Genomic DNA, 72,089 nt, shown 5'->3' on the forward strand with positions numbered 1-72,089 from the left:
AAGTGTATCAAAGATGCAATCGTAAATGTAACTGAGAATGTCTGCAACAAATTTCAAAATAAGTATGTAGGAATATCATGGTTTCAGCGAAGGTTCTGACTGTGGACGTCATAAAATATTAGCAGAAATGTTAGATGTTTAGGGTATAAGAGGAAAGGCAGGACACTGGATCCTATCACATCTGAAAAACAGGAGCCAATATAAAAAAATACGAAAACGGAGAGACAACATGATCTGAAGCAAGAATTTTACTCCTCTGTCCCATACGGATCAATTGCTCTGCATTTTATACGCAAATCAAAAAATTCCAAATATTGTTAGTCTTGGCAATATGGTTACCTATGCTGATGATACAACTGTACTATTCAGGCATAGTGACAGAAAATCTTGAAATCAAAGCCAACTTGGAAGTAAATAATGCCATCCAAAGTTTTGCTGAAATAAATTTGCATAATAGTAATACCGAAACATCCTATTTAAATTTCACACTACAAAACCAGCACATTTACATACAAGATGGCATAGCAGAAAACTTCTTGCAGTAACTGTCGATGATGATGTAGATCTGGATAAGTTCATAGAGTACACAAGTGTAACATACAGTTCAAATCTGTATGTCCTGCACCACAAACTCAGCTACCTGAAAGACAAAAATATTATGAAAATGACATATTGTGCTCTAAAATATATCACGTTAAGTTATGACATAAGTTTGGGGGAGGCACCTCCAAAACAAATGCTAATAGTGGATTCAAAATACAGAACGGAGCGAATCACGTAGGCCAGCATTTAAAACACGTAAGATACTGACAAAATAAGGTATATACCTGTATGAACTAATACGCTGCTCAAAATTCAGCTACATTCCTGATACTCAAGATATCGAGGCGCGACACAGCTGTGACATAGGTAACGGAACTTGAGAGAGATAAACAATAAAAAGGCTTCCAAAAATCTCTCAAAACAGTTTTGAAAGAAAACTGTTTCCATAGGGTAAATAATGATTTACGTACCGTACAGAATAAGACAAATTGCAATATTGCAATGTAATACTCTACACAATAAATGAGGTGTTGCTTACATAACCCCAAAATATGTTGAGAAATAAACTTTCATTGTACACTGGTGTTCAAAATCAAAGCAACAAACCCTTGTTTTCCCATCCTATGTCTAATTCACGATGTAGTCATACAAACTGTCAACAGATGTCCGTACGATCGTGTTGTGCACGCAAGATGGCATTCCGGTCAGTGGAAAATCACGCCAACGATGACGTCAGGGCACCTATCAAACAGGTTAGTATTTGCCGGGTAGTCCCACATCCACAATCGCTATGTATACAATCATAGACGGTGCAGTATGGCACAGAGAAGACACCTACCAGACTCTCTGCGGTGGAGGACCACAGGAAGAATGGAAGCAGCCAATTGCAAACTGATGTGGCCCGATGGCTTAATGTGAATTGTTCTGTTGCTTCTCAGATGTGGTGACAATTTATAGAGACCGAAACTGTATTACTAAGACCAGGGCAGGGCCGACCACCGAAGACCGTTATTTGGCTGTAAGGGCATGACGGTACAGCCTTAATACTGCACGTCAATTGGCCCTGACCTCGCAGCATCCACTGGATGTGGTGTATCGAGGCAAACGATGTACAGAAGACTTTGGCAGAGTAGTTTTTATTGTCGGAGACCTTCTGTATTTATATCTCTGACACGTCTTCACAGAAGGGAACGTGTAGAGTGGGGCTGCAACATGCCACCTGGACGGTCGAACAGTGGGCCAATATTCTTTTCACAGACAAGTCCCGATTTGGTCTGGAGAGAGATTCACCGCAGATTCGCATCTGGAGGTAACGTGGAACACGATTTAGAGAACGAAACATTGTAGAAAGAGACCGATATCTAGGAGGATCCCTAATGATGTTGGCCGGGATTATGTTAACCACTCTAACACCTCTTTATGAATTTGTATGAGAGAATCGGCAAGGTTTAACTGTTGTCAGGTATAGTGACGAAATCTTGGGATCTCATGTGCGGTTGTTACCAGATGCTGTGGGCCCAGACGTCTGGTGATGGTCGATAATGCTCGACCTCACGGAGCACAGGTGGCTGATGTGTTCTTGGAAACGGAAGTTATTGCATGGCGTGGCTTGCTCGCACTCCCGATTTGAATCCCACAGACCACGTCTGGGATGCACTAGGAGGCGGGCTTCATCGTGTAGCGTCCACCAATCACTCTCCAAGACTAGCGAGCAGCTCTGCGGGAAGAATGGGCGTTATTCCCTCGACATAAGATCGATGACATCGTTCAGAGCATGCCCCGTCGTTGTCAGGAGTGCATTGCTGCCAGAGGTGGGCACATTCCATAATGAGTACATTAATAGTTGTCTGAACGTACAGTCAGTTATTTGTATGAAATAAAAGACACTATTATAAATATATGTTTACATGAAAATACATGTGATTACTAATTGCACAATTGCCTAATATTTAATACCATCGCCGCCATGATCGATTATAGCTTGGCACCTTAGCGCTCTCTCTGGTTAAGCCACAGTTCTAATCTCTAAATATCGTTTGACCCACTTCGCAACGAATGTCTTTGACTTTCTAAAACTTTTAGCAGCAGCTCCATATGAAAGCTTTGATCCCTTTGGATGATTTAGAAGGAACACTGCCTCGTGACGCTTTAGGTATTTTGCAGTCATTTTAAACTACAACCGACAAAAGAAAGCATTCAATTCTTACACTCTTTATCTATACGCTGTGCAAGAGCGCACTGATTACAGATTCGAGACCACTACCAAAGATGTCGCTTCGAACGTTACATTTAAAATTATGGCGTACACTTTCTTGTTGAACTGACTGTATGTGCAAACCTGTTCAGTTGAGAAAAACGAAGAACATTTTTGTCTGTCGTTACGCATGCTGCCGTTGTTCACGTTCTTTATTCTTTACATTGTTTTTATTTTGCTAACACCTGTTTATAATGTTTTGTGTCAAAATAAACGCAACCTTCCAAAATTTCGGTTTGTTGCTTAAATTTTGGACACCAGCATCTATATAAATTAAGAGTTTTTCTTTCTCTTTTATTAACATATTTTGGGGTTATGTAAGCAACATCTCATTTATTGTATAGAGTATTACGTTGCAATATTGCAGTTTGTCTTATGATGTAGTGACGTAAATCATTTACACTATACAAACGGTTTCCCTTCAAAATGTTTTGAGAGATTTATTGTCACAGTTGAAGTTCTTCTCGTGCATTCTTCTTTCTACACCCTCTTTAAATACAGAATCCCAGTATATAGGAGCCTGAGACAATGATTTCGTCAAACAATATTTTGTGTTTGTAAGGCTGTGCTCAGCAACGGCAGATTTCTCAGTTTTCAGTTTTTAAATGTGCCGTTGATGTTCTGCGCTGCGTTCGGAAACGATACGGGTGGACTGACCGATGTAACTGCTTCCGCACTCACAAGGGCTTATAAATCTGAGGGATCCTGAGGCCGAGACTGTCCTTAACAGGGCTTAGTATCTCCTTTATCTTCTTAGGAGTTCGGAGGACAGATTTTATAACTCATGTTCCGAGAAATCTGCCTATTTTGCAGGATGTAGGACCACAGAAAGGAAGGAACTCAATCGGTGGCTCATCACGTGAATATTCAACATTTTCATGTTTCCTTTTCTTGCAGAAAGCTGACTTCATGTCATGTGAACCTCATGTCACGTGACCCATATCAGTTCTTTCGGAGCACGTACTTCAGATGAGTAATTTCGGAGTCCAAGTCGTCCTCGTCAGAAACAGATTTTGCTCTGTGTACCATTGAATTAAAAACGCTGCTGGACTTGATGGTGAAAACTCTGGGCCCTAAGATATAAGTCGGTGTGCCTCGGTTGCGGTACAATGAGTGATGGAGACGTGTTTTCGACTTACGAAGTACCGAAACATCTAAAAATAGCGGCCTTCCTTCTTTCTCCGTCTCGAAAGTGAACTGGATGTTTGGGTGCATACTGTTACTGTATGCATGGAAGTGCTAAAGAGGCGTGTGGCCAGTCCATAAACAGTCGTCAACATAAAGATAAAATGATGATGGACGAAGGGCAGTCAAATTTAATGCGCGCTCTTCTAAATGTTCCACAAAAAACTTGGCTACTGCGGGAGATACAGGAGAACACATAGCCATTCCGTCCGACATTTCATAAAATTTACCGCCAACCAGAAGCAGGTGGTCCGCAAAACAACTTCATCTTTTCTGGGGGAAAATGTTCTGCAAACAGTTTCAGTGTGTCCTCCACACGAACTCTTGTAAAAAGTGAGTCCACACGCAGGCTGACTAAGATAGTCTTAGGGTCAACTTTGTTGCTGTTGTGGTCTTCAGTCCAGAGACTGGTTGGATGCAGCTTTCCATGCTACTCTATTCTGTACAAGCTTCTTCATCTCCGAGTAACTACTGCAACCTACATCCTTCTGAAACTCCTTGTTGTACTCATCTCTTAGTCTCTCTCTACGATTTTTACCCTCCACTAAATTGATGATCTCTTGGTGCCTCAGAACGTGTCCTACCAACCGATTCCTTCTTCTAGTCAAACTGTGCCACAAATTCCTCTTCTTACCAATTCTATTCAATACCACCTCATTAGTTACGTCATCTACCCATTTTATCTTCAGCATTCTTCTGTAACACTCCATTTCGAAAGCTTCTATTCCCTTCTCGTCTAAACTTTTTATGTCCATGTTTCACTTCCATACATGGCTACATTCCCAACAAATACTTTCAGAAAGGACTTCCTGACACTTAAATCTATACTCGATGTTAACAAATTTCTCTTCTTCAGAAACGCTTTCCTTGCCATAGCCAGACTACATTTTGTATGCTGTCTACTTCGACTATCATCAGTTATTTTGATTCCCAAATAGCAAAACTCATCCACTACTTTAAGTGTTTCATTTCCTAATCTAATTCCCTCAGCATCACCCGATTTAATTCGCCTACATTCCATTATACTCGTTTTACTCTTGTTGATGTTAATTTTGTATCCTTCTTTCAAGACACTGTCCACTCCCTTCAACTGCTCTTCCAGGTCCTTTGCTGTCTCTGACAGAATTACAATGTCATCGGCAAACCTAAAAAATTTTATTTCTTCACCATGGATTTAAATTCCTACTCCAAACTTTTCTTTTGTTTCCTTTACTGCTTGCGCAATGTATAGATTGAATAACATATGGGATAGGCTGCAACCCTGTCTCACTCCCTTCCCAACCATAGCTTCCCTTTCCTGCCCCTCCACTCTTATAACTGCCATCTGGTTTCTGTACAAATTGTAAGTAACCTTCCGCTCCCTGTATTTGACCTCTGCCACCTTCAGAATTTGAAAGAGAGTATTCCAGTCAATATTATCACAGGCTTTCTCTAAGTCTACAAATGCTAGAAACGTAGGTTTGCCTTTCCTTAATCTATCTTCAAAGATAAGTCGTAGGGTCAGTGTTGCCTGGCGTGTTCCAACATTTCTACTGAATCCAAACTGATGTTAAAAAAAAAAAAAGTTCAAATGTGTGAGAAATCTTATGGGACTTAACTGCTAAGGTCATCAGTCCCTAAGCTTACATACTACTTAACCTAAATTATCCTAAGGACAACCACACACACCCATGCCCGAGGGAGGACTCGAATCTTCGCCGGGAGCAGCCGAACAGTCCATGACTGCAGCGACTTAGACCGCTCGGCTAATCCCGCGCGGCGATGTTCCCCGAGGTCTGCTTCTACCAGTTTTTCCACTCGTCTGTAAAGAATTCGTGTTAGTATTTTGCAGCAATGACTTATTAAACTGATAGTTCGGTAATTTTTACACCTGTCGACTCATTCTTTCTTTGGGATTGGAATTATTATATTTTTCTTGAAGTCATTCTTGAAGTCAGAGGGTATTTCGCCTGTTTCATTCATCTCTCTCACAAGATGTTCGAGTTTTGTCATGGCTGGCTCTTTAATCTCTTTAATTTTCTCAACGAACATCTGAGAGTTTTCAACCTGATGTCCGAAGCGGCCACCAATCGGAGTCAATAACCGGATACAGGGTGTCTCTCAAATGTCGTCAGGCACATTTTCTTGGGTATTTCAGCAACTGTTTCTAATTTCGTTTTTTCAGTGTGTAGCTGAAGTCAGCCCAAACAATTACTGCTCGTCACGTATTACCAGCGCCAATCAAAAGCGTTGGTTTGGTCCCCATCACAAACAAAATGATTTTCATAGTGGAATCTGATGTGCCCTTTCGATAGAGTGGTCCGAGATTAGCCTAGTGCGGTATTCGTTTTACGATATATTTTAACAGTGATAGTAAAACACGAAGAATGAGGGAGCGACAGCACTGCTGTAACCCACCCCTACTGCTACCGCCAAGCAGGCAGTGAGTGGTTGCAGGAGTGCTGCTTATTTTTCATGTTTTACTGTCACTGGTAACACATATCGATAAATCGAACATCGCACTAGACTAATTTTGGAGCGCTCTATCGACTGCGTATGAAAAATTGAGATTTAAAAATAAATTTTGGTTGTAATGAGAAACAAACCGACACTTCCTGTTGACACTGGGCTTCGCTTGAGGAGCTGTGATTGTTTGGGCTGGCCCCAGCTACAAAATTTCAAAAAAGAAAATGGCACATATCTGTCGGAACGCCAGAGAAAATGCGTCTGACGTCTCTTAGGAGAGAGACTACGTATACACAGGGGTTCGACAAAAATATGGAAATATCAAAAACACGACAAATTACGATGTCTAATTCGGTCTAGGAAAATCGTTGGAATTCAGAGCAGTTTCCAGTCGCCTCTGGATGGATAAATACAGGTGCTGCATAGTTTTGACAATAATCTTATACCATACTTCCTGCAAAATAGTGGCAAGTTCAGGTAACGATGACAGGGATGGATAGCTATCAGGCACCCTTTTCTCCAAATTAGACCACAAAAGCTCAATAGTATTGAGATACGTTGGCTGATGTGACCAGCGGAGATGCGACAACTCATCCTCAAACACACAAAACCAGTCCTGGACGATGAGAGACTCTTTCGTCTTGGAACACAGCTTCACCATTGAGAAACACACAGTGTACAATGGGATGGACCTGTTCACCGAAGATGGTAACATACACTATGTGATCAAAATTATCCGGACACCCCCAAAAACATACGTTTTCCATATTAGGTGCATTGTGCTGCCACTTACTGCCAGGTACTCCATATCAGCGACCTCAGTAGTCATTAGACATCGTGAAAGAGCAGAACGGGGCGTTCCACGTAACTCACGGACTTCGAACGTCGTCATGTGATTGGGAGTCACTTGTGTCATACGTCTGTACACGACATCTCCAGACTCCTAAAAATACCTAGGTCCACTGTCTCCGATGTGATAGTGAAGTGGAAACGTGAAAGGACACGTACAGCACAAAAGCGTACAGGCCGACCTCGCCTGTTGACTGACGGAGAACGCCGACAGTTGAAGAGACTCGTATTGTCTAATAGGCAGACATCTATCCAGACCATCACACAAGAATTCCAGACTGCATCAGGATCCACTGCAAATACTATGACAGTTAGGCTGGAGGTGAGAAAACTTAGATTTCATGGTCGAGCGGCTGCTCATAAAGCACACATCACGCCGGTAAATGCCAAACGACGCGTCGCTTAGTGTAAGGAACGTAAACAGTGGACGATTGAACAGTGGAAAAACGTTGTGTGGAGTGACGAATCACAGTACACAATGTGGCGATCCGATGGCAGGGTGTGGGTGTGGTGAATGCCCGGTGAACGTCATCTGCCAGCGTGCGTAGTGCCAACAGTAAAATTCGGAGGCGGTGGTGCTATGGTGTGGTCGTGTTTCCTATGGAGGGGGATTGCACCCTTTGTTGTTTTGCGTGGCATTATCACAGCGCATGCCTACATCGATGTTTTAAGCCCCTTCTTGCTTCTCACTGTTTGTAATGTCTCTTGCAGCGGTCTCTCCGCGATATTTTCAGAAATTTTATAAATTATATAACTCAGTACATATCTCGAAATATCTCTTCTTATCTTACCGATTCCTAAACTTTAATATAAGATAATTTCCAATTCAAAGTAGTTCCAAGCCCTATTATTCCTTGGAGCGTCCATTTACTCCATGGAATAGCTTCTCTGCTCTCTGTTTTCTCTTATGAAAAGAATGAAGGATCTTGCCGATTAGCCGTGAAAGAAGGAGGATGTATACGAGTATGTATGTATTGTTGAGCTAGTCGCCATCTTGATGAGATTCTGTATGAGAAGGAATTTAACACATGAACTAAACTAAAGTAAGTGTGTTCGCGTATTATTTAACTGATTATTATTGACAGTGTCTGCTTACTACGCTGTGTTGCACGGGATCAGTGGGGAACGTCTGATTTACACTGGACGAACCTGACGTTTTGTATGCTCAAGATATCCAGTTACTTAAAATAAATAGGCTAACACGGTCTTACCAGCAGATCTCCGGTCTTCCCCATGTGATCACCGAAAGTTAATAATTATTACAAATGTTTTCAGGAGATCGACTGACAATTTTCGTCGCACCGAGACTTCGAAATTGCTTCACTGCCTTATGGAATTTAAGTTAAGCTCAATTTAATCAGGACAGAACAGTATTGAACTGTGTGAATGTGATAAGCCTGCTTTGTCAATGAAAATTCCCTTAACATACGCATGTTTTTACTATCCTGATCAGTGAAGCTAAATCAGGCCGGTGAGAGAGAGGTTTTTAAAATTTTTGAATACTACAAAAAAAAAAAAATAATTAAATGTTGAACAGCAACTCGGGAATCCCGATTGCATCTTTCAACACCTTCGAGCACCTGCGGCGGAGTGCTTACACGACAGTAACATCCCTGTAATGGACTGGCGTGCACAGAGTCCTGGCCTGAACCTTACAGAACACCTTTGGGATGTTTTGGAACGCTGACTTCGTGCCAGGCGTCACCGACCGACATCGATAACTCTCCTCACTGCAAGGCTGCCATTCCCCAAGAAACCTTCCAACATCTGATTGCACGTATGCCTGCCAGAGTGGAAGCTGTCATCAAGGCTAAGGGTGGGCCAACACCATATTGAATTCCAGCATTACCGATGGAGGGCGCCAAGAACTTATTACTCATTTTCAGCCAGGTGTCCGGATACTTTTGATCACATAGTGTAATCCTTGGCAGTAACGCAGTCTTGCATGTAGCCTATGGAATACCACGATATGGCTGCACGTATGGCTGAACTCTAGCAATGTTTGACTTTTGCAACGTAAATTCAGCCAGAAGTTGCAAAATGTGTGAAACAAGATTCATCTCACCAAATTACTTTTTTCCATTCTTCCTTACTTCAATTTTTACACTTCGTGACTTCGTTTTTCTGTTTCTGGCATTTTCATCGGTGGTAAGTGGTTTTGGAATTTAGGCTTGCTCTGCAAATCTCTGCTTATGGGGCTCCCGTCGCATTATTTGGTGCCGACACGATTCATGAGTGTGACATTGAGTTCAGCAGTGGGTTTTGCAGCTGTCGTCGGCTTATTTTTTGTCACAATCCTCTTCAATGACCGTCGGCCACGATCACTCGACGCACACTTTAGTTCGCGTTTTGACTTAGCGGATGATGCTTTTCGCTTTCCCTGTATGTGGTAGAAATCTTCGATACAGCGCCTCTTGAAAGAGCAAGCACTTTGCCTACCTTCGTTGTTGAAGCACTCACCATACGTGCACCAACGATTTGCCCACGTTGGAACTTATACCTTCTACGTAAAGCACTCACAACTGAACAAAACACTGTTCTGATCACGACTGACGCCAGCAACGCACTGAGGACACAGCACACGTGCCGTTCGTGGCCAAAACAACAGCGCAACCTGCAAGCTTGGCTACAATCTGCTTTTATGTTCAAGCACGCATTTCTCGCAGTGTTTCCATATTTTTATCCTGCTCCTGTATATGAACTACATTATTTTTGCAGTTGTTAAGTTATAACATCATGACATGTGCTATATCCTTGTAGAAGTAATCCACGTATGAATAAAACTACAGAATGTAAGATACACAGGTGTCTTCCGACGCTAAGATCGTTGCGCAACTAAGAAGGAAGTACGTGTTGCGAGTTTGATGCAGACACAGTTGTGTTGCTGTATGCACAACAGGTGCACCACAGTGATTCGATGAAATGGAGCGGTAACTATAAACGTAACCCAAAGTTGAAGTGCACGGGACAGTCTGATTATTCATGGCAAAACGTCTAAATTGCAGACATATTCACCGTGATGTTCTGGCGGTATACAGACCAAATGCAATGCCGCGTCTAGCCCTAGCTAGAATGTAATAACAACATGACCAAGACCGCACAGATGCGGGTGAAGCGGAATGGGAAGTCCAGATCTTGCATCGTGCTACTGCCATCTTTTTGGCAATTTGAAAGAACATCTGGGGATGGGGAGAGGAAGGGGAGAAGGGGGGGGGGCGGGGGAAGCGATTTTCCAACGATGACGACGTTCGCACAGCGGTTCTATAATGGCTCCATGACCAAAGGGCAGATTGCCATAACCGAGGTTGATGAGGTATTAAACGACTTGCAGGACGTTCTGACCGTTGTTTGCAGAAAGCTCGTGACTAAGTTGGTGCATAAGTTCGAAGCGTTTTTGTTTTTCATGTTGGTATTCCGCTCGCTATGGGTTTATTTATAGGTTGTCATTTTTTGTTTATATTTCGATGTTGCTATTTGATTTCACATATTGTCATTTTGTCATTTGCAGATGGTGAGTGGAGTTATGGACGCTAGAAAATGGTGTGCAAAGCGGAGAAATCGGAACATTTCCGACGTACTCTTCTGTTTCAGATCAATAGAGGGGTAACAATAGTGGAAGCAGCCGGAAAAATTTGCGTCGTGTGTGGGGACAATGTCACTGGACAGAGCACGCCAAGAAAATAATTTTGTTGTTTTAAGGAGTATCGTTTTGACATTAGAGACTCTCCACATGTAAGAAGACCTTCAGGGTTTGATGAAGATCGTTTAACCGCATTAATCCACAATGACTGACGCCAGTGTACTCGAGAACTGACAGATGTAATGAACTCTGATCATTGTACCACCGTGCGACGTCTGCATGCAATGGGGAAGGTTAAAAAATCGAGTGTATTGATACCGCACGCTCTAAGCCAAAATCAAAAAAATCAGGTCGTTGTCATGTGTGTATCTCTGTCTGCTCATCATCAATTGGCTCGTGAGCAACAACGACCATGCCTATACTGGTGTCGAGAAATGGTGTCTTTATGCTAATAGAAAGGAATGGCTGAGCGCAAACAAAGCAGCAACTCCCCTTACAAAGACCTGCGCGCATCCACAAAAGATAATGTTAGAGTCTGGTAGAACAGTGACGGTGTGGTCTTCAAGAATTGCTTCCCCAAGGTGTAATTATCACTGTTAGCATTTATTGTCATCGACTGGAACGTCAAAAATGGTTCAAATAGCTCTAATATCTACGGGACTTAACATCTGAGGTCATCAGTCCCCTAGACTTGAAACTTCTTAAACCTAACTAACCTAAGGACATCACACACATCCATACCCGAGGCAGGATTCGAACCTGCGACCGTAGCAGCAGCGCAGTTCCAGACTGAAGCGCTTAGAACCGCTCGGTCACAGCGGGCAGCTGGAACGTCAAGCAGACGCTGTCCGTAAATAACGACCGCTAAGATTGCGTGAAGTGATGCTGCTCCATAACAACGCTACACGCATTCTGTTAGACTGACAAAAAACACTGTACAGGAGTTGGGTAGGGAAGTCATTCCGCACGCACCTTATTCACCTGATCTTGCGCCCTCAGATTTTCACCTTCTGCGCTATTTATCGAACAGCCTTTAAGGAACTTCCTTTCCGGATGAAAATGCGCTCCCAACCTGGCTCGACGAGTTCTTTGTCTCAAAACCACGTGATTTCTACAGTCTCAGAATCGAAAAGTCACCCCAGTGTTAGCAAACGGTTGTAAATAGTGAGAATATGTGATTGATGACTGAAGTCTCTGTTATGTGTATCCGTTGTGTTTATTAAACATGTGAAAAAGTATGCGAACTCATGCACCAGCGCAGTAGTCGTATGTTTCCGTGTCTCCAAAGTGTAGTGCAGCATCGAATATAAGCCAACTGGCCTGCCATAAAACACTGAGCTGATAAAAGTTATGGGACAGCGATAGTCACTTATGTGGATGGCGGCAGTATCGTGTAGACAAGGTATAAACACTGCATTGGTGAAGCTGTTACTTGTACGAAGGTGATTCATGTAAAAAGGTATCCTACGTGACTATGGCCGCAGACTTTGAACGCGGAATGGTAGTTGGAACTAGATGCATGGGTCATTCCGTTTCGGAAATCGTTAGGGAACTCAATATTCCGAGAGCCACAGTCTCAAGAGCGTGCTGAGGATAGCAAATTTCAGGGATTACCTCTCATCACTCTCTACGCAATGGCCGACGGCCTTCATTTTACAACCGAAAGCAGCGGCGTTTGCACAGAGTTTTCAGTGCTAAAAACAAGGAACACTGCGTCAGATAACCGCAGAAGTGAATGTGGGACGTACGACGTATGTACACGTTAGGACAGTGCGGCGGAATTTGGCGTTATAGGGCTACTGCAGCAGATGATCTATGGGAGTGCCTTTGCTAACAGCACGACATCGCCTGGCCACATCTGTTGACCCTAGAGGACTGGAAAACCGTGGCCTGATGAGATGAGTCCTGATTTCAGTTGGTTAAAGCTGATGGTAGGGACATCACGAAGGCATGGACCCAAGTTCTCAACAAGGCACTATGCAAGCTGGTGGTGGCTCGATAATGGTGTGGTCTCTGTTGACGTGGAACGGACTGGTTCCTCTGGACCAGCTGAACCGATCACTGACTGGAAATGGTCACGTTCGCCTACTTGGAGACCAGTTGCAGCCATACATCTACATTTATACTCCGCAAGGCACCCAACGGTGTGTGGCGGAGGGCACTTTCCTGTTCCAGTGGCGTATGGTTCGCGGGAGGAACGAATGCCGGAAAGCCTCCGTGCGCGCTCGAATCTCTCTGATTTTATATTCGTGATCTCTTCGGGAGGTATAAGAAGAGGGAAGCAATATATTCGATACCTCATCCAGAAACGCACCCTCCCGAAACCTGGACAGCAAGCTACACCGCGATGCAGAGCGCCTCTCTTGCAGAGTCTGCCACTTGAGTTTGCTAAACATCTCCGTAACGCTATCACGCTTACCAAATAACCCTGTGACGAAACGCACCGCTCTTCTTTGGATCTTCTCTATCTCCTCTGTCAACCCGACCTGGTACGGATCCCACACTGATGAGCAATACTCAAGTAAAGGTCGAACGAGTGTTTTGTAAGCCACCTCCTTTGTTGATGGACTACGTTTTCTAAGGACTCTCCCAATGAATCTCAACCTGGTACCCGCCTTATCAACAATTAATTTTATATGATCATTCCACTTCAAATCGTTCCGCACGCATACTCCCAGATATTTTACAGAAGTAACTGCTACCAGTGTTTGTTCCGCTATAATATAATCATACAATAAAGGATCCTTCTTTCTATGTATTCGCAATACATTACATATGTCTATGTTAAGGGTCAGTTGCCACTCCCTGCACCAAGTGCCTATCCGCTGCAGATCTTCCTGCATTTCGCTACAATTTTCTAATACTGCAACTTCTCTGTATACTACAGCATCATCCGCGAAAAGCCGCATGGAGTTCATGTCGTGTCACCTGGCCACAACTGTTTGCGATTGGTTTGAAGGTCACTGTGGACAATTTGAGCGAATGATCTCGCCACCTAGCTCGTCCGACATGAATCCCATCGAACATTTATGGGACATAATCGAGAGGTCAGTTCGTGGACAAAATCCTGCATTGGCAACTCTTTCGCAACTGCGGACGGCTATAGGGGCATCATGGCTCAATATTTGTGCGGGGGAGTTCCAACGACTTGTTGAGTCCATGACGCGTGCAGCTGCAGCACTGCGCTGGGCAAAAGCAGGTCCGACACGATATTAGGAGGTATCCCATAACTTTCGTCGCCTCAGTGTCAGCCAGCCGGGGTGGCCGAGAGGTTCTAGGCGCTACAGTCTGGAACCGCGCGACCGCTACGGTCGCAGGTTCGAATCCTGCCTCGGGCATGGATGTGTGTGATGTCCTTAGGTTAGTTAGGTTTAATTAGTTCTAAGTTCTAGGGGACTGATGACCTCAGAAGTTAAGTCCCGTAGTGCTCCGAGCCATTTGAACCATTTGAACCTCAATGTCGTGTGTAACTTACGTGCTGAAGTCCTCTCGTACTAGTTTTATTATGAGTACAGGAGCGGAGGCGAATTCCTCGGCAGGCAGCGGCGGGATTGTGGTTGCGGGCGCGGGGTTCAGCGACCGACCCGCACAGTTGGTGCCCCTGCGGAGGCGCGGGCCCGCCGCCGCCCCATCACGTCGCCGCGCGGCTTCTAATGACAGCGGCCGGCCCGGGGAATTAATTTGGTAAGGCACGGCACGAGGTGCGCCGACGTGTCCGCCCGCTGATGACGGCCACTGCTTAGGCCCGCCATTAGCCGCTACGTGCGCCCACTTGCCGGTAACTAGCCCGCGCAGGCCAGGCCCCGCCTGAGGTGGAGGCGGAGGTGCCGCTCTCAGGCCAGATTCCCTCCCTCGTCCGACAAAACACGGCCTCGCAGCGAGGCGAAAACACCCGGTGACTGTCACCGGGAGAGCGCACGTACCAGAAAAGACCTGTGGCCTCGCTCCGTCATTTTCACGATCGTACCATGCTCGCACCTCGAGATGTCCGCTGAGGGGCACGGTGAGAGGGAAGGCTCCTGAACGCATTTTTTATTTGCTTTGTATGTCATGTCAAGACTCCCGGACTAGACAACATTCCATCAGAACTACTGAAAGCCTTGGGAGAGCCAGTCCTGACAAAACTCTACCATCTGGTGAGCAAGATGTACGAGACAGGCGAAATACCCTAAGACTTCAAGAAGAATATAATAATTCCAATCCCAAACATAGCAGGTGTTGACAAACGTGAAAATTACCGAACTATCAGTTTAATAAGTCACAGCTGCAAAATACTAACGCGAATTCTTTACAGACGAATGGAAAAACTAATAGAAGCCGACCTCGGGGAAGATCAGTTTGGATTCCGTAGAAATGTTGGAACACGTGAGGAAATACTGACCCTACGACTTATCTTAGAAGAAAGATTAAGGAAAGGCAAACCTACGTTTCTAGCATTTGTAGACTTAGAGAAAGCTTTTGACAGTATTGACTGGAATACTCTCTTGCAAATTCTGAAGGTGGCAGGGATAAAATAGAGGGAGCGAAAGGCTATTTACAATTTGTACAGAAACCAGACGGCAGTTATAAGAGTCGAGGGGTATGAAAGGGAAGCAGTGGTTTGGGAAGGGAGTGAGATAGGGTTGTTGCCTATCCCCGATGTTATCCAATCTGTATAATGAGCAAGCACTAAAGAAACAAAAGAAAAGTTCGGAGTAGGTATTAAAAACCATGGAGAAGAAATAAAAACTTTGAGGTTCGCCGATGACATTGTAATTCTGTCAGAGACAGCAAAGGACTTGGAAGAGCAGTTGAACGGAATGGACAGTGTCTTGAAAGGAGGGTATAAGATGAACATCAAAAAAAGCAAAACGAGGATAATGGAATGTAGTCGAATTAAGTCGGGTGATGCTGAGGGAATTAGATTAGGAAATGAGACACTTAAAGTAGTAAAGGAGTTTTGCTATTTGGGGAGCAAAATAACTGATGATGATCGAAGCAAAGAGGATATAAAATGTAGACTGGCAATGGCAAGGAAAGCGTTTCTGAAGAAGAAAAAATTGTTAACATCGAGTATAGATTTAAATGTCATTTCTGAAAGTATTTGTATGGAGTGTAGCCATTTATGGAAGTGAAACGTGGACGATAAATTGTTTGGACAAGAAGAGAATAGAAGCTTTCGAAATGTGGTGCTACAGAAGAATGCTGAAGATTAGATGGGTAGATCACATAACTAATGTGGAGGTATTGAACAGAACTGGGGAGAAGAGGAGCTTGTGGGACAACTTGACTAGAAGAAGGGATCGGTTGGTAGGACATGTTCTGAGACATCGAGGGATCACCAATTTAGTATTGGAGGGAAGCGTGGAGGGTAAAAATCGTAGAGGGAAACCAAGAGATGGATACACTAAGCAGATTCAGGATGTAGGGTGCAGTAGGTACTGGGAGATGAAGAAGCTTGCACAGGATAGAGTAGCATGGAGAGCTGCATCAAACCAGTCTCAGGACTGAAGACCACCACAACACACACACACATGTCATGTTCCGCAGGACCAAATTGAGGAACAAGTCTCGATGGTAATGGGACGAGCCAGAACATGAAATCAGTAATCATATATTAACTGAAATATATATGAATCCTATGCAGACGACAGGCCGTAATCTTAAATAAACATAATTAACAACGTAGCACAGGAATTAACTGAATTTCTTAACTTTTGCAGGAGTTCCTTGACAGAATAGAAAGAATGATAATTCACTGAAACCCTCAGGTGGTGTTGTTGACATAGTTTGATGGGGACAGCTGAAAATGTGCGCCCCGACCGGGTCTCGAACCCGGGATTTCCTGCTTACATCGCAGACGCTCTATCCATCTGAGCCACCGAGGACACAGATGAATAACCTGACTGCAGGGACTTATCCCTTGCACGCTTCCCGTGAAACCCACATTCCCAACTCTCCACTATCTACATACGTAATGTTCCTAATAGATACTTTGCCCATCCACTCGTTACTCGCGCCCACATAAATTGACGATTCCCGTAAGAGTTCGGGCAACCTGTGCGCACTCTCACAGATGAAGGTCAATGGCCCGGTAGCCATTTAACTATACATGAAGATAGCGTGCATAGGGAAAAGTCCCTGCAGTCGCGCTATTCATCTGTGTACTCGGTGGCTCAGATGGTTGCCGGCATGGTAACTCAGCGTGTTCGGTCAGAGAGTTAGCTGCCCTCTGTAATAAAAAAAACTGAGGTAATGGATCAGCGACGAACTGAAACGGCGACGTCCGCCCCGAGCACATAAAAAAAAAGATAAGCTGGAGATCCCGGGTTCGAGTCCCGATCGGGGCATACATTTTCAGCTGACCTCATCAAGATATGTCAACATCTGTCAGCAGCTGTGGGTTTCAATTATTTATCATTTATTCTAGGGAAGCTGCACGGTCATCAATGGTATCTGTTCTTTGGAGAACAGTTACTATCTTCATATATGGAGTGAGTCATGATGAAACTCCTCATTTTAGACTTGGAAGTGCGTGGATTACTGCTAAGGTTTTTAAATTCTTGTGGCAGAACACTGCACGCCTTTCTGTAAAAGATTCAAGTAGGTGAGTTCCAAATGCAGATTATATTTCAGCCTAATATTAACTGGGCGAAAGCTGCTAACTCTTTGGGATAAGCTGGTATTGTTAATAACAAACGACATTAAGAAAAATATGCGTTGAGAAGCCAATGTCAGAATTCCCGGAGTAAAAGGGGTAGGCAAGAGGTTTTCGAACTTACATCACATATTGCTCGAACCGTCAGTTTCTGAGCCAAAAATAGCCTTTTTGAGTCATAAGAGTTACTCCAACGAATAATACCACACGTCACAAGGGAATGAAAATAAGCAAAGAAGTCTACTTTTCGTGTTGAACTATCACTTATTTCAGATACTGTTGTAATGGTAAATAAAGCAGCATTCAGTTTTTGAACAAGATCCTGAATATTGGCTTTCCACGGCAGCTTACTGCCTAGCTGAACGCATAGGAATTTGAGCTGTTCAGTCTCACTAATCACGTGTCCAGTCTGTGTAATCAAAATATCAGTTTTGTTGAATTTTGTGTTAGAAACTGTAAAAAAATGAGTCTTACTGGGATTTAGCATCAATTTATTTTCTACAAATCATGGACTTACGTCACGAACTACATTATTTGGTACTGTGTCAATATTGTACCGACCATCCTTCACTACCAAGGTGGTGTCATCAGCAAACAGAAATATTTTAGAATCATCCGTAATACTAGAAAGCATGTCATTTATATAAATAAAAAACAGAGGCGACTTAAGCACCAGCCCTTGGGACACCCCCACTTATTTGTGCCCCGTTGGGACTGCTGCAGAGAACGACTTTCTGCTGTCTCTGTAAGAGGTGAACCAATTGTAATCTCCACCCCTTATTCCATAATGGTCCAACTTCTGCAATAACATCCTGTGATCAACACAACCAAACGCCTTAGTTAAATCAAAGAAGACCCCTAGTGTTTGCAATCTTTTATTTAATTCGTCTACAGCCTCACAGAGGAAAGAGAATACAGCAGTTTGAGTTGTGAAACCACCTCTAAAAGCAAAGTGTACATTTGATAGCAATTAACCTTGTACATACAGCCTTTTCAGTAACTTTAGCAAACACTGATGGCATAGAAATAAGCCTAAAATTGTTTATGTTGTCCTTTTCTTCTTTTTTATTAATTACTGAATATTTGAATCGGTCAGCAAACTGATAATTCCGAAAGGAAAAGTTACGGATTTGACTAAGTAATGAGATAACATAGGCAAAACAGTACTTAAGTATTCTGTTAGATACCCGGTCAGATTCACGAGAGTCCTTAGTCTTTAGTGATTTACTTTACACGGGACGTGTCTCTCAGGGTGAGTGAGTCAAACGTGGTTTCCACCGTGGTTGGCGCACAGCTAGAAATGAACTACTACATCACACGGAACGTTCTTTGTGGCTTCACCCCTCTCTAGTGGTAGTTGCCAGCTACATCTGGAGTGTACACAGTATAGTTCGTTTACGAAAATTGACTCTCGTAAAATAGTTACAGTAGCTCTGTTATCGATTGTCGAAGATGATTTATACATGACATCGAATATGCCAAAACATATTTCTGTTAAATTAACTAGAAACTCCCCATAATCTATTACAAAACATAAAATTATACTAAAAATATTTGAAAAAAATCAGGATGTGAACAGCAAAGTTACCAGTTCACATTGCACTTCTTCGTCCGCTGCCCTGCCTGCATGATTTAGAGAATTTGGCAGTGTTATGTGATGGTACAGGGAGGATTTCAGTTTGTTGGGAACGAGTATTTATGTTGTGCTATTCAGGTGGTAGGCCTAGAGTAAGAGTTGATGTTAAATAAAAGAGAGTGCAATGATTGAGAAGAGGATGCCGCTCACACAGAGTATTATAATGAAATTACAATTAAATCCAGACCTTTAGTTGCTTAAAGGCGTTGATGAATATCAATGGGGCCAGTCCAAAAGAACAAATACCATCTTCGTACAGAGTATCATAGTCCCTACGCTTATTGGCAAGCAGCCATGCTAACTGTTCGTAGGCAGAAGTGTTGTGGTCGAAACGGCGTACGACACAAATGTATAGCACACAAGCATTCATCGCCGATCGTAGCCAACGTGAGCTTCCCTTGGAGAATAGCATCACCATAGTCAAATATGGGGAGCTTCTTTCTAAGCTCGAAAGGAAATACGAGGGTGGTTTGAAAAGTTCTCGGAACGGAAAAGAAAAAAAGTACTTACATCACTGAAACTTTTTTTTATTTTTCAATGTGGTCTCCTTGTAGATTAATGCGCTTGGTCCAACGATGTTCCAGTGCCTTGATCCCATCTCCAAAATGAGTTTCCTCCAGGCCTGCAAAATAGTTGTCAACTTCGGCTATCAGTTCTTAGTTTGAAGTGAATCTTCGTCCACCAAGAAAGATATTCAGTTTTGGGAAGAGATGGAAGTCTGACAGAGCCATATGAGGTGGCAACAATTCATACCTTAGTTCGTGTATTTTTGCCATGGCGACGGCACGTGTTTTTGATCCAGCGTCAAGAGTCGCGGCACCAATCTTGCAGATTTTTCACATTTCTAATTCTTCACTTAAAATGCGAAAGTCCCTTTCAGATGGCATCTGGCTAGCGTGAGCAATTTCACACACTTTCAATCGGCGATCCTCCATGACCATTCTGCGCACTTTTGCAGTGTTTTCTGGAGTAGTGACACATCTCGGCCGACCACTGCGCGTATCATCATCTAAGCTCTCCTACTAAATTTAAATTCATTTGTCCACTTGGCAGCAGCTGAATATGAAGGAGCATAGTCCCCCAGTGTATTCTGGAAATCGGCACGAATGTCCTTTGCTTTCATATATTTCTTTACGAAGTACTTAATCACCGCTCGACTCTCGATTTTTTCCATCTTCACAAATCAGTACGCGGGAACAACTACAGAGCTACGTCACAGCTCTCTTGCAAGAGCACTGACGTGGCACGTGTTTACAGGCAACAGTCCAATGAATATCACGTGAGCAACTCGTTGCGCTAGCGCTCACCACTCGTGGCGAACTTTTCAAACCACCCTCGTAATTTTTTATATTTCTGTAGTGAATGAAATGACGCTGACACCTTCTTACAGACTGCAGCTGTGTTTTCAGTGCAGTCTAAATTATGGTCCAGAATTAACCTCAAATGCTTTGTAGAAGAGGAAGAGGTCATTTCTGTGCCGTTTAGGATTAAGTGTGGAACAGATTCTCTGACCTGCGGCGCAATAAGTCCTTTGTGAGCAACTTAGATTGATTGCGTCTTAGATGGGTTAAGTTTCAAACCTATGCTCTGCGCACACTCGCATAATGCAAGTAAATCAGTATTAACATGACGGATATTTGCGCACAAATTTGTTGGACTTGCACTTAGATGTAACTGAAGGTCTTCAGCGTATGTGTGATATTTGCAGTGAGAGAGAACAGTTGACACACCATTTACAAGTAATGAGAAAAGTAATGGGCCCAATACTGTTCATTGTGGGACCCATGATACCACATCCCTCCATTGCGTCATTTCAATTCCAATCATTACACACTGTTGGCGAGATGTAAGATATAAGTGAAATCATTGTGCAGCACTTGAAAAAAAGTCCGTGTCTTTAAGCTAATGCACTCCTAAAATCCTTAACTGCCGATATGCCATTACCTCGCAATTAATTATAACAAATTGTACCACTGCGACGCGTTGAATGAGGTGATGCCTTGAAACGGCATACTATCACAACACGAAAGTTGGGATAAGATAAGAACCAAATTCAAAATGTCGTTAGCCACCGATATATTCCTTTCGAGAGCCCCTCAACGTGCCATTGGTTTGAAGCAGTAAATAATCGTAGCACGTAAGTTATATATTGCGTAGAAATGGTGTAGCCTAGCCTAGAGGATAGTTTCGAGAACGAATCTTTGACTCTGCAGTGGGCTGTTCGCCTAAGTGCTTTTTCTGAGTCATCAGTCTTCTGGCTGGTTTGATGCTGACCGCCACGAACTCCTCTCTCGTACTATTATATGAGTAGCACTAACATCCAACATCTTCAATCATCTGTTCGATGTAGTCCAACCTCTGGCTTCCCCTGCAGTTTTTATCCTCTGTTGCTCCCTCTAGTACCTGGGAAGTTATTCTTAATGTCTTAACGCATGTGATATCATCCTGTCCCGTCTTCTCGTGAGTGTTGTCCATACGTGCCTTTTAGCCGATTCTGCAGAGAACCTCCTCATTCCTCACATCAGCCCACCTAGTTTTCAACATTCTGCTGCAGCACCAAATCTCAAATGCTTCGATTCTCTTCTTTTCTGGTTATCGACAATTAGTGATTTACTACCATACAAAGCTGTGCTCCTAGTGTATCTTCCCAGTGAATATGCTCGATATCAGCAGACTTCACTTGGGCACGAATGTCGTCTATGCCTATGCTAGTCTGCTGCTTACATTCTACTTGCTTTGTTCGTCATTTGTTATTTTACTTTCAAGGTATCAGAATTTCTTCACTTCGTATACGTTGTGGTCTTCAATTTCGATATAAAATTTATCGCTAATCTCATTTCTGCTACCCTTCAGCAATTCCGTCTTTCTTCGGTTATCTGTACTCGTTATACTAGTCATTCTTTTGACAGGTCCTTTAAGTGTCCTTCACATTCAATATGGCTAAAAATGTCATTAGCTAGTCTTACCACTCATATCGTCTCAACCTGAAGTTTAGCACCACTCTTGAAACGTTCTGCTAATTACGTCATTGCTTCTTTGATGCACAGACTGAAGACTGTATCCCTGTCTTCCATCCTTTTCGATCCGAACACTTTGTCCTTCGTCTTCCACTGTTGCTGTTCCTTCTTGTTTCTGGTAAATAGTGTATATTAGCCATCATTTCCTATAATTTACTCCTATTCTCCTGAGAAGTTCGAACATCCTGTGCGATTTAACATTGTCGAATACAATAATGAATTGCGGATGGGTCCGCCTTTTTTGCAAGTACACAATTTGTTATTTTGCTTCAATACCCAAACACGCTTCACCTCAATTGTGGTATCCGCCCTAGACTTTTATCTTTTATTTTTCTGAAGTACATACATACAAATTATAGTTAGGTTAGGCAATATGTTACATCTGAGTTTGGTGTTACCTAAATTACGTGTGAACTTTACCTTTCATGTTACATGATATGTGTACTGTGGCTGCCAACCGAAATCAGCCACAGGTCTAAATAAGTACAACATGTCGCCTGCAAACATAGGAGATGTTAGGATGTCGTCTGCATTGAATTTTTGTTTATAATACATAATACACATTCCGACAAAAAAGCGTTGTTTATTCCTCTTTTTAACCTTACCAGTGCTGTATTTGTTTTGTCCTGACCTGTGGTTGAGTTGTGAGTGAGTGATTGGGTGTGTGTGTGTGTGTGTGTGTGTGTGGTGTGCCAACGTGTTTTTGTTGTGTTGTGTAGTTGGACTGCCCTGTGGACGTCTACATCTTCTGATTACTCTGCTATTCACAATAAAGTTTGTGGCAGAGGGTTCAGTGAACCACCTTCATGCTGTCTCTCTACCGTTCCACTCTCGAACGCACTTTTTCTGTGCGAGCCCTGATTTCTCTTATTTTATCGTGATGATCACATCTCCCTATGTAGGTGGCTGCCAACAGAATATTTTCGCAATCGAAGGAGAAAACTGGAGATTGAAATTTCATGAGAAGATCCCGTCGCCACGAAAACCGCCTTTGTTTTAATGATTGACAATCCTATTAACGTATCATGTCTGTGACAGTATTTCCCCTGTTTCGCGATAATAGAAAACGAGCTGCTCTTCTTTGTACATTTTTATGTAATCCGTCAGTCCCATCTGATGCGGATCGCACACTGCACATCAATGCCCCCGAATAGGGCGGACAAGCGTGGTGTAAGCAGTCTCTTTAGTAGACCTGTTGCATCTTCTAAGTGTTCTGCCAATGAATCGCAGTCTTTCCCTTGCTCTACCTACAACATTATCTATGTGATCGTTCCAATTTAGTTTATTTGTAGTTGTAATCCCTAAGTATTTAGTTGACTTTACAGCCTTCATGTTAGTGTGACTTATCGCGTAATCGAAATTTAGCGGATTTCTTTTAGTACTCATGTGAATAATTTCACACTTTTCTTTACTCAGAGTCAACTGCCACTTTTCGCACCATACAGATATCTTATCTAAATCATTTTGCAACTCGTTTTGATCATCTGATGAGTTTACAAGACGGTACATGACAGCATCATCTGCAAACAACCTAAGACGGCTACTCAGATTGTCTCCTATGTCGTTAATACAGATCAGGAACAATAGAGGTCCTGTGACACATCCCTGGGGATGACTTAACGTCTGTTACTACGGACTGTGACCTTTCTGATATGAAATCACGAAACCAGTCGCACAACTAAGGAGATATTTCATAGGCACACTGTTTGGTTAGAAAACGCTTATGAGAAACGGTGTCGAAAGCCTTCTGGAAATCTAAGAATATGGAATCAATTTGACATCCCCTGTCGATAGCAGTCATTACTTCATGAGTATAAAGAGCTAGTTGTGTTTCGCAAAAACGATATTTTCTGAATCCGTGCTGACTATGTGTCAATAAATCGTTTTCTTCGAGGCACTGCATAATGCTCGACTACAGTATATGTTCTAATACCATACTGCAGATCCACGTTAATGATATGGGCCTGTAATTCAGCAGATTACTCCTACTTCTCTTTTTGGGTATTGATGTGACTTGAGCTATTTTCAAGTCTTCAGGTCAGAATCTTTCTCTCAGCGAGCGATTGTATATAATTGCTAAATATGGAGCTATTGTATTAGAGTATTCTGAGAGGAACCTGACTGGTATATTAACTGGAACGGAGGCCTAGGCTTTATTAAGTGACTTAAGCTGCTTTGTTACCATGAGGATATCTACTATCTTTCTCATCTTGGCAGTTATTTTTGATTGGAATTCAGGAATATTTACTTCGTCTTCTTTGGTGAAGGAGTTTCGGTAAAACCGTGTTTAATAACTCTGCTTTAGTGGTACTGTCATCAGCGACTTCACAGTTGTTATCGCGCAGTGAAGGTATTGAAAAAGTTGGAAATTTTTGGTAAGATCTTATGGGACCAAACTGCTGAGGTCATCGGTCCCTAAGCTTACACACTGCTTAATCTAACTTAAACTAACTTAAGCTAAGGGCAATACATACACACCTGCTCGAGGGTGGACTCGAACCTCCGATGGGGAGAGCCGCGCGAACCTTGACAAGGCGCCGAAGACCCCGCAGCAATCTCCCGCGGCAAAGGTATTGATTGCGTCTTGCCGCTGATGTGCTTTATGTATGACCAGAATCTCTTTGGGTTTTCTGCCAGATTTAGAGACGGAATTTCGTTGTGGAAATTATTAAAAGCGTATAGCATTGAAGTGCGCGCTATATTTCAAACTTCTGCAAAACTTTGCCAGTCTTGGTTATTTTGCGTCCTTTTAAATTTGTCATGCTTTACTCGCTGCTTCTCCAACAGCTATTTGACTCGTTTTGTGTACTACAGGAGATCAGTACCATATTAATTTATGTTGTATATATGTCTTAATTGCTGTCGATACTATCTCTCTGAAATCATTCCACAACTTCTCTACGCTTACGTGATCAGATCGGAAGAAGTGAAGACTGTCTCTTAAAAAAGGCGTTAAGAACATTTATATAACCTTTTTTAAATAGATATACTTTACGTTTCTTTTTGGTGGTTGTAGGTGCTCCGATAATCGACCTAGCAGCAACTCAGCAACTGCCTTGTGGTCGTTAATTCCTGTATTCGTGACGATACTCGCTGTGTGTCCGGGATCATTTGTTGCTAAGAGGTCGAGTATGCTTTCGCAAGCATTCAAGCTTCGAGGGGGCTCATGAAGTAATTATTCAAAATAATTTTCTGAGAAAGCATTCAGTACAATCCCGGATGACTTTTATGCCTGCCGCAGGCTTTAAACGTATAAATGTTTTGGAGATTTGTGGTAAGGTACTGTGAGACCCAACTGCTGAGGTCATTGGTCCCTAGGCTTACACACTACTTAATCTAACTTAAACTAACTTACGTTAAGGACAACACACACACCCATGCGCGAGGGAGGACTCGAACCTCCGACGGGAGCAGCCTTAGACGTATAATTTTTCCAGCATATCGAGGGTAGATTGAAGTGACCACTGACTATAATTGTATGAGTGGGGTACCTATTTGAAATGAGACTCAAGTTTTCTTTGAACTGTTCAGCAACTATATCTTCTGTCGGGGGTTCGATAAAACGATCCAGTTAATAGTTAAGTCCGATTGTCAGGTATAATCTCTGCCCATACTAATTCGCAGGAACTATCTACTTCAGTTACACTGCAAGGCAAACTACTTCTGACAGCAATAAATACTCCCCCAGCAACTGTATTTAATCTATCCTTTCTGAACACTGTTGGATCGTTTGAAAAAATTCCGGATGAACTTATTTCCGGCTTTAGCTAGCTTTCTGTACCTATAACTATTTGAGCTTCAGTGCTTTCTCTTAGGGCTTGGGGCTCTGGTTCTTTCCCAACACAGCTACAACAGTTTACAACTACAATAGCGATTGTTTGTACAATTGCCTTACTGTCTTTTACCTGCCCCCTTTCGGACGGACGTCTTTCTGTGGTTCCCTGAGACCCTCTAACCTAAAAAACCGACCGGTCCCTTCGACACAACCCCGCTACCCGTGTAGCCGCCTCCTGTGTGTAGTGGACTCCTGACCTATTAAGTGGAACACAGAAACCTACCACCCGATGGCCCAAGTCAAGGAACCTGCAGCCTATACGGGCACGGAACCGCCTGATTCAGACCCTCCACTCGGCTCTGCACCAAAGGACCACAGTCGGTTCTATCGACGATGCTGCAGATGGTGAGCTCCGGCTTAATCTCGGAAGCTAACCACCCGAAACCAGAGAGGATCTCCTCCGATCCAAAGTGACACACGTCATTGGTACCGACATGGGCCACCACCTGCAGTTGGCTGCACCATTTCCACCTCAGGAATGACTCCCCCCGGTATACACACGGAGTGCACACTGGCCTCCTTCCCCTCCTCGGCAGCCATGTTCCTAAGGGGCCCGATTACGCGCGTAATACTGGAGCTCCCAACTACCAGAAAACCCACCCTCTGTGAATGCCCAGACCTTGCGGGCCGAGAAGCTTCCTTTGTAACAGGGTGGACGACTGCATCCGGCTCAGAGACTCCGTCAGCCACAGATAACGCCCGAACCTGTTCGTCAAACAAACTGGGGAGGCCCTACGATCAGCCCCTCAGAATGTTTTTCGCTGCCTGCCAGACTTTGGAATGATATCCCACTCGACCACGGGTGAGGAGTAACTTCAGTGCACGCAATGCCTGGGGCGGCCACAGCAGACGACTGATCGCGGAACACGTGGGCACAGAGTAACATATTTGTGACGTGGGATGTGGTCGACGTCCCTCGCAACCCTGCGTCTGACCCCCCACAGTGATTCCCCTTGAGAGCAGCCTCAAGCTGTGTGACGGAAGCCAAAGCAACATGGAGCTGTGAGCGAAGGATGGCCAACTCAGCTCACATCTGTACACAGCAATCACAGATCCTATCCATTACTGAAGTTGCTCCTGTTTGAAGCTCGCAAAAATCTGTAACTAACGAACTGTGTAATCGGCTTATTAGCAGCAGGGGTAAAATTTGTTTAAAGCTTTGATGTAGAGAACCATTAGGTGTGGTTTGTTGTTGATTGGACTATGTATCATATTCTGACTCACGTTTTCTCCTCAACAGTTGTGAAACATGAGTCTTGTTATGTTTCTGTAACTTGTCCATGCACTTCACTGCACAACTTACGATTCTGATGCAATGTCGACTGTCGTTTGTTTCATTTACTTTTTTGTTTTGGCCAAAATATCAATATGAGTGTGGTACGCTTCTTCTAGGTCGACAGACCCAACTAACGTGTCTTGATTCATCGTAAGTCTTGTTTGCATTACCACACTCGACGTCTAGAGCTGCACTCTGCCAAAACTTCGGTTCGGTAGTTTTGGTGCATAAATGACGTAGTAAATGGTAGGATTACCGGTAGTATTGGTGGCACTGATAGGGAAAGAAACGTAAATAAGTGGGTAAGAGAGGTAGCGGGAAACGACGACTTCTCTTCGTTTTTTGTTTTTTTTTTTTCTTTTGCACACAATTAGACGGCACATCATTAAGTGTTTGTCCACTATGTATTTTACATCCTTACACATATAAATGGCATTTTATAAGTAATAAGAATTAGTTTGATTGGATAACTTCAGCATTTTTATATAATTAAAGCAATTACTATTGGTGCAAGTATAGTTTACATGCAAAGAAGTCTGTATGATTATTGTTGTTGTTTTGTACTCAGTAGAGCGTTCTTGATCATGATCAGCGGCAAGAGTTTACTATTGTTATCGTTAAATGTGAAAGTTGTTTATGAATAACAGAAACATGTTTAGTATAAGCTCGACGAAGTATTGAAGCGATGTTTAATATTTTTTGTTTTGTTGTCTTTTATTTTATCTTTTTTTGAGCAAATTGCTTTCTCAAGCGCTATATGATTAATCTGTATTGTTTTTTTAAATTTTTATTACATGTTTCTCGTAATAAATCAACAATTTTTGAATAAAACCTGAATTAAACATTGAAAATTTCAGTTTTGCTATAAATACTGTTAGATACTGTTTGTTTTTAAGTAGTAGATAGGAGGATAATTATGTAGAACAAAAATGTTCCGTAGGTTATGCGGCCCTTCATGTAACCTCACTCAGTTTCTAGACGATTCACAGCTTCTGGTTTGTAGAGGACTCTAGTAAGACACTGATCGCACACGTCAAGAAAAGTATCGACACGAAGTAAAGCCTGATTGGTTTGCAACACACCTAAAGTACAGGAACCGCCGGCACGATCTTAACTAACCGAAGCTACTTGGAAAACTACCGTACTCTGCGCTTAGTTATCATAGTCTGTGGAAGTCTACAACTTTAGCGACGCCAGAACTTACTGTCTGATGCCCTTTACCTTTCCGAAAGCCAAATCGATCATTTAACGTCAACTCGATTTTATTTTCTATTCTTTGGTATGTTATTCTTGTCAGCCGAATTTTGAGTTTTCTAGCGTGTTCCTCAGTTTGGATTCCGTAGAAATATGGGAACACGTAAAGCAATACTGACCCTAGGTTAAGAAAAGGCAAACCTACGTTTCTAGCATTTGTAGACTTGGAGAAGGCTTTTGACAATGTTGACTGGAATACTCTCTTTCATATTCTGAAGGTGGCAGGGGTAAACTACAGGGAGCGAAAGGCTATTTACAATTTCTACAGAAACCAGATGGCAGTTATAAGAGTCGAGGGACATGAAAGGGAAGCAGTGGTTGGGAAGGGAGTGAGACAGGGTTGTAGCCTCTCCCCGATGTTAACCAATCTGTATATTGAGCAAGCAGGAAAGGAAACAAAAGAAAAACTCGGAGTAGGTATTAAAATCCATGGAGAAGAAATAAAAACTTTAAGGTTCGCCGATGACATTGTAATTCTGTCAGAGACAGAAAAAGACTTGGAAGAGCAGTTGAACGGAATGGATAGTGTGTTGAAGGGAGGATATAAGATGAACAGCAACAAGGAGGATAATGGAATGTAGTCGAATTAAGTCGGGTGATGCTGAGGGAATTAGATTAGGAAATGAGACACTTAAAGTAGTAAAGGAGTTTTGCTATTTGGGGAGCAAAATAACTGATGATGGTCGAAGTAGAGAGGATATAAAATGTAGACTGGCAATGGCAAGGAAAGCGTTTCTGAAGAAGAGAAATTTGTTAACATCGAGTATAGATTTAAGTGTCAGGAAGTCGCTTCTGAAAGTATTTGTATGGAGTGTAGCCATGTATGGAAGTGAGACGTGGACAATAAATAGTTTGGACAAGAAGAGAATAGAAGCTTTTGAAATGTGGTGCTACAGAAGAATGCTGAAGATTAAATGGGTAGATCACATAACTAATGAGGAGGTATTGATAAGGATTGGGGAGAAGAGGAGTTTGTGGTACGACTTGACAAGAAGAAGGGATCGGTTGGTAGGACATGTTCTGAGGCATCAAGCGATCACCAATTTAGTACTGGAGTGCAGCGTGGAGGGTAAAAATCGTAGAGGGAAACCAAGAGATGAATACACTAAGCAGATTCAGAAGGATGTAGGCTGCAGTACGTATTGGGAGATGAAGAAGTTTGCACAGGATAGAGTAGCATGGAGAGCTGCATCAAACCAGTCTCTGTACTGAAGACGACAACAACAACAACAGCGTGCTGTCCGAGCAGGGTATGGTTCAAAATGGTTCAAATGGCTCTGAGCACTTTGGGACTCAACATCTGAAGTCACCAGTCCCCTAGAACTTAGAACTACTTAAACCTAACTAACCTAAGGACATCACACACAGCCATGCCCAAGGCAGGATACGAACCTGTGACCGTAGCAGCCGCGCGGTTACAGACTGAAGGGCCTAGAACGGCTCGGCCACTCTGGGCGGCTTTTCAGGGTATCGACAGGGAAACGTCTGTTGTGGAAAAAGGCTGATCCGAGTTGCGTCGCGCAGCTGCTGCAGCGCGACCTGTACTCTCCGCCACCAGTCAGCCAGCGGCGGGAAGTGGAGAGACAGTGATGGCGGGCGCGGATGCGTTGATCCAATTACTGTGCGCGTGTCGCTCCGGCTGTGTCTGCCCTCCTTGTAATTGTGCGTCGCCGTCGCCTCTGCCGTCGCCCCACTCAGGCGCGCCCCGATGGATGGCTTCCGCCTGCTGCCAGACACGCGACCAACTCGTCAACACAGCGGCTCCCCGTCTCTGCCCAGCAGGGCTCCAGCTGCCCTTTGGATCGTCAGAAGCCTGAGCAACCGCTCCGACCGTAAAGCTGTTGAATGCTTCTATTCCGAATTCATTGCTTTTTACTTTTTATATTTTACATCTCTAGTTCCATAAAACTAAAACAGCAGTAGATCAGGAAATGTTAAGAGTTGGAGACATGCGGTTTGAAAAAGTGAACACATTTAAGTATCTAGGTGTTGTGTACATAGTTCCGCGTAGTCAGCGCATACACAACTTTCCCAATAGAGCGCGCCCCGCTAAGCACAACAGCGCAGGCGCAGCGCTCGTCCGTCTCCGCACTACGAGATGGCGCTGCCTTAGAGACGGACCAAATTCTGCTTCCGCCGATCCGCAGATTATCATGTAACGCAGCCAATGAGATTGCTGCTAACGTAGAACCTTTTCTTCTCGTGGATCACACTCGCGCAGTGATACATGAACGCACGAGGTATTATAATGAGTGTACAGACCTCCAATTAGTCAGTCTGCATTTGTCTGCACCAGTCTGTAACAGTCTGCATTTGTCTGCACCAGTCTGTATTTGTCTGCATTTGTCTGTACCAGTCTATAGTCAAGTTTCAGTCTGCACCTAAGAAGATTATCATATTCCTGTACTTAGCCATGAAGATAAATGTATAGACACTTTTGTCAGGTATCAGAGATATGTGAGAATAAGATTAACATACCAATACCAAGGGAACTTCAGAATGTCAATTGTAAATAGCATCCAGAACCAAGTTAAGTAATTTTATGCTTGTTATTATTTTAATAAATGTGTGTGAAAATTAATCAAGTTCTGTTTAAAGTTGGTCACCGTCAATCTGATACTCTAAGCGTGCAAGTGGCATTTCGATCGTCTGACCTAACGGCAGAAGGTAAACATGCCACAATAACACCATGAGACATATTGCTGACACTCGCCTACTTCGTTAGAGCGACAAGTCAGATAATCTGATGGTGTGTGTACCGAAGGCCTTACAGTACGCACACCACACGAGACGTGGACATCACTTCGAGAAATGAGATTGAATCCGAACTGAAGAAGAGATTACGGGCGGGAAATGCGTGCTACTTCTCACTGAATAGATTACTTTCATCACAGATATTGTCTAGGAATTTGAAGTTTAGAATATACAAAACTATTATTGAACCAGTTATGCTGTATGGGTGTGAGACATGGTCTCTCACTATGCAAAATGAAAAGCCGTTTCGAGTATTTGAAAACAAAATTTTGAGGAAAATTTTCGGAGCAAAAAGGGATGACATTAGCGGAGAGTGGCGAAAACTGCATAACGAAGAGGTTCACGAACTCTATTCAAGCCCTGACGTAATCTGTATTATTAAATCACGTAGGCTGCGATGGGTGGGTCACGTAGCTCGAATGGATGAGGGCAGGGCAGCGCGCAGAGTACTGGTAGGGCACTTAGAGGGAAAAAGTTCTGTGGGGAGACCGAGGCGTAGATGGGAGGACAATGTGAAGGCTGATTTGAGGAGCCTAGGTATTGAAGGTGAATGGAAGGAAATAGCCCAAGACAGGGACAGATGGCGAAAATAAGTTGCTGCGGTAATGGACTCTCGAGTCGTTATGACCAGTGAGTGAGTGAGTGAGTTCCGCAGGACCAAATCGAGGAGCAAACCTCCAAGGTCATGCAACGTGTCACTACATGAAATTACAACATAAAAGTAATAACAGATAAAATAAAATGTTTATGTACCGAAAAAAAGACAAGACATAAAGTTATCTAAACGCAATCGACAATATAACACAGCTTAGTTTTCCAAGAATTCCTCGATGGAATAGGAGTGACCCACGGGGAAACTCTTCAGTTTCGATTTGAAACCGCGTGGATTACTGCTGATATCTTTTAATTCTTGTGGTAGCTTGTTGAAAATGGATGCAGCAGTACACTGCACACCTTTCTGCACAAGAGTCAAGCAAGTGCGATCCAAACGCTGATTGGATTTCTGCCTAGTACTTCTTGGGAATAAGGTGATATTTTAACAAGGAAGAATATATATATTGAGATGTCAATGTGAGAAAAGCCAGACTAATGAATAGGAGTCGGAAAAAACTTCGCGAACTTACAGTACTTATTGTCCACGCCGCCCGTTTATGAGCCAAAAATATCCTTTGAGAATGGGAAGAGTTACCCCAAAATAAGATACCATAAATCATAAGCGAATGAAAATAAGCAAAGTGTCTAATTATCATTTACTTCAGGTACTGTACGAATAGCAAAAATGACAGCATTAAGTCTTTGAACAAGATCCTGAACGTGGCCTTTCCACGACAGTTTACTATCTGAACACCAAGAAATTTGAACTGTTCAGTTTCTCTAATCATATGCCCATTCTGTGAAATTAAAACGCCGGGTTTTGTTGAATTCTGTGTTAGAAACTGTAAAAACTGAGTCTTATTGTGATTTAGCGTTAGTTTATTTTCTACAAGCCATGAACTAACATCATGAACTGCACCATTTCAAACAGTTCCAACATCCTTTACTACCAAGTTAGTGCCATCAGCAAACGGAAAGATTTCATAACCACATGTATTACTATTGGGCATATCATTTATATAAGTAAGGAACAGGAATGGCCGCAGCACTGATCCCTGGGGCATCTCCCCCCCCCTTCCCCCCCCCCCCCCTCTGTTAGTACTGACAACTCAATGCAAATACCACTGCACTCGGTCGTTAAATGAAGGCCGTCGGTCTCTACGTATTTTGTGGTGAGAGGTAATGGCAGAAATTGGTATTTCGGCACACTCTTGGCACTATGGATCTCGGAATATTGACTTTCCTAACTATTTCCGAAATGGAATGTCCCACTAGTCCAGCTCCAACTATTCCGCGCCCGAAGTCTGTTAATCCCGTCGTGCGGCCATAATCCCATTGGAAACTTTTTCACATGAATCACCTGAGTACAAATGAGAGTTCCGTCAATACACTGCCCTTTTATACCTTGTGTATGCGATACTACCGCCATCCGTATATGTGCATATCGCTATCCCATGACTTGCCACCTCAGCGTAAGGCTCTAAGCTGCTTTATTCCAACGCTCCTTAATCTGATGGTCTTTTCTCTTTCTTCTGGGTTCATTTTCTTCCCCGCGGACTTGAAACATTTTTTCACTAGAAAAACTTCCCTACTTCTTAGTTTTCTTCTTCATTTTGATTTGCCTTCAATTTGTCGCTTATTAGTGCTAAATTTTTCTAGATTTCTAGGCATTTTCCTAACCCACGTAGTGTGGTATCGTCCAGAGACCGCAGTGCCGCAATGAAGTCGGCAACACACATCAACACTACAGACACTAGCGATGTCTGGCTGCAATCTACGACGTCGAATGGGAGATGCTAAAGAACACACGCCCTCTCTCTCAGCAATGTCCTCGCATGGAGGTCGATATGGAGGGTGTCCCAGCTATCTTATCTCTGGAACAATAACAGCTATTGGAAAACGACTTTCGCCGGTATCAATGTAGGGCTGGGGCCCATGAATGTACATATTTGGAAACATTCTAAAACGAAAGAATATGTGTTTTTTAACACAAACTTATGTTTTTTTAAATGGACCTCCTATATTTTTTCTTCAGCAATCCATAGCATGACAAAGCACATACACAATGGCGTTGATTGCATCGCAATATTCCCATTACATCCCGAGATATTGAGACGCGAAGTTGACGCTTTAAACACCCGACATGCGCTGCTAGCGCACGCCCTGAGGCTCAGGCGTGAACCCCATGCTGCCCGTAATCGCGATGTGATTGACATGCGTAATCACACTTCCATACTTATCAAGAGGTCCGAAACGAATAATACGGTCTGCTGCCATCCTGCATTATCCATTAAATTTGCTAGATCTTATGGGAAGCTTCCTTTTTTGTAGATCTACATCTACATCTACATTTATACTCCGTAAGTCACCCAACGGTGTGTGGCGGAGGGCACTTTACGTGCCACTGTCATTCCCTCCCTTTCCTGTTCCAGTCGCGTATGGTTCGCGGGAAGAACGACTGCCGGAAAGCCTCCGTGCGCGTTCGAATCTCTCTAATTTTACATTCGTGATCTCCTCGGGAGATATAAGTAGGGGGAAGCGATATATTCGATACCTCATCCAGAAACGCACCCTCTCGAAACCTGGACAGCAAGCTACACCGCGATGCAGAGCGCCTCTCTTGCAGAGTCTGCCACTTGAGTTTGCTAAAAATCTCCGTAACGCTATCACGCTTACCAAATAAAATAATCACCAGGGATCGGATCTGTAGCATCTTAGGGCAATGCTAAACAGCTCAACCAGTCTCTCACGTAATCACGAAATCTGCAAAGTACATTCACATTGAAAACAGAGTTTGTTTCGCCATCTTGTCCTCTGAGACACTAGAGGCGCTTCACCTCCCATATCTTCTCTGGAGGTATCTTCTTCCAAGTGTGTGAAAAGCAAATGTCAACAGATGTAAGCACCAAGAGGTATTGAGGTCATTTGACTGGTCCATAGATGTTATGAATAGCGGGGGGGGGGGGGGGGGGGGGGATGAGGGAGTACATCATACTGCTTAAAATATGCAAGGGAATCTTACTGGTACTCTGAGGTTTCGGACGTTCATACCAGCGATAATTTTATTCTTCTCATACCGCATCTACAGTAGACACATACCATCAAACCAAAAGAGCAATCCATTAATAAAGTGTAAATGGGCTCTGCAACTTTATTTCGAGTGTTCTAACAGCGTCCTACATTACTGTTTGGATTGGATTTCAGATTGTTCCAGACTACAGATATGCACCTGCAAAAAATAAAAAATTAATCACTTAAATTTATTTTTGCAATGTAACAACTCAATTACAACATTCTGTTTACTATTTACTGGCGGCAAGACTCACCATCTTTATTCTTTTCATTACATTCTCTACTGTAACAGGATAACACTGTGAAGCACAAGTACTCCTCGCAAGTCTTCCACAGAAAAGTGCTTGGCACTTGATGACAAGCTGGAAGAGAACAGTGGCAAAGCACCTACACTAAGGCATCACTCACACCAGCAAAGAGGTTTCCCTCATTGTACCCCTCCCCACTCCCCCATCTCCCACACCTCTCCAAAATCTCCACAATAACGAAATTTTAAGCGCATCATCATGCTAAGATCCTCCTTTAAATGTGACTTGCCTAACCACCTACCTATCCAGACGTAGATTTTCTATGGCTTCGCTAAAGCACTTAAGGAAAATGCCGGGATGGTTCCTTCCAATAGGACATGGCTGATTTTCTTGCATATATTTCCCCAAGCCAAGTGTGCGCTCCTTCTCTAGTGACCTTGCCTTCGGTGGGACTATAATCTTCATTCCTAAATCACCCACTTCCAGTTATGAAGGTGAAAATCGATAAGACGACCGTAAAACTATGAATTCCTTTATGTTGCGAGCCTTGGTTGAAAGCTGAAACTGTGTGTCTGCATCAAAGGATATTTACATGAATCGGACATTCATCTGTAAATTCCGAGGTGGGAAGACACCGAGGCACACGTAAATGCATTACTTTATTGAATCAAGACAAGTCCACGCTGGTCATCTAATGCGAGAAGGAAAAAAATAGATCTGCAGTTATTCACAGCTGTCTTATAGTGTTAATTCCTAGGCCCTGCTACTTATCCCCATGAAGCGCATAAAGCCTGACAAGAAGGCCATACAGCTTTCAGTTATGGGTATGCCAGCACAGTCCACCCCCTTGGCAAAGTGGCCAGCACAATTGACTGCCATGCAGCAGGTCATCATCGTTTCCCGACAGGATCAGAGATTTTCTGCACTCGGAGACTGAGTGTTGCGTTGTCCTCATCATTTCATTATCATCGACACGCAAATCACCCAATAAGCCGTCAACTCAAAAGACCTGCAACTTGGCGGCCGAACTTCCCCAGGTGGTGACTCCCAGTCAAAATACCAAACGATCATCATCATCATCATCATCATCACCCTCATCCTCAGCACATGACTGTTATTTTCATTGTTAAAGAAAAAAATAAGAAAGTATGTACGTTAGTGCTAATATGCGACTAAGAACAAAGATGGCTATTCAGGGTGGTCCATTGATAGTGACTGGGCCAAATATCTCACGAAATAAGCATCAAACGAAAGACCTACAAAGAACGAAACTCGTCTAGCTTGAAGGGGGAAACCAGATGGCGCTATGGTTGGCCCACTACTGATGTGTAGATTAGCCGCGACAGCAGCTAAAACACCTACGTGAGCATCATCATTTGTTGCAGGTCGTGGTTGACGTCTCACATGTGGCTGAACACTTTCTGTTTCCTTAAATAACGTAACTATCCGGCGAAAGGTCCGGACGCTTGGATGATGTCGTCCAGGATACCGAGCAGCATACATAGCACACGCCCGTTGGGCATTTTGATCACAATAGCCATACATCAACACCATACCGACCTTTTCCGCAATTGGTAAACGGTCCATTTTAACACGAGTAATGTGTCACGAAGCAAATACCGTCCGCGGAATGTTATACGTGATACCACGTACTTATACGTTTGTGACTGTATCCACCATCTATCACAAAGCGAAAAAAGTTCAAATGGTTCAAATGGCTCTGAGCACTATGCGACTTAACTTCTGAGATCATTAGTCGCCTAGAACTTAGAACTAATTAAACCTAATTAACCTAAGGACATCACACACATCCATGCACGAGGCAGGATTCGAACCTGCGACCGTAGCGGTCGCTCGGTTCCAGACTGTAGCGCCTAGAACCGCAAGGCCACTCCGGCCGGCGCGAAAAGTGTTCCAACTAAAACATTCATATTTATTTACGTACTACATCGAATATGTAATAAAAAATGGGGGTTCCTACTTAAAAAAACGCAGTTGATATCCGTTTGACCTATGGCAGCGCCATTGAGCGGGCCAGCCATAGCGCCATCTGGTTTCAAGCTAGACAAGTTTAGTTCTTTGTAGTTTTTTCGTTTGACGCTTATTTCGTGAGATATTTGGCCCGGTCACGATCAATGGACCACACTGTATATCGAAAATTTCCTGTAAATATACCAATTAATTATGTAATTTGTGTATGTAACAAATAACAACGTAGCAGCTTAATGAGTGGCCGTGTAAAAATAGAATTAACAAAAAATCTCGACGCTTATTGACCAAATCAGATGTGCTGGCTACTCAGCCAAGGGGGTGGACTGTGCTGAGGATGTCCGTAAATGACAGTTGTATGGCCTTTTTAGCAGGTTTTATGCGCTCCATGGAGATAAATAGTACGGGCTACGAATTAACACTATGAATATAACCAAGCAGCTATGCATAAATGGCTGCAGACATTTCTTTTTCTTATTACATTAGATGACCAGCGTCCACCTGTCTTGGGTTTAATAAAATGGTACATCTGCGTGTGCCTCAGTGATTTCCCACCTTGTAATTTACAGATGAATTTCCGTTTCATGTAAATATCCTGTGATGTAGACACACATTTTCAGCTTTCAACCAAGGCTCGCAACACTTGTAGGTAAAGGAATTCCCAGTTTTACAGTTGTCTCTCTTTGATTCTGATATTCTATCGGATTTGTGCTTATTGTATTTACTTGTGTTTTATCTGAAGTATGAACAGCGAAATACTAGATACAGATAACTGTTGAACTCTATATTTTGTTGTATTAGTTTGGTGTTTTTGGTTCAGTGAAACAAATCAACAATTAATGTTCGTACCTGTACAGCCACAGGTTGTATAGGTACGAGCGGCCCATAGTAGGTCGCTTTCACGCATTCCTTTTTATATATTTTGTGACTAAAGCATTTCTGGCCTGTTAATTATTTTATATGTGACATGTAAGTACTGCCTCTGTCTTTTATTGTTAGTCAGTACTTACACTTTTTATATAAAAAATATCTTTTCCTATAAATTTTTAACTATGTTATAGGCAATTTTTATTGTTTTAATTCTGATGAAGGCACTCTTAGAAGTGTTGAAACCTGGTCAATAAGGCTAAAAATAATTGTGACCGAAGGCTCATTTGTTTCAGTTTTAGCTTATAAGGCGCTTGTTCGCCCGATTCTTGAGTATTTTACATCTATTTGGGATCTCTATCAGATAGACTGATAGAGGAGATAGAGAAGATCCAACGAAGAGCGGCGCGTTGCGTCACGGTGAAACACGTATGTATTAACAGCGATGGCGAGGCATGACAGAATCTCTGACCAGAGAGTTATTTATCGTTGCTAGTCTGCGCTTGACCGCGCGAGAGTTGAGTTGCGTGTAGCGAGTCGGAAGTTGTGTGTGAGGAGTCGGCAGTAGCAGTAGCGAGTGGACGGTTGTACTGAGCGGGCGTCGACATGGGTCTCTGGTCACGGTTCTGGTCACAGGTATATTGTTACCGAAGGTAATGAAGCAGCATTGCGCTCAGCTAATAACATATGTTAATTGTAATTAATTTGTTCAAGAATTGCCCCAATAATAATTTTTCTTTTAAAGTAACTTTTTTAAACAAAAAGATTCATTTCAAGTTAAATAATATTTCCCAAGCATTCCCTCCAAGAATCAAAATTAAATGTGGGCCAGCATTGCACGGGGCTGTGCCGAAAAATAAGAGCAGATATAGATGCAGTTTTACTGAGGTAAGAATTTTGGTTTTTGTGTTCAGGTTTAATTATTGCACAGGGCCGAAGGTCAGCGCAGCTGGCCTTATAAAATTTATCAGCTTCATCTTAACATTAATTTTGTGGGGACTTAACCTTGCACATTTTTATTATCATTGAGTTTTATTACTGTGGGAGGCTAACATTTGGCACTATTTGCATTTATATTCAATTATTGTCATTTAAAAGAACTTTCACGGGGAGGTTACACTTGGCGACATCCGGGCCAGGATCGTATTTCGTTGAGAATCTTCTGAGAAGTAGTTAGATATCTGCTCTTATTTATTTAAATATAATTAGCATTTGGCGCAACGCTTTTACTAATTTTTTGACTTTCTCCCACAGGTCATCGGCAATTTGTTGCTCTTTGTTGTATTTGTGTTTGTTGCATTTTGTATTGTCTTTGTTTCATTACTGAATAATTGTCATTTGTGTAAAATGCCGCGAAAGACTGATAATAGTGCATCGCGAGGTATAATGAGCGAAATAACTGATTTAAATAACTTCACCGACAGTACTTGTGACACACAATGTCTTGATGACAATCCTCCGTTTACTGACAATCAATACGTACCGACCACTAATAATGATTTTGATCCTAGTGATGAACAGACAAATTCAATTGCGTCGTCTGTTAATTTAACGACAATTGATGACGCGGGGCGTTCTGTTGCAATGAGCGCTGCCCAGCTTAGCAGAACGGGTTTGCAAAATTCACGTGACGAACAGACAAATTTTTGTAATGAAAATGAACAATGTACTGAAAGTACGATAGATTCATTTGATCCCGGTGTAGCGACTAATAGTGCACATCTGATTAGCAAACCTTTTCAAGAATCACAGAATGACCAAATGGTCACACAAAACGTGACAATTGCAGGTACGCCACTAAACAACACAGAGAATAGAAATGCTAATTTTGGCTTGGATCAAATCATGGCAGTATTGCTACAATATAGTGAAAAATTCAAACAACTTGATGAAATTAATAAAAAACAAGACGACCTTAAAGAAGATTTTAAACAACAACTTAATGAAAATTCCAAACAACAGAATGAAAGACGACAATCACAAACAACTTAGTGAAAATCTCAAACAACAACTTAATGAAAATAACGAAAATCTCAAACAACAACTTAATGAAAAATTAGACAACAATTCCAGACAGTTAAATGAAAAATTAGACAACAATTCTGAACAGCTTAGTGAACAGATTAGAGCCATTGCCGCGCAGTGTCATGATACTAAGGAACAGTTACGCGAGGAAATTGAGACGTGTGCTAGGAAAATTAGTGAAGAAATTAGGTCTGTTGCTCAAGAATTAAGGGATATGCAAACAGCTGCAACAGAATCACTCAGAGACGAAATTAGTACAGTCGGTAGACAATGCTCTGAAAAAGCTACACAATTACGCGACGAGTTTAAACTAATGACAGGAGAACTTTCGCACACAATGGATGCAAAGATAGACGCGAAATTCGATCAACAGAACACTCAAATTGACGAACGTTTTAGTCAACACCTACAAAACAGTGATACGCGTTTCCGTGAATTTATACAGGAACAGAATAAAGTAAAACGACAAGTAATGGAAACAATCACAGCACAGAGACAAGAAGACAAACGTAAATTGTTCACGAAAGCAAAAACATACGTAGACAACAATATTACTACAGTGTCTGACGAAATTAATACCATCAAACAGTTGAACATAGAATTACGTGATGAAATTTCTGATCTTAAATCAAAAACAGATACACACACATCAGATATTCAGACAGTGACAGACAGATTCGAACAATTAGAACTAACACAGAATTCCGATGTCGTCAAAGCTGATGTTAAAAAATTGAACGAAACCACACGTAAATTACAAAAACAGATTAATGCTTCTGACAGTAAAAACGATGATCAGGCAAAAATACTGACTGAAAAATATGATGAATTGGCCAGTCGTATTGATGTAATTAAAAGTAATAATGACAACAAATCAGACGATACGGCACCGATTTCGTTTAACCAAACACCTGAATTCCAAAATTTACAGCAGACAATCAATGAGATCGATTCATCTAATAATACATTACGTAGAAAGTTGTTAAGTTTACAGCAAGAGGTAACAGAGATAAAAAATATTTCAGTTAATAACACTTCACAGCAGACGCCACTTTGCGAACATTTGTCAGACTCACGCAGCGCGTATAATTTGGGTAATCTACAGAGAGTACGCGACTTAGATTCCGAACAGACACAGACAAACAGATTCTTATGCAATCGTGAATCTGTTCACACATTCAGTGACGAGAACGTTGATTATAAGCAATTTGTATGTGTAAAAAAATCTAAGGTATTTGTAAATGACGGAGCACAGGTACACGCTTTGAACTGTATACGACAATTTATTTTTGTACTTTCAATAGCATTGCCTGTAATGAAGAAACAACAATTAGCATGAATACAGCAATTTATTTCTGAATTTTTACCGGCATTGCCTGTAACGCAAAAGCCGAAGTTTATCTGCAGCGTGTAATCGACCTCAGGGGATTCATTACGCTTTAATGAATATGTGCCATAGCGTGCATAGGGCCCCGAGCTGTAGTAGTGCTGTTTCATCTTTAGTTTTCTGCACTGCTGCCTTCTCTTCTACTATCCTTTATATCTATCAAAACAGCTCTTTAACTATTGCTCTACCTAGTATTAAGAGAAATGAGTAAAGAAAACCTGATACGACAAGTTATACCGAAAGTAACATTTTTTTTCATTAGACGCTCCAGAAATGACAACCACGATAATTTTTATAACAAAAAAATTGTTTTTGTAATCATCAGTATGTATAGCATTTTCAGCAATCGTCAAAATCATCAGCAACATCGAACGCATTTTGGTTGCAATAGACTTTTTTCACCGCAACAGCATGAAAGTCAGCCGGTTAGCATACCTAACCAACAATGTAATGCACAAGGTCAAACAAGCTTTAATGTTTCGCCGCGTGCACGTATAGTCCCAGCTACAACAAATAGTAACGCACGCCAGCAAGGAAATAACTACGTACAGAAAACACAATATTTCAATTCCTATCGCAATACACCGTATAGAAATGACTATCATGACAGACGTAAAAATAATGAGCACAATTTTCAGCGTACATTTAATAACAGTCGATCTCGTCAGCAGCAAGAACATCAGCAGCAACATATTATCATGAATGAACCAGACAGTAGGTATCATCCAGAGCGTAATACGTCAGGAAGAAACATAGAACAGTACATATAGTTGAAATGCCACAGAATCCTCCTGAAAATAAGAACACGACAGAAAGAATTTGATTAAATACAGTACAGGTTGTATATTCCAGTAACGCAAGCAATAATTTTGACACGCAGAATCTTGTTCACGAAAACGTTATCTGAAACATGCTTTGTTGAATGCACTACTTTTATCGCACCCAGATCTTACTAGAAATTGCCACCGACAGTTCTAACACCGCTTTAGGCGTACATATTTTTCAGGAAATTGAAGAAGATGGCTGTACTGTAATTAAAAACATAGCATTTGCAAGTCGCATTCTGTCACCTGCTGAACGAAATTATTCTGTTACAGAACTGGAAACATTATGTGTTGTTTGGGCTTTTACAAGATTTCGACATTTTCTTTATGGAAGACACACCACCGTCTACACAGACCACAGAGCGATACAATTTTTACTTTCAGCTAAATTTACTCACGACGGGTTAAGTAGATGGAAGCTTTATTTACAAGAATTTAATTTTACAATAGTTCACATTCCCGGCACACAAAATATTGTAGCAGACGCTCTATCCCGTTCTCTCAGCAACAATCAGCAAGACATCGCAACCAACTTCTGCAAAGCAAATTTCAGCGTCATGTACATTCAGCAAGTTGCATTTGAAAATTTCATTTCGTCGTCATTACAGGACATAGCACAAGAGCAGAGTAAAGACAACGAATGGAAAGAGATTAAACACCTCTGGCAAGATAGGAATAATGTTACGATTAGAAACCATTACACTGTATGCAATGACATTCTGTTTCGCCGCTCGCATCCTGACAACAACAATTGGTTATTATGCATTCCTGACGAACTTGTTAACAAATTAATCCGGTATACTCATTTAAGTTACGCACATTACGGAGCTAGAAAATGTTTTCTTATACTGAGACAGAACTGTTATTTTGCCAACATGGAGAAACGTATACGACGAGTTTTAGCGTCATGTAAAATCTGCCAGAAAGCTAAGTCAGACACAACTTCACATATTCCTCCATTATATCCCATTGTACCTGTTAAATTGAGACACATGGCCGCTGTAGACATTTTTGGTCCGATTCCCAGAACTAATAGAGGTTTTTGTTACATCTTTGTCGCTGTTGAACTCACTTCGAAATTTGTTACCTTCACTCCGTTACGCAAAGCTACTGCTAAAACTGTTTCGAAAGCATTTGTAAAACATTTTTTATTTCATGTAAGGCATGTGATGAAAGTAATTTCCGACAATGGACCACAATTTCGATCTGCTATATGGACACGTATGTTACGAGCTAGAAACATTTCTCCGATCTATATATCTAGGTACCATGCTTCTTCGAACCCTTGTGAACGATTAATGAAAGAAATTGGTAAACTGTGTAGAATATACTGCCATAAAAGACGTATTGATTGGGACACACACATACTCTCATTCCAGGATGTAATTAATTCCATACCAAATGAATCTACTATGCTATCTCCGTTATACTGAAAAATGTTGAACCACCTAACAAAATTAAAGAATTAGTAACATTTCCTACATCTCGTCGACTACGACACCATGAAATAATTGACATTGCACTGAACAACATCAAACGTGCCGCAGAGCGCCGGAGAAGACAGCAAAAACGGGTTTGTATACGCCGTGACTTTCACATTGGACAGAAGATATTAGTACGTACACACCATTTATCTAATAAAGGAAAAGGTAGGTGCAGTAAATTTGAACTTCTATACGCAGGACCATATCGGATTCGCAGCATTCCTCACCCCAATGTTGTACACGTCGAAACTTTGAGAACCAGAAAATCGAAAGGAAACCACCACTGGTCAAACATCAAACCTTTTATTGAACAAAGATACTTTATGATTTAACATGCTATAGTGCCATTTGCTAATTTTATGATCACTTATGCAATTATATTCTCATGACTACTTTCTGATGATTATCGTATTTTTTCTTGGCAAGTGCCCGGCAATGTAATGTTAGCAGGTCATTCTTCTTGTCGTTACATATCAGGCTGTGTACCTTTTTCCAGATAAAATTACGTATGCTATGAATAATTAAGCAATTTTATCTAGTGACATATTAATTTTATTAAATTCTCTCTCCATTAAAGTCTTTAATTCTCGCCTCTATTAACTACACAACATACAAGCTGAACACAAAGAAGGTCACATTTCTTGTCATCATTTTTTTTATGTACAATTGTTTTCATATTTTGTTTGTATGCACTGTGAAATAGTTAAGGTATAACACACACCAGTTGACTTGGACATTTTTGCCCTATGATATCTCAACATCGTGACTGTTTTACATTTTTTGCTGCTGCATTGTGATATTCTGTGTACATTTTTTTGCATTTGAACACTGTCTATTTTTTTTCATATTACGTTTTCTGTCATGGTATGCTGTATGCTTAATTATGTTACCATAAACCAATCATTATTTAGTGAGTATATGATGTAAATGCAAGACATTAATCTTTGTTCATCAATTTCAGAAAGAAATGATGCGTAAAAGAAATAAATTAAACAGAAATGGGAATTTCACCTTCGGAATGAAGGAAAGAAGATGCAAACCTCGTGATGAAGAGTAAATGGATCAGGATTAACAAGCATTAACAAGAAAATACTATACACATCGTAGAATAGCAGTCTTAACTAATTTTTTCTTTCAGGATACAAGGCGACTGATGCAGGCTGTCAGACAGGACTACACATCTTAGTTTTGATGATGAAATATGATAGAAATAAGGAATAGTTGTATAATGAGTAATGAAGTGATTTTTTTTTGCAGATGATAATGAATGCTGATGAATAATGATGAAGAATATGCTACTATGGATAATGAAGTTTTTCTTTACAGGTGTTGATAATAATGGAGTTACGATAATATGGATAATGAAGTGATGGATAATGAAGTTTTTTCTTTACAGATGAGGATAATATTGAAGTTATGTATTTATGCTATGTGGTTATTTAAGTATTTGTTGCAGTTCGTTTTGACAGTATGTGTTCTATTGCATAGTAGGATGACTGAAGGTTTTGGAAAGGACAGCTATGGAACACATTTTATACACATTTCACTACCTGTTAACTCGAAGTTCACTACTTTTCAACATAATATGCGTTTCTTCTTTCAGCTTAATAATCCATTTTTGTATTTTTTTTGCAGGAGAAATTATTTATGAAATTGGTTATCACTGTTAGCATTCAACCGCGATTCTTATACATATTTTAAAAACGCGTTTCAAGAGACAATGCTGTCATCATCAGGTTGTAAAATCTATGTCATGAAGTTAAACGGACTAAAAAGACAAAATACCATCACCAATTTTGTCTTTTTAGTCCGTTTAACTTCATGACATAGATTTTACAACCTGATGATGAGAGCATTGTCTCTTGAAACGCGTTGTTAAAATATGTATAAGAATCGCGGTTGAATGCTAACAGTGATAACCAGTATAACGACAACTGCTACCTCGACTCCATAAGGGATTATATCAAATTTATGAAATTAATGTGCTATAAGCAGTTGTTCATTAAGTCTATGTCATTTATGAATGTGATCACATATACTCTATTTGTTTCATAATCTTGATACAGCTGACTCATGACTCATGACGTTACACATCTTCATTTGCAGTAATAACTCAAAATCAACTATTGTTATTAATTATCGAACCCAACGCAATGCATTGCTAGCACAAAAAAAAGAAAAAAAAAGCTTTGTAAATGGCAAATGAATGCCACTGATTAATGTAATAAGATGAACTATGAAGACAATGTTTACTATAATTAGATTAATTATGCCATTTATTAACTCATGTTCTGTGTAAATTACTTCTGATGATTGTAATTAGGCAATGAATGCCAATGTTCTCTGTAAATGACTTTTGATGATTTGTAATTAGTCTATGAATGCCAATGTTCTCTGTAAAGCACCACATGTATATAATGACTTCTGATGATTTGTAATTAGGAAATGAGTGCCTATGTTCTCTGTAAATCATTATATGAATATTATTATGTAATGACTTCTGATCATTTGTAATTAGGAAATGAGTACCAATGTTCTCTATAAAACACCCCATGAATATAATGACTTCTGATGATTTGTAATTAGGAAATGAGTGCCAATGTTCTCTGTAAAACACCATATGAATATTTGGACTTCTGATGATTTATAATTAGGCAATGAGTGCCAATGTTCTGTGTAAAACGCCAATTTATGAACATTATTCTGTAATACTACATACATGGTACAGAAATGTTCAATAACTGGGCAATGAATGCCGCAAACTGCTAATGTAATTCTCAGTGAAGACTAGTATGTGACTTAATGTCCTTCACCTTCTGGCCTAACTACCCTGAACTACTGCAATATCCGTTTATCCTGTATATCCTCTTGATCATGGAGCACTATATTTGGTTTTTGCACTAATTCTACGTTGGTGTACCTTACAAGAACGTGGTGTTGACACGACATGCTGTCCACCACCTTGAGCGATGGAGATGCTATTATGGTCCCACTGTTTGGTGTACCTAATGTACTGCTAAAATGATAACACGGAATATTACTACGACATTTCAGTGTCTTGGCTACGCTGACAAATACTTCTGGGAAAAGAACTACAGATTGTTTCACTTGGTGTTGTGCTACAATAGAAAGATATGGACTTTCAGTGCAGCTGCGTGCAACCTAAAGTGCTACAACGATGACGCAATCCTTCCCTTTCCTATCCTAATTCTTGTAACATAGTGAAAATCATTTTTTGCTGATATGATTTGTATTCATGACCAATACATTTGTTTGATTTACTGATATATTCTGAATTATAGTGCGTGTGCACTTTTGTCATTTTTCTAACATGATTTCTACTCATTGTATGTACATTTTTTTCATTTGCTGATATGTTCTGAACTACAGTGCATGTGCACTTATGTCATTTGTTAATATGTTTTGTACTCACAGTTTTGTTATTGCCTAATATGTTTTGTACTCGGTGCGTGTGCACCATATTTACTTCATGTTCTACATCTGTATATTCTCTGTTTGTAAAGTCAATTAGTTAAGAAAAAATTTATTGCTCATGGTAAGTCCAAATGACTCACCATCGCTGCCAAATTTTTGCCCCCCCCTCCCCCCCCCAGTGGAGGGTTATGAAACACATATCTATTAACAGCGATGGCGAGGCATGACAGAATCTCTGACCAGAGAGTTATTTATCGTTGCTAGTCTGCGCTTGACCGCGCGAGAGTTGAGTTGCGTGTAGCGAGTCGGAAGTTGTGTGTGAGGAGTCGGCAGTAGCAGTAGCGAGTGGACGGTTGTACTGAGCGGGCGTCGACATGGGTCTCTGGTCACGGTTCTGGTCACAGGTATATTGTTACCGAAGGTAATGAAGCAGCATTGCGCTCAGCTAATAACATATGTTAATTGTAATTAATTTGTTCAAGAATTGCCCCAATAATAATTTTTCTTTTAAAGTAACTTTTTTAAACAAAAAGATTCATTTCAAGTTAAATAATATTTCCCATGCATTCCCTCCAAGAATCAAAATTAAATGTGGGCCAGCATTGCACGGGGCTGTGCCGAAAAATAAGAGCAGATATAGATGCAGTTTTACTGAGGTAAGAATTTTGGTTTTTGTGTTCAGGTTTAATTATTGCACAGGGCCGAAGGTCAGCGCAGCTGGCCTTATAAAATTTATCAGCTTCATCTTAACATTAATTTTGTGGGGACTTAACCTTGCACATTTTTATTATCATTGAGTTTTATTACTGTGGGAGGCTAACATTTGGCACTATTTGCATTTATATTCAATTATTGTCATTTAAAAAAAAAACTTTGACGGGGAGGTTACAACGGGATCGATTAGCTGGCGAGAGAGCGACACGGAGATGCTAAACAAACTCCACTGACAGACGTTACAAGTGAGGCGTTGTGCACGACGGAGAGATTTACTATTGAAATTTCTGGACAGCGCTTTTCAGAAAGAGTCAGACAACATATTATTTCCCCCCACATACATATCGCGTATTGACCACGAGAGGAAAATTCGAGAAATTAGAGCAAATATAGAGGCTTACCGACATTCTTCCCACGCACTTTTTGCTAGTGAAACAGGGTTGGAGGGATCAGATAGTGGTACCGAAAGTATCCTCCGCCACGCACCAATAGGTGGCTTGCAGAGTATGATGTAGATGTAGATGTAAGTGTTCTGCGAATAAATCACAGACTTTCGTTTGCGTTCCCCACAACATTATCTATGTGATCGTTCCAATTTAAGTTATTCGAAATTGTATTCCCCAAGTATTCACGTGAGTTTACAGCTTTTAGATTTGTGTGATTTATGGTGTAACTGAAATGTAGCGGGTGCCTTTTAATACTCATGTGGATGATTTGACAGTTTTCACGATTTCGAATCAAGTGCTACTTTTTGCTATTGGTTTTGATCATCACTTTACGAGATGATAAATGACAGCACAGTTTGCAAACAACCAAAGAGGGCTACTTAGTTTGTCTCCTAACTCGTTTATGTAGATCAGCAACAATAAAGGGCCTGTAACACTTCCTTGGCGAAAAACAGATGTTACTTCTATTTCACTTGATGACTTTCCGTCAGTTTAATATGAACTCTGATGTTTCTGATAGGAAATCATGAATCATGTTACACAACTGAGGGTAACAACATAAGCATGGCATTTAATTAGTAATCGCTTATGAGATGCTGTGTCAAAAACGTTCTCGAAATCTAAAAATGTGCAATCAAATTGACGTCCCTTATCGATAGCACTCATTACTTCGTGAGAGTAAAGAGTTCACGTTTCTCAAGAACGAAATTTTGTGAATCCGTGTTGGCTATTTGTCAATAAATCGTTTTCTTCGAGGTAATTCATAATGTTCGGATACAGGGTGTGTTCCAAAATCGTAGTGAAAATCGACGTTAGTGATATGGGTCTGTAATTCAGCAGATTACTCCTATTTTCTTTCTTGGGTATTGGTATGACTTGAGGAACTTTCCGGTTCAAAAATGTTCAAATGTGTGTGAAATCTTATGGGACTTAACTGCTAAGGTCATCAGTCCCTAAGCTTACACACAACTTAACCTAAATTATCCTAAGGACAAACACACACGCCCATGCCCGAGGGAGGAGTCGAACCTCCGCCGGGATCAGCCACACAGTCCATGACAGCAGCGCCTTAGACCGCTCGGCTAACGCCCCGCGCGGCGAAGTTTCCGGTATTAGGGTACCGATCTTTTACGGTTCTGTATGATTGCTAAGTATGGAACTATTGTATAAGCGTACTCTGAAAGGAACCTGACCGATATATGATCTGGATCGGTGGCGTTGCCTTTCTTAAGTACGAGGGCTATTCGGAAAGTAAGGAACGACAGGTCGCGAAATGGAAACCACAGTGAAAACCAAAACTCTTTCGTTTGCAACAGTTAGCTACAACTTCCATCTACTTACCTTCATAGTCGCCGATCCGACTTAGACGTTTGTCGTAGCGTTGTACCAAATTTCCAATACCCTCGTTATAGAAGGCAGCCGCCAGTGCTTTCCGCCAATTCCCTACGCTGGCCTACAGCTCGTTGTCTGTGCCAAAATGTTGTCTCCAAAGCCATCGGTTCACGTGAGCAGAGATGAAACTCAGAGGGAGACAATTACGGGATGCATTGTGGGTAATCTAACATTTTCAATTGAAAACGCTGCAGGAGCATCGTCATTGCCCCTGCAGAATGCGGCTGAGAATTGTCTTGAAGAAGAAAACGCACGACAGTTATGTATTGTTGGCTACATAGTTTCAGGCAAAATTTGTCACCAGGCCCTCGTACTTGGCGGAAGACACTATTGTTCTAGGTATCTTTATGTGCTCCCAGTGTGCTCAGAACTAAAAAGAACGACGTACAAAACTTCATCGGATTTTCACTGTGGTTTCTACTTCGCGACCGATAGTTCCTTACTTTTCGAATAACCCTTTTTGCAGCTTCTCAACACCGAGGATGTTTGCTTCAATAAGAGCGTTACGACAGCATACAGCAGTACTGATAAGAGCTTTAGTATATGACCTGGCAAGCTGCTAATAGACAACTTACGTTGGAACGTCCCCTTAGAAAAATTAATGAATTACTGTGCTGATAAACCTCTTACATTATTTGATTTTCAAACAGCTGAGCAGAACTGAACGTACTCAGACATTTCGCTCTTTACCTATTCTGATCAACACTAAACTGACAGTCAATATTTTTAGCGGAACGCAATCTGACTTTCAATAATCCCTACAAAAGAATGGCCCTGACTAACATTAACCTATACCTTTCACAAATGACTTACCTCACAAAAATCTTCGTTACTCGAACTACTGCAATACAGCAAGCGCCACTACTGCCAGCTAAATAAAAGATTCAAACTACTGAAGGCACTAACTACTGATAGGCATAGTTAGCAAATGAAAGATTTTGATAGAGAACAAGCAATGTATTTACCTTAATAGTGTTCAAAAGACATAATATAGATACCAGTTCATGGCATCCAGTCTTACAAATTTACTGTCTCTGATGGACACACGTCCAGATCATCCGCTCTCAAAACTCCGCCATCTCTCTCCCCACATCCACCACTGCTGGCGGCTCACCTCCAACTGCGCAACGCTACGCGCTGTTAACAGCCAACTTCCCAACACTACAACAGCGAATATTACAACAATGCCAACCAGCCACAGACTGCACACAGCACAGCCAGTGATTTTCATACAGAGCGCTACGTGGCTTACCAACATAAAAACCTAAACAGCCTACTTACAACGTTTCTTTCTAAACTAGCAAGTATAAAAAACTTGTAGCTATGATAGGCACCTTGAAAAGTTTTTAGACCCCAAACACGAAAAACTCAGTTGTCCGGTAGTATTAGAAATTAATTACATTAAACCTGCCAATTAAGGCTATGTTACAGAGCAAATGTTTCTATAATTATTAAATTCCTATAGAGGAGAACAGCAGCTGTGATACTGTAAGATGCAGACTTATAAAAGCCCACAGACAGGTGATCCTCCGCTGTTACATGGAAGTGCGAGTGCTGCATAACCGGTGGTAACTTCCACGCGTATGGCTGTATTATAGTGAGTGCAGCAGTTGCGCCGGCAGCACAGCTGTACCTCCCTCACCGCCAGCTAGCTGCGGCTCCAGAGACGACCAAACACCTGTCCGTCTCTGTTTGCTCCGCGGCCCGCCTGGCTACCGCTGGCTCGTTAGCGGGCAGCCGCCAAGCGCCGGCAAACTATGCTTCCAGTGGCGCGGCCGTCACAGCCGCGATACCATCAGCTGGCAGTGCATCGGACCGAACGCAGGTGTACGTCACACATATTTAAGCAGGCCACAATAAACAGCGCCAAATAGAAGTTGCCGATGCACTTGTTGATTTCCAAATTAGTGGTGGATTCGCCTAGTAAATGGCTTCAGAAATTAGGTGTTCATTTTCTTGCGTAACTGGTGGAATTATGGCTAAGAGGTAAATATTAAGGTAACATTGTCAACAATCAGGAGTTGGTAAGATAACAACAGTGCTGTACTTTCCATAGTTTCTAGTGTTGAAGATGATAGCGTGCTTTTAATGTTACACCGACTTGCAAACCAGATAATCCAGTCAGTGTACATAGGACAAACAGGCAGAAACTTCAAAACAAGATATTCAGAACATCTCAGAGCTTTCAAAAGCAACAGCTCCCATAGCACATTTCCTGACCACCTTGTAGGCAACAATCACCACCCAACCACAACAGAAACAGACTTAAGAATACTAAACCCAGCAAAAACCTATACAGAAAACTGACCATTGAGGGAAACTTCCATATACAGAAGGCAATAGCAGAAGGAAAACAGGTCTTAAACGAATACACTACACTCTGCAAGGGCACACTACTTAACACATTGAAGGAACTTTACAAATAAAAACAGCACAAACAGGTAAAGTCTACACGCACACGCACACACACACACACACACACACACACACACACACACACACACACACACATACACACACAAAGATAAAATGCAAACAAAATTCAAATTTGGCGCCGAACTCTCTGGTGAACAAATGAATACTGACTGGGCTGGGACACATAACAAACCACAATCACACTGTGTTCTGGTGTAGTGAAAAGTGTTTTACTACGTTATTTGTGGAAAATACTTGTTATAGTTACGTGTGCATCCCAACATCTCAGCATGATGCGGAGAATGGAAGTGCTTGTCACACGAAAACGTAAGCAAATACGAAAATAGGTGCAAAAACATCGCGAAAAACTAAATTACATTGTAGAAGATGGGTTAACTCCCAGCAAAAAACTTTCTCGTCAACATCGTTTGGTTGCAGATGACAAGCTACCTGTAGTAATTAACAAAAAAGTGATCCTGAAAATTCATGGAATGTAAAGGTATTTACAAAAGGAAACGATCTGTTGTTTGAACTAAAAATGCACATAATTTATAATCATTTAACAAAAATGTTCACATCGCAGAATAAATAAAAACGAAAACCCACTGATGATGGCACAGTGGTGTCGAAACATGTTTGGGTACTGAGGAAAACGGTGTTTTGCACAACTGGTGGACCTCACATCCAACAATTTTAACTGCAAACACGGCCAATACAAAATGGACAGGTAATCGAGACTGGTGCTGGGACACTTCCAGTAGAAGTATCTGTTTAGTAATAAGTCTTTCGACTATATGGGTATCCTTAATTAAAGTGGTGTCTATATCAAACACCCCCACCCCCTCCAAGCACTAAAACATCGGTGAACACATTCAACAATCAGGTCAACTTTATTCAACAGCCAGTCATCAACATCTACAGCATTAAGCTCGGGAAATACTGACGTTAAATTAGAGCAAGTTTGTCAGCGCGTCGCTGTGTAGAGCCTGTTTCTGGGAGAATGGCTCGGTAAGAAGATCGAGCCGTTGTCGGACTCTCGAAGACACTGAATTCCGTATAACATTGATCCGTCGAGATGAAATTTAACACGCAATATTTTCTATCTGGGATACTTTACAGCACGTAGCGATGTTCAAGGTCAACATAATTTTTTACACACGAACGGTACCTGATTTGCGTTCTTGCGTATATTTGATACAGCCGGGCAGACATTTATTGGACTTCTTTTTCTGACGCCACGGCAGTTGTCTTACTGTTTTTTAAAACATATTTTTCAGTTTCTGGTTTCTGGTGAACATGAACAATCTTCAGAGCTGCAGACAACGGTAAAATAACTGGTTGCTTCGGTTGCAAGAGTGACCGGTGCAGCTGTCAGCAAAATCTACATGCTGCATCTCAGGATGTAGAGTAAGTTTTGCTGATAGTTGGAAGATTATATCTATTAAGTAACCATAGTCGTAGTCCCATTTAGGTTGTTAATTTTTATTTTTGGATGATCCGTTTCGATGAGATCTACAATACTTTACTGCTGTAGTAATGCTGGCGTGGGGCAGGTCCGTCAGTGCTGGCGTACAGAACACGACTCACAGCAGTGTTCTCGCTTAAAGCAGTGTCCTCCACGACAGCGTGGACGAACCCGCTCCACGCCACACATTACTACAATCACCGAGGAATGTAGGTCTAATGATTATTTCTTCAGAAGATCAAAGTCGGTCATCCACAAATGAAAAGTAACAACTTAAATGCGACCACCACTGTCTGTACCCAATAAGTTATCATACTAATAGGTCGCTTTTTCCTTGAAGAATGTTCCAAAAAGTTCAGCTATTTACTGTTGTCTACAAATCTGAGGATGATTCATGTTAAACTGAAACCGTTCCCTTTTTAAAAAATTAATGCAATCAAGACAGACAGTAAAAATATCTCTTTTAAAACCAATGATTGCGGACTTCCATCAAGGAGATTATGTCGATTTATTGTTATTTGATCAAGTGCCAAGCTTTAATTCGTTGATCTACCATTCGAAGACTCTTTCCACCAAAGCTATGTAGTTCCATTGCAAAAATAAACAAACTCCTAATATATATATATAATAATTTTTTTCATAAATTGGGGCCACAGTCATAATATATTTCTTTGAAGTCAGTACCGCCATTAGACTGTTTTTTTTTTATTTGCAGTGTTACATTTACACTATCATGATTTCGGCTTTAAGTTGCCATCATCAAGTGTTTTAATGTTATACAGTGCCTAAGATGGCATACTGTCGTATTTAAAATATACTATTAGACACATTGTCTAAGGGTAAATATTTTTGGTAAAAGCCTACTGCTTTGTTTTATCACTGAGTATACCACCTAATATGGCAGCTGTAAAAATTAAAAATTGCTATCATACGTCAAGAAATTCACCACATTGTCGTCCATAACTTAGCGAAAATCACATATAGATGTATTTAACAGTTACGGAGATATTTTGGGTCTCAGCTACTTCATTGTGTTTTTTAATGTTCATTAATCTTATAAAGTAATTTCTTTCGCTCCGAGATGGTTGCCTGTACCACAAGACATTGTTTCGACCGATAACAGGCTTACCCCTCGCGGGATATAGAAGCAGCGAACTGCAAAGTGTTGAAGGTGGTTGTGGGAGTGATCGATACGGTGGGGCAAGTGTCCAGGAGATGTTACCGTAGGCCAGGACAGGTAAGATCAAAGGTGCTGTGGCCGCACACTTCGGACATCGTAGCGCCTATTGCATCGGCATCCCACTTTACGTTGAACCATCACTGGATGCCTGCATCACAGGGTGTATATTCACTAGGAAAACCTACGTCGTCTGTGTTGTCAAAACAAAGACTTACCGGCGGCCACAGCACAACACTCCACCAGGTCTCCACCAACGGCGCCAGGGACCGCTACCCGTTCACGGAGCCTGCAGAGCAGCATTACCAGAGGTCGCAGCTAGCCTAGGAACTACTTTGCTGCCCCAGGCACTTGATCGCAAGTAGTTCCGGCAGATACATCCGCCAACGGGCTTTATAAGGCGGCGCACTGCCGGCAACAGGCAGCTACCCCCGCAGCCACGCCCAGACACCTCTTCTAGCTGGCCGATCTCTTGGTATAGTCGATGAATCTCTTGACGTTGTAGAACTGTTTGTGTTCGCTCCCCGTCAAGAGTCGGGTCTTTTATTATTATTATTATTTGTTATTTTCTATTTGGGTCGATCCGCAGTTGGCATCGAGTCGGTTGTTCTTTTGGATATTGTGTTATTGTTTCGTTTTGGTGAGTCCAATAAATTGCTTTCGGACTTGTTTATTTTTCGCATTTCCATTCTGCTAGAGCAGATACTTCAAAGGGTGTGTTGGAACGTATGCTGATAGGTGTCAAATTCTCAAATTCGGTCGATTATTAGTTCTGGCAATTTTAATTTATTGTAGATTTTATATTGGATAGTCAGTGAGTAGTTAGTGATTAAAAATTAGTTTGAAGTAATTTGGAATGTTAGCTAGGAGACGTATTCGAAAATTAAGATCTGTTCGGTCATAAAATAAAAGGAAATTGCAAGAAAAATAATTGGGAGCTGTAGTTCCCTAGAAGCCTACTTCACTTTTACATATAATCACTCTCCATTCCTAAGCATTTCTAATATCGTTGCACTAACGTCTTCAGTCACTCTGGAAAGAAGTTCTCTGCCTGCGGATTGAACCAGTTAGTTACTGAGATTTTTAAATTCCTCGTTACCTTCAAACTTTGGCCAAGAATGTCATTGTTTCATATGCAACCAGAAAATGAGGGAGAATACAGGACTTGTTGGACAAATATGAACAGTCTATTAAATATCCAATATGTACAGAGAGGAAATTGAAGGTAGAAGAAATAATGAGTTATAGCAGAAATCAGATAAACTTAAGACCAAAATTGAGGACCATGCAGGCAACGAAGCGAAGTAATTCTGCCATCTTGTAAGCAAAATAACGCGGGTGAATGTAAGAAAAAAGTTAGCACAGATAATGTGGGCAGTCATCGCTAAAAGATCATACGTTTTAATTTTAGGAATAAATTTCTGAGAATTGACGTCTCAGGCACAGAATTTATGGTGTAGGAGGCTGTTGTGGAACGCGGGAAAACCAATAAGGGATAGAACAGAAGCGTATGAGATGTAGTGGTACAGAAGGAAGAAGAATCCTCCGCAGAAATGTCGAGGAGGAATAAGCTTACCTGACAAAGTATCCGTCACCGCAGGATGCGTCACACTAATATCGTGTAAAACCATCTCTAGCCTCAATCCGCCGAGCAATGGAGTTCGCCAGATTCCAGTTGAAGCTGCAAAATTTCAGGGATGCCGGCTGCTATGTTTCACCCGCCGTTCCAAAAAGTCTTAGGAATTTTCTGTGGGATTAAGATTGACTGATTTAGCGGCCCAGTCGCGATGCGGTAGGGCATGTGAGTGTCCATCAAACCAGGAACGTATGAATACAACTTCCTGAACACGGATGTTGTCATATTGGAAGACAACAGTGTCTAGAGTGTACTGATCACTAAGATGTAGAGGAAACGGCAACACGCCGTCACTGAGAATGAAGGATAAAGCATCCTGAATGACAGTGTGGCAGTTTGAATGATTGGGCCCAAGTCATGGTGTAAACATCCGTGGTGTCTGCAACATATAGCCTGTGTATGTGTGGTGACGAGGAGCGGCAGACTCAGAGGGCACTCTCTCGCCCTTGCGGTAGGAAACTGCCCCTAAAGACGGAAGGATCATCAATGACCAACGGCATTAGGATACAGAAGACAATGGAAACCATTACATTACAGACATAATTGTATCCAAAGTATATGTGGCCAGAAATTGAAAAAGTGTCTTGATAATCTCTTCACTTGTGAAAAATTCCTGAATAGTCCCCCATTCGGATCGCCGGGTGAGGACTGCCAAGGGGGAGGTGAGATGAGAAAAAGATTGAATAAACAACGAAAGGACGACGTTCTACGGGTGGGGGCGTGGAATGTCAGAGGTTTGGACATGATAGGGAAGCTAGAAATTATGAAAAGGGAAACGGAAGGCTCAGTCTAGACATAGTTGGGGTAAGTGAAGTGAAATGGAAGAAAGGCAATGTTTTCTGGTCAGACGAATGTAGGGTAATGTCAGCAGCAGCTGATATCACAGGAGTAGCATTCGTTATGAATAGGAATGCAACACAATGAGTGAGTTACTGTGGACAGTTCAGTAATAGGGTTATTCTCATCAGAATCAACATTGAACCAACACCGACAACAATAATTCAGGTGTACATGGCGACATCGGGATGTGAAAATCTGATAGTCGTGGCGGATTGGAATAATATTATATGGGAGGGAGTAGAAGTATGGATTACGGGACAATACGGACTTGGTGGTAGAAAACTAGTTGAGTTCTACAATAAGTATCAGTCAGCGATAGCGAATAATCTTTTCAAGAATCACAGGAGGAGGAGATATACATGGAAATGGCCGGGAGATACGGGAAGCTTTCAGTTAGAATATATTGTGATCGAGCAGAGAATCCGAAATAAGATATTAGATTGTAACGCGTACCGAGGGGCAGATATAAACTCAGATCACAATTTAGGAATGATTAAGAGTAGGCTGAAGCTCAAGAGACTAGTCAGGAAGAAACAGCGCACAAAGAAGTGCAATACGAAAATACTAAGGAATGACGAGATACGTCTGAAGTTGTCCAACTGCGTTAAGAAACAGCTCAATAGGCAGTTCAGTTGAAGAGGAATGGACATCTGTGAAAAGCGCACCACAGACGTTGGAAAGAAAAATATAGGTGCAAAGAAGGTAACTGCGAAGAAACTATGGGTGACAGAAAAATACTTGATTGATGAAAGAAGGAAATACAAAAATGTCCAGGGAAATTCAGAAACACGGAAATACTAGAAACGAAATAAGTAGGAAGAGCAGGGAAGCTAAGGCAAAATGGTTGCATGAAGAATGCGAAGACGTCAAAAAAGAAATGATTGTCGGAAGGAAGGGTTCAGCATGTAGGAAAGTCAAAACAACCTTCGGTCACAATAAAAGCAAGCGTGGCAACATTAAGAGTTCAGTGGTACTTCCACTGTTAAATGTAGAGGAGAGAGCGGATAGATGGAAAGAGGGCATTGAAGGCCTCTATGAGAGGGAAGACTTGTCTGATGACATGATAGATGAAAAGACAGGAGTTGACAGGGGAGAGACAGGGCACCCAGTATTAGAATCAGAATGTAAAAGAGCCTTGGTAGACTTAAGATCAAATAATGGAGAAGGGATAATAACATTCCATCGGAATTTCGAAAATCGTTGAGGGGAAGTGGCAACAAAACGAATATTCACGTCGACTGAACCAGTGTCAATATGGATTTAAAAAAAGGGAAGTGTATAGACGATACGGTTGATAGAGCTCTTCAGATTGTAGAAAATTCAACAACTAAGCATGCAATCGCGCTCATGAATGACATCATAGGCGAATTCGAAAATCTTTGGTGGCCCGCGCTGTTCGCACGCCTCGAAGTCTCAGTCCCCAAATATCTGTATGAGAGCTTTGTAGATCATTGTAGTGGATGTATCGTCCAGTGGCGTGCGGGGCTGGTATCTTAGTATGAACCCTTATTACTTGTGTTTGACGGGGAAGATGTTATAGATGGTGTTGTTGCATACACAGGTAACATAATTATAGTTGTTTCTGTAGATTCCAGGAGGAGGCTTGAGGAAACGGCGACTGGTGTGCTTGCTCAGATGCAGCATTGGCGCAAGAACAACAAACTGATTATAGCAATTCATAAAAGTACATACATAAGGAAAGCATGTAAACCGTCTGAAGATGAATATAACGATTCGAAACCGGTAATGGTACCCTTTGAATAAAGGAAGTGAAAGTAAATTTTTTGGCTGGTTGCTGTCCCAACACCATCAATATTTGTCTTCAAATAACAGTCACGGTCTCCAACCATGTCATCATATGACAAAATTGCTCATACATACCTCTGAAGGGAAGACTTTCTCTTCCCAGAAATCCTTCCCTGAGGGTTGACGGAATACCTGAAGGGTGCAGCACTGTTTGCGTATATATTTAGGAATTCTTCTAGACGAGAAAAGAAACTTTCTAGAACATATAAAGTCTGTTATTCAAAAAGTAGCAAAAATTATGCATAAGATTGCCCGTGCTGGCACTGCTGACTATAAATTACCGTTGCATGTGGTGCGGTCATATCACGAAGCTATCTTCAGCGCCAATGTGGGCTTCGCTGCCAGTGTCTGGGCGCATCGCCTTAGACTAGGCAACTAAAGAACAATATTGCTACGAATTCAGCGGAGCGTATTTCTGAGTGTCACCGGCGCCATTCGCCCTACACCTCGGGAGATATCCGATGGATGTCGTCATACGTTACAGGGCAGCGCTGTATTGTTTGGAGCGTGAACAATATGGTCGAATGTACGAGATAAAAGGAACGCATACTACTGATAAAAGATATTTAGAAGCCTGGAAGTTAGATGAATGGTAGTCAGACTGGGACACTAGGAACACTGCAAGGTGCGTTTGCAGCATATTCCCAAGGATGAGGAGCAGGTTCAGCGGAGCAACATTGTCCCAACTCGAGGTATGGTGTACCTGACAGGTCACGGTCCGTATCCCGACCATCTGCATCGAGTGGGATGTAGTAACATAACAATCTGTGAATGTGGAGAGGAAGGTTCCGCTGATCATGTCGTTCAGATGCTCCCATTTTCAGGTAGAGAGAGACTGCAGACAATTAGACAGCGATCTCCAAACAATTGTAAGTGACCAAAACTTGTGGACTAAAGTCAGTACGATATCACATAGGATACCTAAAAGGCAACAGCTTAACTTTCTGTCCAGTGGACGCTATGAACATAAAAATAACAACAGGTTTAGAAGTAAGTGCATTTGTACTTAGTCGGCAAACCTAGAGTCTTTCCGAGACTGCCAGTAACATATTTAGGTATGTAAAATGGAAGTTATTCACTTGGAATTTGAGTAAATTCCCTGTATTTTATGTTATTTTTAATTGGTTCTTATTTTTCAAATGTTCTGTTTTATTTCTACATGTTTGCAGTTAATATGATTTACTGCTACATACAAAATATCAAACATTGTACGTTACCACGATTAACGAATATGTACAATCTGTTTAGAGTTTCCAGATAACACATCAAAAATTCGTAGCAATAGAATTAAATTGAACCTAAATTCTAGTCCTTGGGCAGTTCATTAACTACTGATGCGTCTGCGTTATAAGGCAAAGGGAACTGGTATTCCTCTGCATCGTCGACTAAATATTTTGTTACTAAAATGTTGTACGCGCCTTCCTCTTCTCCACGATGTAAGATCATTTGTCTACTTTGCGCTTCCTGAGTCTCTTCACAGTAATATGCAGCCTTCCTCGTGTTCACCAACTTCCATGTACTTTCGGAGTGCCAAAATTAATAGGCTTTTAGGTCGATCACGGCGCTGCGTGTTTTGCCTTCGCTGCCTCCCCACTACTGCTGCCCGGCGCCTTGCAGAATGTTCCTCGCAGCGCGCTGGATCTCGCATCAAGCCAATGAACCTCACTATGCTGCTCTCGCCTAGGAGAAACTGTAGCACCCACTCAGTTCCAACAAACTGTAAAAATAAATGGAAACCCTTCCGAAACATTTTCTCGCTTTAACCCCCCAAAAAAACTGTGAAGGGAAAATGTTTGTCGCTTACTATATTTGTGATGTTGGTTTGGTAAAAGTTCCATTTCAGACGTGAGATTTTAATTTATTTCTTCACTATAACTGACGTGAAATTATCGACGTATACTACTGAAGGGGAACTGTAAAATTATGTTGTTGTACGGCACGTAGTCTGAGAGGCATGACGAGCTAAATATTGAGTAGCGCGAAAAATCAACTTTTCTTAAAAAAACTTAAATCTTTCTCTGTTTCAATAGCACAAAATTTTCATTGAATTAAAAAGTCATAAGGTAGTTCTTGTGTCACTCTATCATATACAGTTGTCAAATTATAAAAGCTTTTACGTTTTTACGCACACCGTCCCTCTCCTAGGAAAACGTTTCACGCAGCGCCCTGCGATCCTCATCGGGCAGCGGAAGATGTAAGCGCGTTCCGCAGGACGTTGCGATACATTTCCACACTGAAAAAAACATAGCTCTATTCTCACAAAGAAAGAGCAGATTCGAATCCTGCCTCGGGCAGGGGTGTGTGTGTTGTCCTTAGGTTAGTTAGGTTTAAGTAGTTCTAGAGGACTGATGACCTCAGACGTTGAGTCCCATAGTGCTCAGAACCATTTCAACCATTTGAACCAAAGAAAGAGCAGAAATAAACTCTGACAAGGGGCCCCTTGAGCGCGAGGTCGCAAAATGCCAATGATGTTTACGGCATTCGACGCCCCACACATTGCTTACCATGTAACGTCAATACCGGGTGTTAATGGCAACAGGGGGCGGGGCTGGAGGTAACTAATGGTGAGCACAGCATGAGGCTACGGAGCGTAGTTGAACCGCTTACTCGACGAGGAACTCACAACAGTCTACAGTGCGAGCGGAGAGGATACATAACAGAGCAATGACAATGACAAACGAAGCAAATAATATTGCGTTGTATCTACAGCAACGGTTGCCGAAGTTGAAATATCGTCAGAAAAGAACCCAAAGAATTTCGCTGAGCGAGAAAGAAGTAGTGGGTGAAATATTAGCATTTCTGCAAGATGAGTGAGTGAGGTGTGTGGCGTCGGATGTGCTCGATTGTGCGGATAATGTACAAGAGGAGTACGGTGATGACGGTACGTGCTTAAAAGTGTAAGTGATATTAAAAAAAGTGTCGAGTCATGCAGTTCATCATCCTTGTCGGGCAAGTAGCCACAAATCACGTCACCAGTGAAACGTGGTGTCGGACAATCGTTGTCCAAAGAGCTGGGTACTAAACATAATTACGTACATGGAAGATCATCCGCAGCATAGTAAAAAAAAAAAAAACCATTTATGAACAGGTTTCGAATAAGTCCACAGCAGTATGAGCATGTAGTGCATAACAAAAACCATGGATATTCAAGGGGGACAAGCGCACTTGCTATAATAACTGGTGCCGTCCGGTGTGGCCGAGCGGTTCTAGGCGCTTCAGTCTGGAGCCTCGCGACCGCTACGGTCACAGGTTCGAATCCTGCGTCGGGCATGGATGTGTGTGACGTCCTTAGGTTAGCTAGGTTTAAGTAGTTCTAAGTTCTAGGGGACTAATGACCTCAGATGGTAAGTCCCATAGTGGTTCAAATGGTTCAAATGGCTCTGAGCACTATGGGACTTAACATCTATGGTCATCAGTCCCCTAGAACTTAGAACTACTTAAACCTAACTAACCTAAGGACATCACACAACACCCAGTCATCACGAGGCAGAGAAAATCCCTGACCCCGCCGGGAATCGAACCCGGGAACCCGGACGCGGGAAGCGAAGGTCCCACAGTGCTCAGAGCCATTTGAACCATATATAAACACTGGTGTTTTGCCCGTTTCATGGATGCACGATACAGTTTACGGACGCGTATGATAGTCACATACAACGTCATGCACACCAGACTGCGCCCGACATAGTTTACAATGATTTCGAGGGAAGCAGTGGATGATTGCACAATTTCAAACACTGCTACAGGATAAGAAGACGTGAGATAATGAAATTTCACACAAAGCGTCAACTTGACGATGTGCAGCCAACTGCGAAATGGGTCCAAAAATTTATAGATGAGAGAAACAGTTATCCAATCCTTCAGTAAGGAATTTGCTTTCAACTCCGACCAAACGGTATTTGAAGAGGAAGTGTATATGACAGGAGCCTTAGAAATCAGATTAACTAGATCAGTTCCTTAAAGCATTAATTTACAATTATTCCGACTGTTAATCTAGATGGTAATTTGGATAGAAAGTTATTTATTGTGCTGTGAGAAGTTGGAGTTGTTCTGTCACCAACAATTCTTTTTCGTGTGCGTAATCTTGTAGGGGCAGTAAGGAGTATTTGCGTCACAGCAAGCAAGACTGGGAAAACGGGCGTAAGAGAACTACGACTACGGTATGATCACTGCTTTTGACCAATAGCTGGTAAAAATAACTTGCTTTTGCTAGATTCCTGGTCTGCGTATAAACATCATACTCCTTTAGAGCAAACTATTCCTCCTAAAAAGTGTGTGTCTTTGCAGTACATACCATCTGGAAGCACTGGACAACTTCACCCTCAGGATGTTTGTTTTTTCCGCGCCTATAAACCATTTATCTGTCTGCAGCTAAGCCTTAAAGGACAGCCAGTTTCACGATAAGCTTCACGACAGACTGTTTCGCATTCGGTTGCTTGCTAACACATCCCATTAGCACTCGTAACCCCGTTACACCAATAGGATACTATGTGAATTCTTTAAGAGTGGATACCTATCTGAACGTCCCGCACGGTCTGTAACTCCCAAGGAATGTTCGCCTTCGATCTTGATGGTGCGAACCTTAGTCATCACTGAGGCGCGCCAGCTTTCATTCCGTGTTCACAGTGCAAGTTAATCGTTTGTTTTGAACAGTTCTTTAATGTCGACGATGTTCATTTTGTGAAGTGTAATAGAGCGTGACTACTATTGTATATGAAAAAAGACATAAATTAGTTAAAAATTACGACATTCACACGCTTTAGTCAAAATTTAAATGTCACTACAGATATTCGGATTTAGTTTGCATCTTCGATATGCCTGCCATAATGGGCGATGATGTGGCGCAGACGAATAACGAAATTCTGCATGACCCGCTGAAGTGTCGGAACATCGATGTCATCGGTGGCCTCCTGAATGGCTGTTTTCAACTCAGTAATGGTTTTGGGGTTATTGCTGTACACCTTGTCTTTTATATAGCCCCACAAAAAGCAGTCGCATGTGTTCATCCTCCTGGACATCAGTCTCTTGCTGAGATGTCGTCAAGCAGGTCGTTGCGGCCGAACGGTTCTAGGCGCTTCAGTCTGGAATCACGCGACCGCTACGGTCGCAGGTTCGAATGCCTTTAAGCACTATGGGACTTAACTTCTGAGGTCATCAGTCCCCTAGAACCTAGAACTACTTAAACCTAGATAACCTAAGGACATCACACACATCCATGCCCGAGGCAGGATTCGAACCTGCGACCGTAGCGGTCTCGCGGTTCCAGAATGTAGTGCCTAGAACCGCTCGGCCATACGAGCCGGCCGCAGGTTCGAATCCTGCCTTGGGCATGGATGTGTGTGATGTCCTTAGGTTGGTTAGGTTTAAGTAGTTCTAAGTTCTAGGGAACTGATGACCTCAGATATTAAGTCCCATAGTGCTCAGAGCCATTTGAACCATTTGATTTCGTCGAGCTCCGTCTTGCATGAACCACATCTTGTCGAAATCAGGGTCACTTTGGATAATGGGGATGAAATCATGTTCCAAAACCTTCACGTACCGTTCGGTAGTCACTGTGCCATCAAGGAGTACCGCACCGATTATTCCGTGACTGGACATTACACACCACACAGTCACCTGTTGAGGGTGAAGAGGCTTGTCGATCGCGAAATGCAGATTCTCAGTCCTCCAAATGCGCCAATTTGACTTATTGACGGCCCCATCCCAATGAAAGTAAGCTTCGTCGCTAATACGCATGCGCATCCTGCCCCGCTGCCAACCGTGCAGTTTGAACGTTCTGAAGCAAATTGTTCAGAAGTTATGAGAATTCTATTTCACATAGTTCAAAAATTGTCACCCTGTACAGGCATCCGGTAGAAGGTTGATTTCTGCACTTGCAGAGGCAACGGAAAAAGCATGCGAAGAACGCGAAATCCCGAAGATTGGCTAAAATTTACAGATGCGCGAAATTTGGCTCGGACTTCAATGCGAGATGCCTTTAATAGGTTCCACAACGAAACATTGTCTCGAAATTTGGTAGAAAATCCGAAGAAATTCTGGTCGTATGTAAAGTACACAAGCGGCAAGACTCAGTCAATGCCTTCGCTGCGCAGTGCCGATGGTACTGTTACTGACGTCTGTGCCGCTAAAGCGGAGTTATTGAACGCAGTTTTCCGAAATTCCTTCACCAGGGAAGACGAATGGAATATTCCAGAATTTGGAACACGAACAGCAGCTAGGATGAGTTTCTTAGAAGGAGATACCTTAGGGGTTGCGAAGCAACTCAAATCGCCTGATACGGGCAAGTCTTCAGGTACACATTGTATACCGATTAGGTTCCTTTCAGATTACGCTGGTACAATAGCTCCCTACTTATCAATAATATACAACCGCTCGCTCACCGATAGATCTGTACCTACAGATTGGAAAATTGCGCAGGTCGCACCAGTGTTTAAGAAGGGTAGTAGGAGTAATCCATCGAACTACAGACCTATATCATTGACGTCGGTTTGCAGTGGGGTTTTGGAGCATATACTGTATTCAAACATTATGAATCACCTCGAAGCGAACGATCTATTGATACGTAATCAGCATGGTTTCAGAAAACATCGTTCTTGTGCAACGCAGCTAGCTCTTTATTCGCACGAAGTAATGGCCGCTATCGACAGGGGATCTCAAGTTGATTCCGTATTTCTAGATTTCCGGAAAGCTTTTGACACCGTTCCTCACAAGCGACTTCTAATCAAGCTGCGGGCCTATGGGGTATCGTCTCAGTTGTGCGACTGGATTCGTGATTTCCTGTCAGGAAGGTCGCAGTTCGTAGTAATAGACGGCAAATCGTCGAGTAAAATTGAAGTAATATCAGGTGTTCCCAAGGGAAGCGTCCTGGCACCTCTGCTGTTCCTGATCTATATAAATGACCTGGGTGACAATCTGAGCAGTTCTCTTAGGTTGTTCGCAGATGATGCTGTAATTTACCGTCTAGTAAGGTCATCCGAAGACCAGTATCAGTTGCAAAGCGATTTAGAAAAGATTGCCTTATGGTGTGGCAGATGGCAGTTGACGCTAAATAACGAAAAGTGTGAGGTGATCCACATGAGTTCCAAAAGAAATACGTTGCAATTCGATTACTCGATAAATAGTACAATTCTGAAGGCTGTGAATTCAACTAAGTACCTGGGTGTTAAAATTACGAACAACTTCAGTTGGAAAGACCACATAGATAATATTTTGGGGAAGGCGAGCCAAAGGTTGCGTTTCATTGGCAGGACACTTAGAAGATGCAACAAGTCCACTAAAGAGACAGCTTACACAACACTCGTTCGTCCTCTGATAGAATATTGCTGCGCAGTGTGGGATCCTTACCAGGTAGGATTGACGGAGGACATCGAAAGGGTGCAAAAAAGGGCAGTTCGTTTTGTATTATCACGTAATAGGGGAGAGAGTGTGGCAGATATGATACGCGAGTTGGGATGGAACTCATTAAAGCAAAGACGTCAGCAACTTTCTCTTCCGAATGCGAAAATATTTTGTTGAGCTCATCCTACAAAGGTAGGAATGATCATCAAAATAAAATAAGAGAAATCAGAGCTCGAACAGAAAAGATTAGGTGTTCGTTTTTCCCGTGCGCTGTTCGGGAGTGGAATGGTAGAGAGATAGTATGATTGTGGTTCGATGAACCCTCTCTGCCAAGCACTTAAATGTGAATTGCAGAGTAATCATGTAGATGTAGATGTAGATGCACTTCCCGAAGACTCATTTTCTGTCGCACTCTTGATGCACATGGTGAGTCCTTAGGCGCTAATATTTTTCCTTTCAGCACTTTCAAATGAGCGTTACTAAAGACTGAACTTGTGACCTCGAATTCAAGGGGTTCCTTGTGAGCGCTCATACACTCTAGGCAGAGCGCCGTCGCGCCGAGTGCACCAGATGACGTCACGGCAGCGTGCCTCCTCTGGCCCCCTCTGCCCCGACACCGCATAGCGCCACGCTGCGGCTCAGCGCCGACGTCACGCGCGCCTCTGCTCGGTACGTGCCGACCGCACCTCCACTACGGACACGCCCCCGGGCCGCTCATTTCTCGTCATTAGGCCTCAAATATCTATATTTATATCCTCTTCCCCGGCCGAGAGTGCTGACGCTAATACGATAGCGGGAAATAAGCTATTAATTTACGAGCACTGCATTAGTGGCCAGCGGCGCGGTAACGAGGTCCGATCTGGGCAGCGGCGAAATTCGCAGTCGTTCCCCGGCTTACTCTTAGCGCTGTTGTTCTACCTGACAGGCAATGCCATCCGGAGAAAATTGGACGCGTGTGTAATATCTCTTTGTTCTGTTTGGAGCCGCTAAAGCTATCTTCTCAATACGTGTGAGGGGATTAGATGAGAGGTCTTCAGCTCTCGTACGAATGAGATAAGGCAGAAAATGTACGTGTCAGGTCTCGACATAGACTGAAATCTTACTCGTATAATTCCCCACTATTCAGACCATTACTTTTCCATATCGTTAAGAACAGACGAAAGATAGAACTGCGCCACAGGTGGCAGTGTCTGTGCTATCGATTATTTTCCACAATTTGTTGTTTTTAGAAGGCTACACTTTTTTTCAATCACACAAATTATTGTAGTCATAGTTATTTTACTTAGTCATCAAGCTCGGATAAATAATATCTGCTTCATGTTCGACTGTATTGTTGGTAATTACCTTTGATGGGTGTCATTGAAAGCCTTGTCGACAGAGCCAAAAGAAGTTGCAGACCGGAACACCGGCACGCCGAATTAAAACATCAGAAGCAGACTTTCGAAAAAAACGGATGTTCAAGAAAATAAGTAAATGCAGTTCTATGACAAAATGACAACAGACCGAAAGAAAGGATAAAAAACAACGGTGGAGTCTTTCTTCCTTCTATTAAAAAAAAAAAGAAAAAAGAGAATTGATATTGATTAGATCGGTAAGATTTTAGAGAAACATAAGTTCAGACAGGTTTTTTAGACCAACAAAGATAATGTGCGAAGACCTCGATTCTGTGAAGGATAACGCAATGTTCTGTCTCCCTTGGGGAATGGGGGGGGGGGGGGGATATATAAAATTCGTGTAAATTGGAACTGCAAAGAGAAACTTGAATACACGCCTGAAGGAACACGGAAGCCTTTTCCGAAGGAAGATTAGGGTTTAGTGTCCTGTCGACATCGATGTCATCAGAGACACATTCTTTGCCGTGTAGAGAAAGTAGACAAATCAACTGTAGCAGGGCAGAAAATTGTTGAGTGATGTTTTCCGAAAGCACGATTTTATTTACAGTGACCCACGGCTATACAGAGAAGCCACCGAAATATTTAAACGTGGGGACTACTTCAACGGACGAGAAGAAGCCACGAAACTTAGCGATATATGGGCAGTAACTCTACTGATTATGTAGATGACAGTTCGATTGTTCAGTTTTTATCTTTGACACACATTATCTCTGCGATTTTGTATGAACTTCTACGAGGCCCTTTTTCACGGTATGTCGCCTCAACCGAGTCCGAGCCGTCAGTCAACAAGAGTCTGTGAAACCAGGAGCACTTCGGATGTCCAGCGTACCTCGGGGCGAAACGTCAGCAACGATAAAACTTCATGGACTACGACCTTACAACCTGAAAGATTAACTAGCGGTTAACACAACCTCTCGTGAAAGCCTTCATCGAGTGACTCTTCATACCTATGGTCCATCGTCAATAACATGCTGTAGAAGATCGAGACATTAATTCACCTCTCTCGTTTGGTGTTGCACGAAAATCCGAAGGTAACTGGTTCGAATCGTGGTTGTGAAACACCTCATCAGGAATTAACTGGCAAGAGAAGTGGGATTCGTTTTGCGGAGACGGGGTGGCTTTTACTTCATAATTAATAAACACTGGTAATAGCTAAATAAAGCAGACGAAGATGTGTCCAGGAGAGAGCTGCAGATTTGCCTTCCAAGGAAAGAGATTAGAATGACTGGAATTCCATGAAGCATGAACTGTACAAATAAACAGGCAGTAAATAATTAAACAATATAAGAGAATATCAAGACGTTGAGTCAACAATTTTTGTGCACTACAAGACATATGCTGGACTCATAATAAGACGTCAGTGTGTAAAATCATTGCAAATAAGCGGAAACTGTAGAAATACGCAGTTAGCACTCTGTAGTCCAGTCTGTGTGTTTCGAAAGCAGTCACACAAACGATATGTCATCGCAGGATTCAGCAAACCAAGCGGAACCCATTTTGACCACCTGTTTCAAGTATAATCGAGTTACAAACTTTTAATTTGCTAAACAGGTACGTTGCGGTTGATAATTAATAGGAGCAAGACTAAGGCAAAATCAAGACACGTTCATAGGATTTGTCGACCTGGACAAAGCGTTCGACAATGTCAAATGGTGGAAGATGTTCAAACTTCTGAGAAGAAAAAAGATAAGCTACAGGGAAACACGGGTATTATACAACATGCACATGAGCCAAGAGCGAAGAAAAGGGAGGGAGATCAAGAACGAAGTGCTAAGATTAAAAAGGGTGTAAGACGGGAATGTACTCGTTTGCCCCTACTGTTCAATCTAAAAATCGAAGATGTAATGACGGAATTAAACGGAAGTTACAAGAGTGAAATTAAAATGCAAGGTGAATGGATATCAATGATACAATTCGCTGATGATATTACTATCCTCACTCAAAGTGAAAAAGTGTTACATGATTTGCTGAATGGAATGAACAGTCTAATGAGTACAGAATGTGGACTGAGAGTAAATCGAAGAAAGAGACAAGTAATGAGAAGCAGCAGAAATGAGAAAAGCGAGACACTTAAGATCGGGATTGACGGTCACGGAATGGATGAAGTTAAGGAATTCTCCTACCGAGGCAGGGAAATATCCAATGACAGACGGAGCAAGGAGGACATCGAAAGCAGATTAGCTGGCCGGAGTGGCCGTGCGGTTCTAGGCGCTGAAGTCTGGAACCGAGCGACCGCTACGGTCGCAGGTTCGAATCCTGCCTCGGGCATGGATGTGTGTGATGTCCTTAGGTTAGTTAGGTTTAAGTAGTTCTAAGTTCTAGGCGACTGATGACCTCAGAAGTTAAGTCGCATAGTGCTCAGACTCATTTGAACCATTTTTGAAAGCAGATTAGCCCTAGCAAATAGGTCATTCCTGGACAAGAGTAATCTGCTATTATCAAACATATATCTTAATTTGAGGAAGACATTTCTGAGACTGTACGTTTGCAGCACAGCATTGTATGGTAGTGAAAACCGTAACAGAAGAGAATCGAAGCACTTGAGATGCAGCGATACAGATGAATGCTGAAAATTAGATGGACTGCTAAGGTAAGGAATGAGAAGGTTCTCCGGAGAACTGGCGAGGAAAGGAATATGTTGAAAACGTTGAGGAGAAGAAGGGACTGGATGATGTTGTTGTTGTGGTCTTCAGTCCTGAGACTGGTTTGATGCAGCTCTCCATGCTACTCTATCCTGTGCAAGCTTCTTCATCTCCCAGTACCTACTGCAGCCTACATCCTTCTGAATCTGCTTAGTGTATTCATCTCTTGGTCTCCCTCTACGATTTTTACCCTCCACGCTTCCCTCCAATACTAAATTGGTGATCCCTCGATGTCTCAGAACATGTCCTACTAACCGATCCCTTCTTCTAGTCAGGTTGTGCCACAGGCTCCTCTTTTCCCCAATTCTATTCAATACCTCCTCATTAGTTATGTGATCTACTCATCTAATCTTCAGCATTCTTCTGTAGCACCACATTTCAAAAGCTTCTATTCTCTTCTTGTCTAAACTATTTATCGTGCACGTTTCACTTCGATACATGGCTACACTCCATACAAATACTTACAGAAACGACCTTCTAACATTTAAATCTATACTCGATGTTAACAAATTTTTCTTCAGAAACGCTTTCCTTGCAATTGCCATTCTACACTTTATATCCTCTCTACTTCGACCATCATCAGTTATTTTGCTCACCAAATAGCAAAACTCCTTTACTACTTTAAGTGTCTCATTTCCTAATCTAATTCTCTCAGCATCACCCGACTTAATTTGACTACATTCCATTATCCTCGTTTTACTTTTGTTGATGTTCATCTTATACCCTCCTTTCAAGACACTGTCCATTCCGTTCAGTTGCTGTTCCAAGTCCTTTGCTGTCTCTGACAGAATTACAATGTCATCGGCGAACCTCAAAGCTTTTATTTCTTCTCCATGCATTTTAATACCTACTCCGAACTTTCCTTTTGTTTCGTTTACTACTTGCTCAATATACAGATTGAATAACATCGGGGAGAGGCTACAAACCTGTCTCAGTCCCTTCCCAACCACTGCTTCCCTTTCATGTCCCTCGACTCTTATAACTGCCATCTGGTTTCTGTACAAATTGTAAATAGACTTTCGCTCCCTGTATTTTACCCCTGCCACCTTCAGAATTTGAAAGAGAGTATTCCAGTCAACATTGTCAAACGCTTTCTCTAAGTCTACAAATGCTAGAAACGTAGGTTTGCCTTCCCTTAATCTAGCTTCTAAGATAAGTCGTAGGGTCAGTATTGCCTCACGTGTTCCAACATTTCTACGGAGTCCAAACTGACCTTCCTCAAGGTCGGCGTCTACTAGTTTTTCCATTCGTCTGTAAAGAATTCGTGTTAGTATTTTGCATCTGCGACTTATTAAACTGGTAGTTCGGTAATTTTCACATCTGTCAACACCTGCTTGTTTGGGATTGCAATTATTATATTCTTCTTGAAGTCTGAGGGAATTTCACCTGACTGATACATCTTGCTCACCAGATGGTAGAGTTTGTCAGGACTGGCTCTCCCAAGGCCGTCAGTAGTTCCAATGGAATGTTGTCTACTCCCGGGGCCTTGTTTCGACTCAGGTCTTTCAGTGCTCTGTCAAACTCTTCACGCAGTATCGTATCTGCTATTTCATCTTCATCTACCTCCTCTTCCATTTCCATAATATTGTCCTCAAGAACATCGCCCCTGTATAGACACTCTATATACTCCTTCCACC

The sequence above is a fragment of the Schistocerca nitens genome, chromosome 1 (genome assembly GCF_023898315.1).
Source record: "Schistocerca nitens isolate TAMUIC-IGC-003100 chromosome 1, iqSchNite1.1, whole genome shotgun sequence".
In the NCBI taxonomy this organism is placed as follows: domain Eukaryota; kingdom Metazoa; phylum Arthropoda; class Insecta; order Orthoptera; family Acrididae; genus Schistocerca; species Schistocerca nitens.